The following is a 69,965-nucleotide window of genomic DNA, read 5'->3' on the forward strand; positions in this document are numbered from 1 at the left end:
TCTTTGTTGTTTATTATCAATTATGTAATTAAGGCTATAAATTTTCCTCCAATTACTAGGATGTTTATATCTCTTATTTTAATATTCATTGTTATTCATTTCTAAATAATTTGTAATTCTAATTTTTACTTCCTTACCATAATAATTACTTAGAAGGGTGATTTCTGATGTTTTAAAATTTATTAATTGTGTATGTGCGAAATATTTCTAAACATACAGGAGAAAAGAATAAGAAAATCAAACCCAAAGTACCCATCACCCAGTTTTATCAGACCTTAATATAATGTCATATTTGCTGTAGACTTTTTTTTTTTGAAACGGATTCTTGCTCTGTCCCCCAGGCTGGAATGCAGTAGGGCGATCTCAGCTCACTGCAACCTCCACCTCCCGGGTCCAAGCAATTCTCCAGCTTCAGCGTCCCTAGTAGCTGGGACTACATGTGCGCGCCACCACTCCTGGCTAATTTTTGGTATTTTCAGTAGAGATGGGGCCTCACCGTGTTAACCAGGATAGTCTCCAGCTCCTGAACTCATGATTTGCCTGCCTTGGCCTCCCAAAGTGCTGGGATTACAGGCATGAGCCACCATGCCTGGCCTGCTGTAGACATTTTTTAAAGAAATAAAAGGCCGGGCGCGGTGGCTCAAGCCTGTAATCCCAGCACTTTGGGAGGCCGAGGCGGGTGGATCACAAGGTCAAGAGATCGAGATCATCCTGGTCAACGTGGTGAAACCCCGTCTCTACTAAAAATACAAAAAATTAGCTGGGCATGGTGGCGCATGCCTGTAATCCCAGCTACTCAGGAGGCTGAGGCAGGAGAATTGCCTGAACCCAGGAGACGGAGGTTGCGGTGAGCTGAGATTGCGCCATTGCACTCCAGCCTGGGTAACAAGAGCGAAACTTTGTCTCAAAAAAAAAAAAAAAAAAAAGAAATAAAATATTCAGTGCAGTTGAGAATCCCCTGTGTATCCCTCCTATGGTGGTCAGAATTCTAAGGTGGTGCCCCAGATTCCTGCCTCCTGCTGTACACACCTGTATAACCCCCTCCTGTGAATTCGAGTGGACCTGACTTCATCAGTGAGCCCTTTAAAAGGAGGCTCTGGAGCTCAGAGACAGAAGTCAGACAGCTTCAAAGCTGCAGCAGACACTGTCTTGCTGGCCTGTCAGAGAAAGCGAACCTCTATGCTGTGAACTGCCTACAGAGACGGTCACAAGGCTAGAACCTGAGGTCAGCCTCTAGGAGCTGAGAATGATACCCAAGTCGATGGCCAGCAAAAAAAAAAAAAAAGTCTTATAGCTGCAAAAAATTGAACAACCTGAATGAACTTGGAGGAAGACCCTAAACTTATATGAAAGCACAGCCCTGGCTGACACTCTGACTTCAAGCAGAGGACCCAGCTAACCCTTATCTGGACTTCTGACTCTAGAAAATGTGAGCTAATAATGAGTGCTGTTTCAAGCAGCCGTGTTTGTGGTAGGAGTTTGAGGCCTGCCTGGCCAACATCACGACGAAACCCCATCTCTACTAAAAATACAAAAATTATACAGGTGTGGTGGCACGCGCCTGTAATCCCAGCTATGCAGGAGGCTGAGGCAGGAGAATCACTCGAACCCGGGAGGTGGAGGTAGCAGTGTGACCTGAGATTGCCCTACTGTGCTCCAGCCTGGGCCAAGACTCTGTCTCAAAAAAAAAAAAAAAAAAAAAAAAAGAATATACCTTCCTTATTCCATTCCCCGCCCCCTGCAGAGGTAACTAATAACACGCCTTTTATGTTTATCATTCCAGGACATGATTTACACTTTTACTGCATGCCTAGTATCCATAAAACTGACGTAGTGTTGTTTGCAGATAGTGTTGTTAACTCTGTAAAAGTAGCAATGTACCATACACGTCATTCTGCAGCTTGCTGTAGCGGCTGGACATCATATTTTTAGTTACAGACACACCTACAGGGAGATGTGCCTGTCCTTATTCCGAGAGCTGACAAGGGCTCCAGACAGAAGGCTGTTAACGTCTTTCCACTTTGACTAGATGTGACGGCCCCTCCCTTTTTTACATCACTTGAGGCTGTAGCGTCAGATGCACAGCCGCTTGGCATTCCAGATCTAACACGAACGCTCCTCCTTCCGCCTTTTGCAGATTCTCACTCATTCCCACTGACTACATGATTAATGTTTGTAATTATTTCTGATACATTATTTGATGCCTCTATTTATCATATATTTTTATTTTTTATTCTCTCAATATGAACAATCTTTATTTTTAATCTCCCCCAAACAAACAATCTTTATTTTTAATCCTCTCAAACAAACAATCTTTTATTGGATATGCGGAGTTTTCTTAGTTTCATTTCTCCTTCTCCGGGTTATTTCGTAGTTACATAGAGACTTCCTTTTTTCCCCAGTGGATACCCTGACATTTTTAACACACTAATCTCTGGTGGCATCAAGCATGTTACTTAAACTCCATGTCTGTTCTGTCTGGCCGACATTATCCGCCTTTTCCAGAATCTCTGCCCAAGGTCAGCTACGCGGAGGAACGCAGGACTGGGGGGGAGGGGAGCGTGAGAACTTCGAGGTCCCCTGTGGAGGTCGTCTGAGTTCTCCCTGGGCTGAGAAGTGGCCCCACCCACCAGGAATTCACTGTCTCAGAAACCAGCTCTGAGAGATGAGCGGTGCCATCTGCGGTCCTGGGCATGCCCTGAACTCAGCCCCTCTCTTCCCTACTTGCCATCTGCGGTCCTGGGCGTGCCCTGAACTCAGCCCCTCTCTTCCCTACCTTGCCATCTGCGGTCATGGGCGTGCCCTGAACTCAGCCCCTCTCTTCCCTACCTTGCCATCTGCAGTCCTGGACGTGCCCTGAACTCAGCCCCTCTCTTCCCTACCTTGCCATCTGCAGTCCTGGACGTGCCCTGAACTCAGCCCCTCTCTTCCCTACTTGCCATCTGCGGTCCTGGGCGTGCCCTGAACTCAGCCCCTCTCTTCCCTACCTACCTTGAACTTTCCCCAGCCTTGCTTCCTCCCTACACACACTGGCCAAGCCCTGCTCTCAGACCTCTGGCTGGGATTAGATGTGTCTGTGTGAACTCACGCTCTCACACAAGGGCACACGCTCACACGCTTACACACGCCGACACGGGCTCTCCCACAAGGGCACACGCTCACACGCTTACACACGCCGACACGGGCTCTCTCACAAGGGCACACGCTCACACGCTTACACACGCCGACTCACATGCTCTCTCACAAGGGCACACTTTCACACGCTTGCACACACCGACTCACACGCTCTCTCACACCAAGACACATGCACACACACACACACGTAGACACTGCAGCAAGCATTTGACCAGAAAGTTTGGCTGCTTTTGAAAACAGGGTGGAGCAGCCTCCTCTCTCGAGCCTCCCACACTCCCAACACCGTGACCCTGAGATGGTTTGGCAGTGCCCTACCCAAATGTCATCTTGAATTGTAGCTCCCATAATTCACATGTGTTGTGGGAGGAACCTGGTGGGAGACAGCTGAATTGCGGGTCAGTTCCCCGGACTGTTCTTGTGGTAGTAAGTCAGTCTCATGAGATCTGATTGTTTTATACATGGGACTTCCTCTGCACAAGCCCTTTCTGCCTGCCTTCTGCCATAACTATGAGGCCTCTCCAGCCGCTTGGAACTGTGAGTCCATTAAACCTCTTTTTCTTTATAAATTACCCAGTATCCGGTATGTTTTTATCATCGGTGTGAAATAGACTAATACAGCCCCCTTGTTAAGCTGTCTGGCAACAGACTGCTGACCCCATAGACCAAACTGAGCCCTGGGCTTTGCGGGAAGGAGTTGTCAGGCATTGCCTCACTGTGCCCAGACCAGGAGCTCCAAGGCTAGGACTCAGGTCTCCTCTTCCTCTATCCCAGGAGCAGGAGTGCCCTCACACCCTCATTCTCCGTGCCTCAGTTTTCCCTCTGTGGCAGCTGTAAAGGGGCATCACTTGGATCCCCCTCTAGAAAGAGCTTGCCACTTGGCTGGGCTCAGGGGCTCAGGCCTGTAATCCCAGGACTTTGAGAGGCCGAGGCGGGCAGATCACTTGAGGTCGGGAGTTTGAGACCAGCCTGACCAACATGGAGAAACCCATGTCTACTAAAAATACAAAATGAGCCGGGTGTAGTGGCTCATGCCTGTAATCCCAGCTACTCGGGAGGCTGAGGCAATAGAATCGCTTGGACCTGGGAGGCAGAAGTTGCGGTGAGCTGAGATCATGCTATTGCATTCCAGCCTGGGCCTCATGAGCGAAGCTCCACCTAAAAAAAGGAAGGAAGAAAGGAAGGAAGGAAGGAAAGAAGGAAGGAAGGAGGGAGGGAGGGAAGGAAAGGAAAGGAAAGAGAAAGAGAAAGAAAAAGAGAAAGAAAGGAAGGAAGGAAGGAGGGATGGAGGGAGGGAGGGAGGGAAAAAAGAAAGAAAGAGAAAGAAAAGGAAAAGGAAAGAAAGAGCTTGCCACTCCACCATGAGGAGGGCAGTGAGTGGAGCCTCTAGCCACATTGCCTCGGGCTCCGGTCTTTGGTCTCTGGCTGAGCCTGTCACTGCTCTTCCCCACAGCCCAGGCGTTGAGCAGGCACAGTGGGTTTACTGCGGCTTCTACGTGCAGCCTTTGCCCTGAAACTCACCGTGACGTTGGCGGAGACTTTTCAGATCTGCGTCCACGTCTGAGCTTCTCTCTGCCCAGTCCCACACTCTCCTCTTTCGCCTCTCCCAGGCTCTGCCATCCAGTAAGCGCTCACAGCCCTAACTCCACCTCAGCCTTTGCTCACTGGAGGACTGAGCTGACACTTCGAAAGTTCACACCTCCCTCCCCCACACACACAGCTCTAAGCCCCAGCCTCCAGGACAAGGCACAACCACCCCCCCAGCCCCGACACACACAGAGCTCTAAGCCCCAGCCTCCAGGACAAGGCAGGACCCCCCCCCCAACTGACACACACAGAGCTCTAAGCCCCAGCCTCCGGGACAAGGTTAGGCCCGGACACACACACACAGAGCTCTAAGCCCCAGCCTCCGGGACAAGGTATGACCATTTCAGAGCTTGTCCCTGGGCTTCATTTCCAAATCCGTGAAGTCAGGACAGTTCTTCCTCCAGCACCTGCTCTCCTGTGAGCTTGGTTTTCTTCCTAGATGCAGCTGTGGCCCCACCAGAACATCCCCACAATCCCACACCCAGGCAGTGCCAGGCTTCCTGCAGGCAGCAACCCATGTCTAAGTCCCAGGCACAACCCTAGCCCCCAGACGAGTGCAGGTGGTGAGACGTGGGGGTGAATGAATGGTATTCACTGCACACTGTTACAGGAGGGATGAAGGGGATACTTCTCCTTCAAACACCTGCCCAGGCCTCTCCTGCCCTCCACAGCTTGAGTTAAGCTGCATCTCCTCACAGGAAGAACTGGCCCCAAAAGAAGGCACGGCCTGGGGAGGTGGTAAGCGCTTCATATTCTCGGAGCTGCCAGACCCATTTTGGTCTTTTTTTGGATAAAGACCAAAAGTATAGGTCCCTTCAACTCAGAAGCCCCGAAAGCGAACGCTGTCTGCATCCAGACAGCAATGTGGGGGGGCTCTGGCAGGGGAATCCCGGAGCAGTGACTCCCCCGGCCGGTGTTTTCCCCACCGTGTCCTGGCCTGGCCTCCCCCATACAGGCCAAGGCCCCTCTGTGGCCCCAGCCCCCTTTCCACTCCACCAGAGACCCTCACCACCGTGGAGCCCTGAGCTGGCAACCTTGAAGGCAGCGAGCGCAGGATTCTGAGAGGGGCTCGGGGGCTGGAGGAGGCGGGGGCGGCAGGAAGCCGGGCAGGCTCATAATGAGTCACTGCAGATTCTCTTCGTGCCGTGCTGGTTGTCACAGGGGATGGCAAGTGACTCCACTTCTCTCTTTCCCGCCACCTCCCGCATCCTTGGCACCCATGATTCTGAGATCCAGAAAGGATATGAGAGCTTGGGGCTAGACACTAGGGACAGGTTTTAGGGATCCTGGAGGGGAGAGTTCAGAACAGACCACCCCAGAGAGGAATCCGTGCAAGAAGAGCATGGGGGAACAGAGAGTAGGAGGTGACTGAGGCCCTCCCCTTTAAACCTGGACTGGGAAGGCAAGGCAGAATCCAGAGGGTCTCAGGCTTTGGAGAGGGTGGGGAGATGGGGTGCACAGGCTTCCCACTCTCTCAGGTAGTTCGTCAGCCCCACCTCTGCTTCTGACATCCGTCTTCCTCCAAGAAGCTCTCCCAGACCGCCTGGGTGCACAAAAGGATGGCTCCCTCAGCAGATTCCATGGGACTCCCCAAGAGTGGGCCACGGTTGACCCCCCTTCCCCCCAGTGCCTCAGAACACAGAATAGGACATTCGGGAGCAATTAGTTGAAACATGGTCACATTTAATGTTGGTGAATTTTTTAGGCTTTTGTTTGGTTTTGCTATTTTCTTTCCACACTTTTCACTTCTGAATACGCTTTGTGCCCTTTGATAGGTAAGGAAGGGTGGATCCCCCCAGGGGAACAATTCTGAAAGAACAAATAAGTGATTTGTATTGCAAAGAATCTGCAAGGAAACAATTATTTCTGATTCACCTACTCCCTTCTGGGGAGCCAGGCCTGCAAAGGCAGCAGGAGGCCTTCCCAGCCACTCGCTGCCTCCAGCCTGGCCAGCACCCCCTCCAACAGAGGAGAGGGAGTGTGGGCCCCTCCAGAGCTGGGAGAAGGCAGCCAGTCCTCTCCCTCCCTCCTCACCCTGCCAACCAGCCACCCATTGAGGGTCACGTGGCAAAGTGAGGTCTGCCTCTCCAGTCCTCACCCCCATCATACACCCTCAAGTGTCCAAGAACCTTGTCCTTCAGGAGAGCAGAACTCCAACAGCCCGAGAGGGATCGCACATTAATGGTGGGGTTTCAGCACCCTGCAGTTAGCTAGCCACTGTGTGTGTATGTGTGTGTGTGTTGAGGAGTGGGTGCTGAGGATTCATGGGAGTCCAAACCCACAGATTTGCTCTTCACATCTAGGGCTTCTAGGACACAATAGGGCACCATGCCAGCAGAAGTAACTCCCCAGAAAAAAGACATAATTTCACTGTCCTGCCAGGGAACTGAGGCCTGAGACGGGGTACGCAGGGTCATAAGGAGACATAAAGACCCCTGGTTTCTGAGCTAGCAGCAGCCCTCAGGGGTGTGGACAGCTGAGGATCTGGCTGAGGACCATCCAAACGCTGCCACCACTGGGAGATTGAGTACAAACCCAAGAAAGGCGAGGACAGAGCCACCTCCACAGTTCCCAAACCTAAGGAAGGTCCTGTGTCCAGGCTCACTGATTATACCGGGAAGGAGGTAGAAATTGCAGGGAGCACAGCAGCTCCCAATTTCCCCTCTGGCAAGGGAATGCCCCCTCCACGTCTGTGCACGCAGTGCACAGCACAGGGCCTGGCACACAGAAAGTGATTAATAAATGTGCATGGAGGAAAGGAGGGAGGCATGGAGGGAGACAAGAGAGGAGGGAAGGGAAAAGAGCACGTGTGGGGGTGGAATGATGGAAGGAAGAAAGGGGAAGATAAGAGAGTAGACGAAAGTGTAGTCACGCCCTAAGAGGGCCCGGGCGCCCATTCCCTCCCGGCTTTCCCCACGCCCCTCAAGTCCACCCCAGCGCAGCAGCTGTAGGGAGGGAAGCCCTGGTGGGTCCTCAGGGAGCGCCCGCGCGCCTGCTGTTCAGTCAGAGCCTGGCGCTTGACCCCCTGCAGGTAGCCGCACCTCCCCCTGGGCGCTGGGACCCGCTGCCGTCCCCGCCTCTCCGCGGAACGCTGCCCCTCCTCCCGACGCCCTATCCTGCCACCGCGACCGCCACGTCCAGCCTCGACCGTGCAGGCTCGAGCCCGCAGAAAGATGGCCAGCAGCCACCTGCGCTCGGTCCACAGGAAGACGCGCCCCCAGGGCGCAAAGCTGGGGACTCCGCTCCCCCATTCCAGGGACGAATAGAAGAGGAGAGGGACTGTCCCCGTGGAAGCCCAGCGCCAGACGCAGCGGCCCGGGGCCCGGCCCCTCTCGGGCCCCGGCGTCCCCAGCTGTGAAACGGGGAATGCGGGAGGAGGTCGGAGTCTGTGGTTCCTTCCGGGTCCGCTGCGGGGTTGGCCGCGGGCCGGAGCAGGCCTGGCCCCCACGCGAGGGCGCTGGAACCTCAGCCCGGCCTCCCCGGGGAGGCGCCCGCCCAGCCCGCGGGTGCAGACACGCCTCCTCCCGGGAGCAGGTGCCCGGGGGCTCGAAGGGCGCCCCGCAGGTCGGCGGGGGAGGGGGGCGGGGGCCCAGGGTCCGGCCTCCGTCGCGCCCTGAAGTCCCTCACCGGCCGCCTCCGCGCCCCGGAGGAGTCGGGGCTGCTGGAAACGGACCGCACCGCCGACCGCGGTCAGCCCCGGCCACGTGCTCGCCCCGGGCGCGCCGGGAAGGCAGCGGCGCTTCCGTCGGCGATCGGGCCGCGCGCACGGGCCCCGCGAGGCGCATGGGTGGGAAAGGGGAGGCTGGCGGCGGCTCGCGGGGCGCGGCTCCGGGCGGGCGGGCCGAGGGGAAGCGCGGGCGCCGTGGGGCCGAGGCTCCCGGGTGCTGGGCCCGCGCTGCGGGGTCCGCTCGGGGCGCGCGGAGCTCCGGCGCTCGCGGGTCCCCGGCCCCGCCCACACCTGCGCGGTGGCCCCGCCCCCGCCTGCCCATTGGCTGCACCCGCCGCCCGTCAGACGAGCCCCCCGGGGCCCGCCCCCAGCCGAGCGGCGCCTCTTAGTGCCCTGCCCGCGCTGAGCCGCTCAGTCCCCGGCGCCGCCACCGCCCGCCGCGGGCTCGGGGCCCACCATGCGCCCGCCACGTCCGCTGCCGGCCCGCTGGCTGTGCGTGCTGGCAGGTGCCCTCGCCTGCGCCCTCGGCCCGGCGGTGAGTGTGCGCCCGCCGCCCAGAGCCCAGGGGCTGAGGGTGGGGGATGAAGGGTGGGGGCTGAGGGTGGGGGCTGAGGGTGGGGGGCTGAGGGTGGGGGGCTGGGGAGGGAGTAAGGCGGTGGCGGGAGCCGGGCTGTCTGCGCGTGTCTGTGTAAGAGGAATAGGGGACACCAAGCACCTCGTGTCGCCTCCTCCCACAGCCCCAGACCGAATCTAGACTTGAAGGTTGGGATATTGGTCGTTCCCAGCCCCTCCCAGCGCAGCTCGGGACAGGCTCGGCTTCAGTGGAGGGACAGCGGGGAAGAGCGGACCCCAGACTTGGCTTCCCTGTAGTGGCTGCAGATGTGCAGTGGGGTGGGCGGCGCGTGGCTGCAGGGTCAGGTACTGTGGCCGATTGAGATAGAAGGTCTGGTACACCCCGGGTGCAAGGGAGGGTGTGAGGGTCATCCTTGCGTGCAGTGCCCGTCTGGAGGTGTCTGTGGGGTGTTGGCAGCAGAACCAGTGCTGGGGGCCCCAGGACCTGAGAAGGGGTTCTTGGGATCAGATGAGTGACAGGCACACCTCTCCCTGTGCCCTCCCACCGAGCAGAGCAAAAAGGTACCAGAGCCCAAGGTGGAAGCGGGTGGGCCGTGAGGGGCTGGGGTGGTGTGCGAGAGGAGGAGCCAGGCCTGTGTGTGGAGAGAGCTGAGCAGGAGCCACTGCCCCCTTCCTCCCACCTCTGCCTCCTCTCAACATGGGTACGTGTATGCCTCTGATACGTGTGTACCCATGTGCCCCATGTGTGGGTGTGCTGTGTGTGTCTTTGGATGGCTTACCTAGGCCATGAGGCAGATGCTGATTGAGGCAATAGATGCATGGGTCATCTCACTCTAGAACAGGGAGGACCTCAGCACTCATTGAGTCCACAGAAGCCCATTTTACAGATGGGCAAAGCGAGGTCCAGAGACACAAGAGCCACATCTGTCTCCCACCAGTCAGACCTAGACAGAGGCTAGTTTTCTCCCCACCCTAGACCATGAGTATTCTAGACTTGCTGCCTAGGCAGGGCCTTGAATGCCCACTCCAAGTTGGCTGGGAGAGGGTGAAGAATCGATTCTAGTTCATTCTAGCCCATGGTCACTTCCCTTACTAACACCCCCACCAGAGCAGGGATATGTGTTTCCATCTAGCGGATGTCTTGAGCACCCTGGGGAGGGAGGCTCATTGCCTGTCCTAGGAGCAGACCCTCACCCCGCCATGACAGCCATGAGACCCACCTCCTGAGCACTCACAGCCTTACCAAGCTCTGTCCCCGGGGCCTCAGCTCTGGCACAGCTCGCATGACGCCTCCAGGCCCCACCAGCAGCTGTGCCCTCTCAACCCTGCTGACACCCCATTCCTCCATCCCGGGAGGCTCTGAGCCCCGGGGCAGAGTGGATTCAGAGATGCCTCCTTTCACACCAGGCCACTTCTGCTTCGTACTTCCTGAGACAGCCCAATTCTGGCTCCTCCCCCTGTCTTTCCACAGCTTACTCCTTTAGTGCCCAACTCTATCTCCTCCAGAAAGCCTTCCCTGATTGCTCCAGCCAACTCAACCCTTCCCCTCTAACCCCACCCTTCAGCCCTACCCTACCTCCCAGGCTGGGCTATTCTGACCGTCCTAGGAGGTCAGGGGCTGGGGTCTCTTACACCCACATGTTCATTACAGCCCAGTGCAGGGGCTGGGCCCACAGAGAGAGGCGAAGGAACTCAGCCAGGACTGGGTGAGGGCAGGCTGGAGTGAGGGGTCCCCATTTCCCTCCCTGCTTCTCCCTCCTCCCCACCAGCTGCCAGTCGCTCCCTCATGGAATGGACACCAGGCAATCTTGCTCTAGCTGGACTCGGTGTGCCGGAGGAGGGAGGGTACCAGGAGTTATCAGAGCCATAAAATGGCAGCTGCAAAGTTCAGGTTGAAGCCCAAAGCCTTATCACTCCTGTTTATGGTGCCCTGACTTCAGCCTGGGAAGGGGAAGTCTCTGAACAGAGAGGCAAGAAAAAAAAAAAAAAAGGAAAGAAAACCTCCAGTGTCTCAGAGGAGGAAGTCTGCCCCAAGGCCACCTGTCAAGCTCCCACTGCCCCTGCCCCTGTCCCCCGGACAGCAGGCACAGGGACTCCTCATCCAGAAGCAGAGCTGCTCAGGGCAATGCCCAGCACGAGGCTAGTCCCAGCTACTCTGGAGGCTGAGGCAGGAGAATCGCTTGAACCCAGGAGGCGGAGGTTGCAGTAAACCAAGATCACACCACTGCACTCCCAGCTTGGCAACAGAGCGAGATTCCGTCTCAAGAAAAAAAAAAAACTATTTCTGAAGAAGAAAAAAACAGTTTACTCTCTCCACCATGTGTATAGTGTTTTAAATTTTTACTTTTATTGTGAATAAGCAGAGAGAATATTACAATGAACGTCTGAACACCCAGTTCCTAGGTTTGACAGCTGTTAGCATCTAACAATTAATATATGCTTCATTTGCTTTTTGGCTGAAGTATTTTAAGTTATAGACCTCCTGACCTTTTACCCCAAATAATTTCAGAATGCGTATCTAAAACCAAAGGACATTCTTTTATATAACTATGAGATTGTCATTACCCCTAACAAAATTGACAGGAATTGCTTAATATTCAAATATCCCCAGCCGGAAGGTGAGGCAGCACCACAGGACGGGCGGTGACCCTACCCAGGGCCCGGTCTTCTCGCGGAGTTTCGCGTCTGTGTCTGGCGGGACCGTCCTGCGAGCTGGTGGGGAGAAGGCAGGGTGCCTCGGGCTGGGCTCCCCTGGGCAGGACCCAGCCTTTCCGTGCAGCCCCTCTCCTGTGGCCCATATCTCTCAGGAAGTACCTCCTACTACCTAACTTCAGAACAAGTTCTTCCTGCACAGCAGGTCACCAGAAGAGGGGGAAGAGGCCACCAAGCAACCTCCATGTACTAAGGACTCAGCGTGTGGCTGCCTTTGCGGGAGCCCAGCCCTCTGCAGGTGGCTCCAACATCACCCAAGGGACTGTTTATAAGCTGAGTCCTGCAAACTCCAATCCCCTAGGTGTGGCCAGGGTCACAATCAAGCAGCAGAGGGTTTAAGCTAAATGCTTAGCCTGTGTCTGCTACACCTGCTTCTTTAGCTGTCATCGCAGAGATCCTCTGCAAATAAAGGAAGCCGCCCCAAAGGAAACCTCCCAAGAAGTGTCCTTAGATGGGACAGGCTAAACGTCTCTGCTTGGGTTCTGCTAGTTACGGGAGCCCTTGTCCTGATACCGCTCTGAGAGGCCGGAAGTTCTTCTCACCCCAAGCCCGGTCCTGTATCCCTGTGTCTCCCCGAACCCCCCATCTCCCTCAGCACTCACGCAGCAGTTCTCTGTCTACTCTTCTACCAGAGCTCAGCCTTCCCCAAGAGGAGGTATGACTGGCAAAAAAAAAAAAAATGGATTTGCAGTGGGGAGGCTTTGGGCTGTTGGCGAAGCAGTGTAAAAATGCCAGGAAGAGAAATCAGCAGGGGTGAAGGGAATTGACAGACTCGAGCCTTGTGGTGGGCGCGGCTGGCACCTGTGAGCAGGTAGGACCTTCAGCCTGCCGGGGTTACGCAAGGCACCACGGCTGTGGCTAGGCTTGGGTGTGGACAGCAGGGGCAGCCTGGCACGAAGGTGGACGACAGCTTTGGCAATCACTGCTAAGCCGCTGGCCAGCCCTGGTGCCTGGCTGGTGTCTTACATGTGACCCTCAACCTCAATTCTAGAAGTAGGTGTTACTGTTCCTGTCCCCATTTTATAGATGAGGTTGAGCAAACTGCCTGAGGCATCCAGCCAGGAAGTGGCAGGCAATCTCATTCTGGAGCCTGGGTCTGAACTAGGATCTGTCGCCTCATGAAGAGGGGCCATGGCTTCCATGGAGGGGTATGGCATGTCACATGCCGCCCTGGGACTTTAGATACTTTTAAAATTAGTAAAATGTACAAACCTGAATCGACAGCACAGTGAATTGTCACATACGTGTACACCTGTGTCGCCACCGCCCTAGTCAAGCTACCACACACTCCCACCACCCTAGCAGGCCCCTCGTGCCCTCCACAGCGAGCTGGAGTCCTGACTTCCTTTCATGCTCTCTGCAAAGCTGGGAGCGTGTTCCTCCTCTCTTTTGTGACTCCTGGATGCGTGAGCCCCCTTATCTTCCTATGTCCTTTACCCGCTCCCTCCCTGCCCTTCCCTCCTCCCGCCTTTTCTCTCCTCTCTCCCCACTGCCTCCCAATTACGAGATCTGCGCATCCTCACCTACCCACCTGCAAAAGCCAGCAAGGACGAGTCGCTGGGCTGCTGTCCTGTGTGCCCGTAATCACTGTTTTCTCTCTGGCTCCTCCATTCCCCCTGTCTCTTTGTCACCCCGTGACTTCAGCGGGGGGCTTCCGGGAGAGCACATAAGTCGTGAGGTGTGAGATGGTCTCTGTAGAGGGCTGGAGTAATGGGGGAGAAGGCGGACGGAACCACTCCTGAGTCCCCTGTCCTCTGCTCCCCATTCCTCTGCCTCCTCTGACAGTCACAGGCAGGGAAGGAATTAAAAAGCCCTCTTTACAAACCGCAGAAGCACAAACCATCCAAGGAGGCTCCCCAGGCTTGGCAGTTTGCAGACAGTTCTTTCTCCTGCCTCACCTTACCCAGCCTGCTTGTTCTGTGCTCCTCGCAGAGAGCAGCTGCTCCCCAGAGGGACGCTCGTTTCCTGCTGTGCTGCTTGGCTCCCCTGCCCCAGCTGATGAGGCTGGGGCTTCTGATTCGCGGTCTCGGCTTCCCTTGAGGGGACTGAACACGGCCTATAAGCCTGAGCTGGGCCCACGCTGTCTTCCACAGCCCCTCGCATCTAACAGCCACAGCGCTCAGCGTCCTCACCCCTCCCCCACCACCACACCCAGCCTTTGCTCCGGGCCTCAGGTAACCCCACACGGGGAGGAAAGCAGGGCTTTCTCTCCAGCCCCTCACTGGATCCTGTGCTGGACTGAACTCCAAAAAGTAAGCTTAAAGGGAGCCTGCCGCTGCAGCTGAGCTGAGGCTGGAGAGTTTTGGGCCAGGCTGGGTTCTCAGCACCTTCTTTAGGACAGGAGTTCCTAAGCCCAGAAGGAACCCAGGCAAGACCCAAGAAGTCCAGAGCATCTCCTCCATCCTGTCCCACGCCATGGTGTTCGCTGGATATGGGAGGTGAATGACAGGGAGTTGGCAGGAGAATCCTGGGCCTAGTTGGAGACGGGAACTAATCAAGTGTTCATTCTACCTGCCCGCCCCCCCTCCTCTCTAACCCCCCCCATGCCCTCTCCTGGGTTCATCAGTTCCTGCCTGGACTGGTGCAGTAGCTTTCAGCCCACCTGCAACCTGAGGGATCTTTGTGAAATGTGTATCCCCCATCCTCAGCCTCCTGCTTCAAATCTCTGTTGGCCCCCGTGGCCTCAGAGTGAAAGCTCACACTTGAAAACTGGCATTCCGAGTCCTTCCCAGTCCTGCCCCAGGCTGCATCTCCCAACGTGTCTCCTGATGCCCCCGGAGCTCCTCGCTGCAGCGACACCAGGCTTCTCGCAACCTGGCACGTATTAGGCATCTTCATGCCTCCATGCTTGTGTGCACACTGCTCTGTTGCTGGGGTGCTCTTACCCCACTTGTAATTCACATATCCTCCGTGACGTGCGTCTACAGAATGAGTTCAGCATACCCATTCTGCAGGAATCCCAGACTCTAGCTGTTTCCCACCCTGGAACACTTCCCCGGCATCAGGAGACCTGGCTATATTCTGCCAGGGAGTTTTCTGACTCTCTCTGTGTGCCTGGAGCCCAGAGGGATAATGAGGATGTTTAGGGAAGTAAGTAAGTGGGAGAGGAAGTCCAAAGTCTGCCTGAATTCCTCGGTGATAAGGACTAGAGGGAGCTGCCCTGGCCCGGTCCCTCAAAGGGCAATGGTTGGCCAGAGGGCCCAAGGCCAGGCTGCGGAGAAGGGTTGATGCAGTCCAGACCAGTGGTCAGAGACCGAGGTCCCATCTGGGAACGTGTGTTTGCCGGGTGACATCCGGTCCCTCCATCTCCTCTACCCTTCTGCAGATAGGACTCAGCACTAAACTAAACTGTGGCAAAGACAGAGCTCATCTTCCAGACCACACCCACTTTTTCATAAGCCCCACAGGCTCCTGCACCCACCCCTCCTTTCTCTCCAAACTGCCGCTGAGGAAGGGCGCTGTGGCCGTGCTGTCGGGGAGCAGAGTTGGCTGGAGAAGTTGGCCCAGCACCCTTCTATCCTCAGAGAGTCGCAAGCAGACGCTGGCAGAAACCCTTGGCGCCCATGGTGATCAGGAAACAAATATTTATTGGCAAACTACGTGGCCATAGTCCTGGCTTAAGAGGGCCCAGAAAGTGAGGGTGCCCATTGTCCTGTCCTCAGAAAGCAAAGCTGAACGCTTTTGTTTACAGCAACCGGCAGAAAACGCAGCTGATCCAAGCCGTAAAGAAAAGGTACCAGCTCACGTTGCCAGCTGTAGGTTTCAGGCATGGCTGCATTCGCAGCCGCAGACAATGTTAACAGGACCTGATTTTTCTCCATCTCTTCTGCCTCAGCTATGTGGCTTTCATCCCTGTGTTCCACTTGTCAACAAGAGGTCAGCAGAAGCCCAAGCCCTTGCTTCCTTTAAGGCTTCCAGTCCACTGGGAAAAAGCAAATTCACTTGCTTAATCACTTAATCCAAAGTCCCAGGAGGGAGCCTCCTGGCTCTGAGTAGCCTGACTCGGGCGGTGGGTCAGGCATTGTGGCCGAGAGTGCCCTGGGCGACTTAAGTCTCGGTCACATGTCAGTCCCCTGGAAGAGGGTCCATCAGAACTCCGTGAACTAGAGGTGGTTTCCCAGACACAGACGAGCACATGGCACAAAGGGAGAGTGAAGGGGGTGGAAGGCAGAAGCAACAGGTGTCCGCTGCGTCTGTCCTGCTTTCACATTACAGGGCGATGAGAGGTGAGACTGGGCAAGAGAATCAGGAGAGGCTGGGAAGGGCCAGAAAGTAGAAAGAACCCTGTTGCTGGCGGGAAATGGGGTTGGGATGGTACCCTGGGGAGACAGGTGCTCCAAGACAGACCAATGGTGGGACACAAGGCAGAGTGGCCAGGACCCAGGTTCCTCTTCCAGAAGCCACCTCTGAGATCGACCTGGCCACTCCTCCCCCTATACTTGAGGATGAACCAGCCACAAGTCCCTGGAGACATAATGTCTTGAGCATGTCAGCCTGAGTAACCCTTATGGGAAAGAGGAAGCACATGACCCCAAAGAGGAACCACAGACACAGTTTCCTTGAAGTCTCCTATCTTTTCACAGTTATATGAATAACTGTATCAAGCTCCATCACACCACTGTGTTACTTTCAGTAAGTTGTGAATGACTTACCAGCTACTGTCCTTACCCCCGTTGGCTGGTAAAGGTGCAAAATGGATCTCGTGTTCACGTGCGGCTTCCAGGGCAATGGCAAGCAGGCAGGCAGGGTCGGGACGCTGGGGAATCTAAAGGAGTCCTGGAGACGGAGGCCCTCCCTGGACCTGGGCAAGCTCGACCCTGGTGCTAGCTGCTTCTGGGAGGGCTGGACTCCAGGTGGCCTGTGAGACAGAGGCCCCACCACAGAGCCCTCGGCAGGAATGAGAGCTGCCGGGGTGGAGGGGCGTGGTGCGCACCCTCAGGCACTGAGTCTGCCGCTCCAGCCTGGGCCCCTCTCCCTCCACAGCGATGGATTGCTGGCTGCCAGCGGGGATGCACATCCCCGTAAATGGAGCTGATTTACTTAGAACAGTGGTCAAAGTACTAAGCACTTTGGTGCCTGCAGGCCAGGAGGGACCCCCTTAAAGGAAGGCCCTCCCACCTATGTTCTTCCCACAGATCCATTCAAGAAACCTCTAAGTCAGCAGGGGAGGTGGTTGAGGCCCATATAGCTTACAGAGAAACTGAGGCCCAGGGAGGCAAGGACTCTGTCGCAGGGTGGGAGGGACGAGTTGGAAGAGATGCTGAGAATGTCCGATTCTGGAGTCTCGCTGGACTCTCCTATGGCCCTGGTGGAAACTGGCATTCTCCTCCCCAGGCAGAGATGGGGAAACTGGTGTGGGGTTGCCGGGGCCAGCAGCCACTGTTCTAAAGCCACAGACACAGAAGCTGCTGCCAGCCCAACACTTCCTCCCCGGAGGCCTTCACCCACCCTAACCCATTAGGAGCTCCCACAACCTGTTTTGCCTGGCTGCTCCTAGACATCCATCACCCCACCTGCATGTCTTCCCCTAGGTCAGCGTCCCTTCACACTGGCCTGACCCTGATCCCAGGCCAGGGTTAGGGAGGGCAGAGGGGAAGCTTGGGCTTTCCCATCCCTTCTCTCCGTCTTCCAGAGCCCGAGGGAGCCTGCTGGGGTCCTCGAGGGGCTCTCTTACTTCCTTAAACCTCCCCACCCTCATCTCCATCTTCCAGAGCCCGAGGGAGCCTGCTGGGGTCCTTGAGGGGCTCTCTTACTTCCTTAAACCTCCCCACCCTCAGCAGATCTGGTATAGCTTGAATTATTTAGAGACCGAAAAGGGGGCAGGCGAGGTCTGGGCAAGGAAGGCCACAGCCCCCTTCCCAGCCTGGTGACCCGGGGACTGAGCACAGGACGCTGGAATGACAGGGCTGGAAAATCAGCTAGACGTCTGGATTCTTCCCAGGCCTGGCCCTGAGAACCAGAGGCCAGGATCCAGCTCCACATAACAGAGTAGTGGCATGAGCTGGCCCCTCACCGGGGAAGCCGAGAGAGGGACAGAGGACGCTCAAGCCAAGCTGGAGAGTGGCCAAGTCCAGAGGCAGCTCCGGCCTCCAAGGGGACGCCCTCTTACCGCTGTCTGGGGCTGTGCCACCCACAAAGAGACGAAGCTGTCACAGCTGCAGCACTGTTGGGGGAGCCAGCAAGAAGCCGTGGCAGGGTCCTCAGGGCCCACCCAGGCTGGGACAATGACAGCAGGTTGGGGGAGATTCAGGTCAGGCTCCGGTTTCAGTCTGGGGTTGGATTGGCCTGCACTGGGACTGGGACCTCCTCCAGGAGAGGTGCAGCGCAGGGATGGGCCTGCTGCTCCTGAGTCTGTGGACGAGGCTATCGGCCCTTCCTGTCTCTGTCCCCAGGGCGGCCAGGCGGCCAGGCTGCAGCAGGAGTGTGACTATCTGCAGATGATCGAGGTGCAACAGAAGCAGTGCATGGAGGAGGCCGAGCTGGAGAACGAGACAGCAGGTGAGGCCCCACGAGCAGAGACGGGCTGCGCGCCCCCAAAAGCCCGAGTTTCCTCATGTCACGTCTGGGATCCAAGTCACGTCCATTCCATATTTGTTGGATGATGGTGATGAGAGGTTGGGGAGCCAGATGGAAGAAGAAAGGGGCTAACAGGACTTCACTTTCCCATCACCCCACCCTAGGCCTGGGGAACCCCCAGCCAGGCTGAGGAGGGCATACTAAGCTGGGGCTCTGAAAAGTACATGGAGCCAACTCTGCCTTTGGGGGTCCCTTAGCCCTCTACTCCAGGAAAAGGAAGATGTCCATGGCTGCTACCCACCCAGGACGTGAGGCCAGGGTGCTGCGTGGTGGGGGCCTGTGAGCAGGTGCAGGGAGCCCCTAGAGCTGGCATGGGGAGAACTAGCCCCAAAATACCACACTCCAGGATCAGAACATTGTACTGCATCTCCGGGGAAGAAGAGGGGATGTTCAGTCACAATATGTGATCTCCACAGGGACCGCATGTAAGCTCAAAGCCATCTTGGTGATCCAGAGCAAGAAGGGGCAGGAGTTGTGTCTGCACAGATGTAAGACCCTCACCACAGGGACTCCTCAGGCTGGAAACTAAGGCATGCTCCTCCCTCTCAACCCCAGGCTCAGGCTCTGCCACACCCAGAGAACTGACAGTGACCACACACACACACACACACACACACAAACACACACACACACACACAAACACACACACACAAACACAGACACACACAAACTCACACACAAACACACACACACAAACTCACACAAACACACACAAACACAGACACACACAAACTCACACACAAACACACACACACACACAAACACAGACACACACACAAACTCACACACACAGACACACACAAACACACACACACACACACACACAGGCAGGCCCAGCCCCTAAGCATACATATACAGGCACACACACTGGGCTCCCCATCCCAACCCACCCTGAGTGGTCAGTGAACCATCGGCTCACTGTTCGGCTGATGAGTCGAGGTCAGCCCCAGCGGCTGAGCACATGAGGGCCCAGCCACTCCTCAGGGGCGGGAGGGCTCCACCTGGCAGTGTGAAGAGCGTGCCCAGCTCACTAGACTGGACAGTGGGGCTGTCAGTGCAGATGACAGCACCCTCCTTTCGGCTCAGCAGCCCAGGTTCGAATGGGCGGAATTCCTTGGTAGCACTTGACCTAGACTTGGAAGGGGGAACAGGTTTGGGGAAACAGGCCGGAAAGGTGGGAGGCACCGAGGCAGGCTTCTCATAAGGAGCGGGGCATGACTGTCAGGTTCCAGTCTCACTGCCAGGGAGGCGGCCTGGCACGTCTGGGCTGGAGGCAGTGAGGTGGCCGTGCCTGCTCCGGGCCTCCATCGCAGGCCATCCCCTCTCCCCGAGGCAGAGCCTCCAGTTATGTAACAGCCTTGCTCAGGAGCAGGGAGCATCTTTACGTCTTCCTGGCTCACTAGTCCCCCTTCCAGCTCCCTCTTCTTGGCCTTGGTGCCCCAGCTGCCTGCCTCCTGCTCTGCCAGTGAGTATGTATAGCCTCACGGACGGGCCTCGCCAACCCTAGTCTCAAAGCAGGACAGCGCTTTGACTCTAGGGCCCAGAGACCGAGGCATGGGTCACAGGGTGGCTGGCCCTGCCCACTACCTGCAGGCCCCGCCCACGCCACCAGTGCAGGGAGCCAGGCCCAGGTGCAGACAGGCACACCTGCCAGGCCTGGGGCAGGCCACCCTCATGATTCCGATGAGGTCACTGCTGGCACAGTGTGCCCATGGAGTGCCAACACCCTGTCACCAGCAGCCAGGCTGGGATGCAGACAAGGGCCGGTGTGGGTTGTGGCCGTGGGTCCATCCGTGGCCTTGTGTGGGGCGCTGCGCCTGTGCCTCTGGGGTCTATAGCTCTGCGTCTGACTCTGAGTATCTTTGTGAGTCAGAAGCGTGTGTCTGTTGAAGCCTGGACACTTGCCATCTCTGGACGTGCCTGGATGTGTCTGCCCGGTGGCCGTGTCTATCAGCGTGATGTCGGCACACCCAGACCTGTCTGTCTCTGCAGATCTGTCTCTGTGAGCTGGGTGTCTCTCTGTCCATTTGCACAGAGAGCGGCTTTCTATGGTCTTTCTGTTGTTTCCTTTCTCTGTTCCGTGTGCAAGTGTACTTGTGTGCATGTTTGTGCACCTGGCGTTCCATGTACCGGCGTGGACATGTCGGTGTGTGTATCTCTGTGTGCACACAAATCCACAACATAGCGCAGCAGAGGCCCCACCTCACTTGCCTCGCCATCCCTGACCCCAGGCTCTGGGTTGGGTTTTCCTGTGGGGTCACAGTCCACCCGTGGGCACACATAGCCAGCCTGGGCCCTGAATTTCTGTAGGCCTGGTGACTTGTGGGATGGGACCTGCGGGTCCTCGTTAGGCCATGCACAGAGGAAATACTCCCAGTTCCCAGCCCAGGACAACAGGCCGTTCCAGGCACCAGGTATATCCATGGCTGTCCCCTGTCCCTACTTCCCCAGCCACGCCCCTCATACTGGCCTCCCGTCCCTGCTCCCCTGCCCCGCCAGCTGCCCCACACCCCAGCACCAGTTCCCAGCCCAGCCTTGGTTGTGCTGAGATTCCTTGAGGCCAAGTGTGGCCTCCCCAAGGGCAGGGCCTGGTTTCCTCTCTTCTGTCCCACCGCAGTGAAGCAGAGCCCGGGGCCAGAGGCCCAGCCCCGGGTTCACTCCCTGGCCTGTACTGGCAGCAGAGGTTTGCAGAGCCCAAAGTCTGGCAGGGACCCAGACACAGTAGCCAGCCTACATAACAGGATATGCCCAGCGCTGTCAGAGAGGGGTAAACAAAGTCCAGCAGCAACCCAGTTCCCCGAGAAATGACAGCAGCCCTTCCAACCAGGACGAGAGGGAATGTGTGAACAACCAAACCTCTCACCAGCACCGTGGCTGGAGTGGGCTCTGCCTCCACTTCCCCATCTGCGAAATGGAAGCTTTGCATAAGTTATTCATCTAAAGCGGTCAGAACAGAGCCTGGCACTTGCAAAGGTTATGTAAGTGTTTGCTGATATTCATAACAGGGTCTTGAACCCCCAGCAGGGTTTGACTGACCTGAAGTGCCCCTACTCGGCCTTCAGAGAGGCTGGCCCAGAACGGAAGAGGGACTGGCAGCTAACTTGAGGCCACAAGAGCCCTCAAGCCAGGCTGGGGGGAAGCACTCCATGAGCAACGGAGGCTGCAGTGTCCCACCAGGCCCTGGGGGCCCAGGTATCCTCCTCAGCCTTCGGCCACAGGTGCGGCCAGACTGCTGCCGCCCCAGAAGGTGCCCCTCGCTGTGGCCAGCCTGCTCCAATGCACAGAGTCCGCAGGATCTTCCCCAAGTAAGGACATCCCTCCACCTCCTCTGCCCAGACCCCCTTCTTGGGAACTCGGGAACTTTCGGACCTGAGCTGGGCTGGGCTGGACTTGGCCCAGCTGGCGTTGACTTTGGCCCAGGGGTTGGGTTTTCTGAGCAAATCTATGGGACTGGCAGGATTGCAAAGAGACAGTTAAGCCTCCTGCATAACTGCAGGAGGGTCCATAGCAGTCCTAGTCCCTCAGGGGCGTGCAGCTCCTGAGCAGAATAAACGATGGAATTTGCCTGGGCCTATTAAAGCAGACCCCTGGAGACCCCACTGTGGACCTTGCCCTGGCCAGGCTCTGAGAGCTGTGGCAGACAACGCAGCTACTGTTCAGGTTCCCCTGAACCTGCTCCCTGCCTGTTCTCCATCACAATTCACCATCCGACCGAGCTAAGGGAGTCTGTGTTGTTCAAAAACTAGGTGGGGCCGGGCGTGTGGCTCACACCTATAATCCCAGCAATCTGGGAGGCTGAGGCAGGCAGATCACTGGAGGTCAGGAGTTCGAGACCAGCCTGGCCAACTTGGTGAAAACCCGTCTCTACTAAAAATGCAAAAATTAGCTGGGTGTGGTGGCGTGGGTCTGTAGTCCCAGTCACTGAGGAGGCTGAGGCAGGAGAATTACTTGACCCAGGAAGGCAAAAGTTGCAGTGAGCTGAAATTGCACCACTGCACTCCAGCCTGGGCAACAGAGCAAGACTCCGTCTCAATAAATCAACACTAACCTAAATGGCTTGTGTTTATATGTAAAATGGTGTAAGAGTCCAGGCTGTGTTCGTTACAAAAGGTTTTCACCTATACAAATGCCCGGTGGCTCACCTGGAAGCCATGCAGAATGTGAGAAAATTCATCCCTGTGCAGAGTGCAGGAGCTGCCGGTGTGGCATGTCTGGTGGCTGCCAGTCAGATGCCAGTGAGGCCCCCCAGTTGCTGCAACAATCAAAACCCCACCGGCATCCCCAGGCGCACCCCATCCTCGCTAAGGACTCTGCCTCCACTTCCTCATCTGCGAAATGGAAGCTTTGCATAAGTTATTCATCTAAAGTGGTCAGAACAGAGCCTGGCGCATGCAAAGGTTATGTAAGTGTTTGCTGATATTCATAACAGAGTCTTGAACGAAGGAACTAAGGACAAAGGAACTGTGGTCAGGCCTCCTTCCTGCCTCCGTCGGGACAGGCCCCGTGCGGTCTGGGCAGGGCTGTGCCTCCCCTCTCAGAATGGAGGCCCCTTGAGGTGGGAGCCTGGCAGAAGGAGGACGAGAGTGGGTGCCTTTGGGCTCAGGCCCTGGCGCTGGGGGCAGCTGCACCTACTGACCCATGTGTCCTCTGCCTTCCCCCACAGGCTGCGGCAAGATGTGGGACAACCTCACCTGCTGGCCGGCCACCCCCCGGGGCCAGGTTGTTGTCTTGGCCTGTCCCCTCATCTTCAAGCTCTTCTCCCCCATTCAAGGTAAGAGCGCCGGGCGGAAGAGGTGACGTGAGTGGGCCAGCTGCAGTGGGGACTCACCTCTCAGGAAGTGGAAAGGCCAAGGAAAGGGGTCAGACGGGCTGGAGCAATCCGAGGGACCCCTGGCAGAGAGGCAACGGCGCTGGGTCTCTAAAGAGCCCGTGGGATTGGATTAGCTCTTCACGTGAAGATAAGCATGTAGGCAAGGCTCACTAAATATTTGCTCAGCCATTGATAACTGATTGACTGACAGGTAGTTGACTGCATTATGGCTCCCACAGTTCTGTTATCTTGGGCTGGTCGTGATTCATGATGCCTGGAGCCGATGACCTCTCGGGCTCCGTGAAGTCACCACACGACTTTGCTTACACGCCTTGTCATGTATGAGGCAGAAGAGAAAAGGGGAGCCTCTCGAGCATGTGGCCTTTCTCGCTAGTGAGTCATTACAGAGATTTACAGTATAGATTCAGTCATTCTTCTGTGCAGTGAATGGAACGCCCCGCGGTGTGCCAGGCACTGGGCTGGACAGACAGTCGGGAGAGGATCAGACAGCCCGGCGCTGCTGGCGCTGTAACTGGAGAGGCATGTGGGAGACAGACACGTGCATCGTCAAGAATGAAAGTGCCGGACGAGGGAATGAGGGGTGTGGGACCCGCTTAAGGCAGCGCTTCACCAGCAGCCCCTCTCTGAGGAGCCGGTTCCTCAGCTGCAATCTGAAGGCCTGCCGGTGAGCACGCGCCACCAGGTAGAGATCCCAGATTGCGGGTAATTAAGACAGAGAATCAACAGCCTGTGGAATGAGCACCCAAGGGAGCTCGGTGACGGCCAGAGTGGCCGGAGCAGAGAGAACGCCGGAGGGAGGGAAGGAGGCCGGGAAGGGAGGCACAGGCGGGCCGAGGCCAGACCACGCAGGGCCTCGGGGACGGAGGCGAAGATTTGAGTTTCCTCCTGAGCCCGGCAAGAAGTGGGGGGCTTTAAGCAGGCGGCTGACGAAGTCCAAGTTAGGCTTTTAACTTCTAACCGGTTTCTAGGTGTGAAAGGCAGGCAGGAAATGCTGATGGTTAGAATTCAGGTAGTGAGCTCTGTGGGAGTGGATGGGAGTCAGGGAGGCCAGGGAGGAATCCAGCAGGCCCTGCCTAGGCTCGGGTGTAATGAGCCGTGGGGAAGACCGCAGGACTAGGGGGAATACGGAGGGAGAAGCAGGCCTGGGGGAGGAGGCCTCACGAGGAGCAGAACCCAGATAATCATTCAGAGAGCCAGCAGAAAACCCAGGTGTCCCCCACTCCGGGTGGCCTTCTCCTCCCTGGACCCGGTTCCCTGTTTGTGAAGTGGGGATGGCAGTAGTGCCCAGGGTCTCTTTGGGGTGGCCAGTGTGCCCCCAGTGCCTGGTGTTGTGACCTCAGTGGGGAAAGACAGATCTTGAAGCCCACCTGAGGAGTCCGGAGGGTCACAGCCATGCCGTATTCCAGGCGGCACCCACCTGGCTCCAGCTGCCTCCTCCAGGGACACCCGGTGCCTGGGCAGATAAGAGGGGAGCTCCTCGGGCCAGCCTCACGGTGCACCCCGTCACTGAGCCTGGAAACCCGCCTTCTCTCTAGCCCCTGGGAGCACCAGCTCATTGCCTTTCTCCCTGACGCTAACTGCATTCCTGCCCATGGCGCTTCCTTCTGTCCCTGCTGGAACGTGTCAGGGCAGCTCCTTCCCTTGAGGACCTGGACTCCCGCCCACCATCTGACTAACCCTGGGGCTGCCGGCATCAATGGGGCCTGTGGTGCCTTTGGACTGACAATAAAAAGGCAGCCCTTCCTCAGGCAGAGATGACCTCTCACTAGAGCCCACCTAGTGCAAGCAGAATATTCCTGCCGGCCAGATGCCCTTGTGCAGTGAACAACTCACACAGCTGTACTCCGTGGGCCTGGTCCCTAGAAATGGTGGAGAGAAATAGGAGACTGAGATTCAGGACTGAAAACAGAAAAAAGAGAGTGTTCTCCTGAGCAAGTAGATGAAGAAGGTGTAGGCAGCTGATCTCAAATTCCAGAGAGGAAGGTTTGTGAGGGTGGGGCAGGGGTGATGTGAGCACCAGCTCACACCCTTTTAGATAGCAGGACTGGGAAGAGGCATGCCCCGGAAGGGACCTGGTTCCACAGGGAAAGCCAGAGAAAGCTTACAGAAGGAAGATGATACAAATTCTGTGGAGAGTTAGACAAAAGTCATCTACCTAGGCTGGATGAAATACTGAAGGAGGGCGTTTCTCCAGGTGCACTAAAGCACCAAAACGTGCATGGTGGCTCACTTCCTTACTTTTGTTTTTATTGTTTGAGATGGAGTCTCGCTCTTCGCCCAGGCTGGAGTACAGTGACACCATCTTGGTTCACGGCAACCTCCGTCTCCTGGGTTCGAGCGATTCTCCTGCCTCAGCCTCCCAAGTAGCCGAGAGGATAGGTGCCCGCCACCACACCCAGCTAATTTTTGTATCTTTAGAAGATACAAACAGCCAAGCTGTTCTCGAACTCCTGACAGCATGATCCTCCCACCTCAGCCTCCCAAAGTGCTGGGATTACAGGCATGTACTTCCTTGATTTGTAGTCTGCATATCTTTCATCTGTGTTTCTCGCTTCAAATATTTGAAGAGACTTTTTTTTAGAATAAAAATGGGAGAACCATTCTGGCTGAGAAAATTCAATGTATGGTCTATGTTTACCGTGTTTGTGGGGTCTGTGGGCTACTTCCCCTCCCCCGCCACCTGCTCATGATGCTGTAAATAAGAAAACCTTGCCGCCAGCCTAGGAAGCTCCTCCTTGCTGGCTGGGATGGGGCATCATGGCAGGGAATCAGCAGGAGAGTGCCATGGTCAGGTCTGGGTGTTAGCATGACCCTTCCACCTGCCTCAGGGTGGGGAGCTGGCAAGAAAGCAGGGGTCCTACCTAATCCAGGGGAGATGAGGAGGTGGCAGTGCTGGGGAAGGAGCAGCAGGGACAGGACTGGTGACTGATGGAGAGAGGAGAGACGGGAGCAGGGAGAGGGCTACTCCCCAGTTCCTGGCTACGGGTACTGAGTGGAGGGCCCTGGGCCATGACTGCTTTGTGAGACATGGTAGGTGGGAGGAGACTGGGAGGCCGTGGGGTATTCCTCCCAGCACGGGGTTAAAGCCTCTTGCTCCCTCCCTCCGGCCCTTCATGACCCCCTCTGCGGATACAGGGCCTGCTGGCTTCCAGGCCCAGACTGGAGGGAGACTCTTGGCTGCTTCTTGGGGTCCCGTGGGGGCTGCCTTTTTGATTTCCTTGAGAGCAGCTTGCTCTGAAGTCTTGACCACAGTGCCAGGGCTCTTCAAAGAGGCCACCTGGCCCCAAAGATGACCATTCGCCCGTCCCTCCTCTCCCTCACCATCCATAGCAGCCAGGGCTCCAGAAACAGGGTGCCCCTTTGGCCACTGCTGGGAGCCCAGAAAGATCTGGAGTCTGTATCCCAGTCTTGCTGCTCCCTTGCTGTGTGACCATGGGCAAGTCACTTAACCTCTCTTAGCCTTGGGATCCCCATTTTTTGGTGGGATAATAAAAACTTCTGAGTCTATTCTAGCCTCAACATATTAATGTTTACCCTAACACTACACACACACACACACACACACACACACACGTGAAGCCGCTGTGTAAGTGCCAGAGTCACCCAGGCTTGCTGGCATAATTCACGATACCAGAAGCTTGCTGTGTCACTGGTCCCTCTGGTGAGTACAAAGCCCAAAGCTTCAGTGTCCTAGTTTCAAGGCTGGGTGACTTTGGCCTTAACTCTCTTTTTTTTTTTTTTTTTTTTTTTCTGAGACGGAGTCTTGGTCTGTCACCCAGGCTGGAGAGCAATGGTATGATCTCAGCTCACTGCAACCTCCACCTCCTGGGTCCAAACAATTCTCCTGCCTCAGCCTCCCGAGTAGCTGGGATGTTGGAAATAGGTGGTTGGTGCCTCAAAGAAAAATTATCACTGAGACGAAGGATCTTTCGGCAACGCAATTTTTACTTCCTGGACTGCAGGAAGGGCATCCCCGCTAGCCATCATGCCATGAGAGTACAATGAACAAAGGAAAGCACCAAAATTTACCCCTTGAACATTTGGGGTTGTCCTTACTGCTGTGTCTGATCTCCGTTGGCTGGAGCCAGACCTCACAATCTAACCTAAAACCCAATTGGCTGACAACTTAAAACTTTTCTAAACAGGTAAAAGCCATGGAGAGCTGGGACATGCCTGTGAGCACGTCCAGCACAGATATCCTGGTTAAAGTACAAGGACACAGAATGTACTACATGCCTGTAAGCATGGCATGTCCAACAGCTACATAGGATAGGGCTTAACAAAGTTATTAGCACACTTATTCTTTAACAAGAAAGGAAACTTTAAAAAGGAACTTTTCTACTTCCCACATGGGATTACAGGCGTGTGGCATCACACCCGGCTAATTGTTACATTTTTAGTAGAGACAGGGTATCACCATGTTGGCCAGGCTGGTCTTGAACTCCTAACTTCATGATCTGCCCGCCTCAGCCCCCCAAAGCACTGGGATTACAGGCGTGAGCCACCGCACCCAGCCCATAACCCTCTTTTCTACCTGCCCAAGCCTGGTAGGGGCAAGTCTTCAAAAGAAACAGATTGTGGGTGGGAGCCAGGACCTCGGGGCCTGCAGTTAGCTCCCTGCAACTGGGGCTGAGGAAGGGCCTGCCCTTTGATGAGGGCTGGGCTGACGGCTCTGGGCCAGGCCTACCTCTGGCTGCAATGATGGGAAGCTGAGCAGGGCACACTGCGGCAGCTGAAGGCTTCTCTACTGTCCTGGCAACCTCTCGCAGCAGTGAGGTTGGGAGCCCTGGGCAGAAAAGGGGATGCTGAGGCAAGAAACGCCCAGTGCAATGCCCCTCCTCAGCCATATCCTTCCTGCCCTCCCTGGGCCATGTGATGCAAAGGGACCCAGCCCACGGCTGCTCTTTCCTGGCTGTCTCATCCCCACCCCAAGCCGTCCCTCCATTCTTCATCCATGAAACTGGGTGACAAGACCTCTTTCTAAGGGTTGCCGGGAGGATTTACAGAAATGGTGAATATCGAATCACCTGGTATATGCTGGGCACATGGCAAAGTTTGGAAATAAACACACGTGTCCGGTGACCCTTCCTGAACTCACAGGACAGACTGACCCTCCTGCTGCTCGGCATCTGGCCACCGAAATAAGGCCTCAGGTCACCTCCATGCAGGTGAGAACCAAGCTTACCTGGCAGGACTCTGGAGACCCGACCAGCAGCATCCTGCCCTCTCTGTATGGCCCTGGGCGAGTGACCAACCTCTTGGTGCCTCCACTTCTGAACTGTGAAATGGGGTTACCCTCCTCACTGGATGGTTGAGGAAATTAAACACGATGTGTCAAAAGTGCTCTAACCAGCCCTGCATTTGCAAAGTGCTCAAAACCTGTCCTGGTGATGAGCCTGACATGGTGGCGATGGTGGTGACGGTGGCAGTGATGAACGGGTACTGAGATGGGGAAGCAAGATTCTTCTCCCGCTCATCAACTTTCTGTTCAGCCCACACTCCCCTCTCAGGGGAGAGGACACCTCCCCAGGGCTGTAGAGTGGGGAGCCTCCGTGGTACCTCTCACCTTACATCCCCTTAGCGGGCCTGTGCCTTGCTGCAGCTCGGAGCCTCCAAGGACAGTGGACAGGCAGCTGCCCTAGAGCCTCCGCCTCTGCTCGTTCCAGCCCCAAGCTCCTGCCTTGCTGTGCTGCCTGATTCCCCCTCACATGGCTTTGTCCGCACAGATTCCCCTGCCAGGAACCCCCTGCTTCTCTATTCGTGAGGATTTAGGATCTGCACACTTATCAGGTGTTCCCCAACCCTCATCCCTCCTCACTCCCTTCTCCCTCCTCCCTCTTCCCTGCCACCCACCCCTCAATCCAAGGATGGCTCAACCCCACACAACCCCACCTGGCAGCACCTCAAATCACACTCCCCTCTGCAACAGATGTTGCTCAGCCTTGCTCCCCCTTCAGCAGCACATCAGGTATGAGAAGAAACCCAGCCCCACAGGCCCAGGCAGGCTAAGGAGGACTGGGCAGACCTGGCCCCCTCCCCCAGCCATGACCTTGTGACAAGGGTCAGGAAGCATTCTGTAACGAGGATCCAGGCGGGTCTGTGACAAGGATCAGAGTGTGCATTGTACATGGGGTCAGGTTCATGTCTGCTGGGATTCTGTCATCCGTGCCGGAGCCCTGAAGAGGCGTTTCCCTGCCCCAGGTGCCCCCACGGTACCCTGGGTATCTGGGTCAGGGCAGCTGGAGCCAGACAGCACCAGGGTTGGTGGGAGTAGGACTGAATTCTCTGCCCTGTTCCAAGCACAGAGACAGCCAGGTCCCCACGGTCGACTCCAGGGCCCTGCCCTGCTCCCGGCCTCAGCCTCTGTCCTTGCCCCTGCCCTCCCCCAGGCCGCAACGTGAGCCGCCGCTGCACTGAGGAAGGCTGGACACAGCTGGACCCCGGCCCCTACCCCGTCGCCTGTGGTTTGGATGACAAGGCGGCGAGTTTGGATGAGGTGGGCCTCAGTGCACCCCACCCCACCTGCGGAGCGCCAGGGCTCACCTAGGCGACTTTGACCTCTCCCACCAAGGGGTGCTGCTGCTGTCTGTGAGAGCAGGACTCTGGGGTCTGCCCTCCTGTAGCCTCCTCCGCCTGCCTTTCTGGGGGCCCACCCCTCGGCTCCCCTCGACAAGGTATGGGAGGAGGCCCTCCCACAGGAGGGGTCCCCAGATCAGCGCAAGCTGAGGCAGCACCCCCAGGCTGGGCCACCCCACTGCCTCATGGGAGCCTGACTCATGGGAGCCAACCCGGGAGTTGGCAGGGCAGGCAGACACCAGCACCCCATCCCATCCAGAGGTGAAAGCGAGGTGCTGCAGGTCCCAGAAGGAACCAGCCCCAGCTACCAAACAGCCAGTCATGGTCTCTGTAAGGACTGGGGAGCCTGGTGAGGACACTGATGGGGAGGCTGGAGTCCTCAGCTAGGAGACCCTCACTGCTTTAGGGTGCAAATGCATGGTGTGTGTCTGCCTGTGATGACATCTACCCACCCTCAGGCGCCCTCAGATGGGGCTTTCACTCCACCCACCCCCCAAGAGGGCAGCAGTTTCCTCAGAGGCCTTTGGAGCCCACCGGAGCTGTGGACCCTGGTCCCCCATAACCACTTGCCTCTCCTCGGGCAGGGCGTGGGGGGTGGAGAGCAAGGAGCGGCTCATCTCGTGACTGTCACTCTGCGCTTTGCCTGTGTCCACAGGGAGGGGTCGGGAGAGGGGACCAAGCAAGAAACCCTCGGGCCCAGCTTTGCCCTCCTCCCCAAGAAAGGCCAGGCTGCCCTCGTCCCACCAACCCCAGCTCCTGAGAGCTCAGCAGGTCTCCTCTGACGTCCGCATGCCTCTCCTGTACAGACAGGGTCTTGAGGGGGGTCGAAGGGCAAGGAGACCCGGCCCCCAGGGTGCCCAGTCCAGAGTTGGGTCTTCATTCTCTCCCTCACCAACTCGTCCCTTGTGAAGACACAAGGAGAGACAGTACATTCAACCCCCACCCCCCCTCAGACACAGTCTGTGGAAACCAGGGCATTAGGGTCAGGGCATTGAGGAGCTCTGCTCAGCTGCTCTCAGGAGCCCCAGGCCTCAGCCCCATTTGCTGGGGCAGGGACGGGCAGGCGGAGTGTGTGGGGCACCCCAGTCCTGCCAGTCCCCCGAGGTGAGCCCCCCGTCCTCCAGCAGCAGCAGACCATGTTCTTCGCTTCCGTGAAGACCGGGTACACCGTGGGCTATAGCCTGTCCCTCGCCACCCTGCTGGTTGCCACGGCGATCCTGAACCTGTTCAGGTGAGGCCCAGCCCAAGTGACAGGCCTCACAGCAGACCCCGCAAGTATCCCTCCCACCCTGGAGCCCAGCCTGGCCCAGGCACGCCCCGACCGCTCCACTGTCTCCCCCGGCAGCTCACAGGCCCCAGCTCCTGCCAGGCCAGCCTCCCCTGGAGAAGGCAGGCGGCCAGGCCGCTCCATGTGCTCCAGCCCAGTCTCCCCAGGATGGCCCTGCGGCTGGGGAGAGGGCAGCAGAGGGTGTGTCCTGCATGCAGGAATGAGGCTTCTGGGGCCGCGCGGGGGCTGACACTTGGGGGCCCAGCTGCACAGGAGGATGGAGCACTGGGGGGGCGGGACTCGTAGTTCAGGATGGGACCCCCTTCGAGGCAGGGCCTGCCCCCTGGGGACACACGCTCTGCTACCCAAGCCTTGCTCAGAGCAGAGGACAGCGTGGGCTGGGGTGGGGCCCAAGGCCGCTTTGGCCTCCCGGATCTGCCCACCCCACGCAGGAAGCTCCACTGCACGAGGAACTACATCCACACGCACCTGTTCGTCTCCTTCATCCTGAGGGCCGCCGCCGTCTTCATCAAGGACTTGGCCCTCTTCGAGAGCGGCGAGTCGGACCAGTGCTCCGAGGGCTCGGTGAGGACCCGGCCCCTCCCTCAGTCTCGCCCTTATCCTTAGCCACCGTCATCTCTTCTTCTCCCCCTGCTTCTCCCTGTCCCCCGTCCCTCTTCCCCCCCACCCCAAGGATGGCCCAACCCCACCTGGCAGCTGCTCAAATCACACTCCCCTCCGGCAACAGGAGATGTTGCTGAGCCATCTGGGAGCTCACAGACCTGCCCCCGCCAGTGAGAAAAGCAGATGGGAAATGAGACACTTCATGGCCACAGCCCAGAGCCCCTGTCCCACCTGTGTTGCTAACTTCCTGTGTGGCCGCGGGGAACTTACTGCCTCAGCTTCCCCATCTGTGCCAGGACGTCCAAGATTCCTTCCCACCCTGCCCTCTGCCAGCTGCATAGCCAGGGCTCTGCGCACCACGCCGCTTTTCCTGCCCCTCCCTGCACCGTCTGGAGTGCGCCCAAACATACGGGGTCCTCCTCTTGTGTTCAGATCCTGCCGTCAGGCTGGTCCTGGGCTTTCCTAGGGAAGGGAAGTAAAGGGAGAATCTAAGGAATGCATTGCCAGTCACCAAGGGGGCCATCCCCAAGGGATTCTGAGGGACCCTCCCTGAGTGCCCCAAGCTTTGACAGACAGCCCCACTCATTCCTTGTCCTCGGTGACTCACTGGTTCATGCGCGACCCCAGAGGCAATGCGTTATATCAGGGGTCAGCAGTACCTTCTCCCCAAAGACTGAAATAATCATGCTGGAATCTCAGGCATTTCAACAAAGGGGAGAGAAAACCCAGGGGACCAGCCTTGGCCATTCCCAGAGGCTCTGCCCAGGAGCTGGGAGGCTGAGTGAGACACGAGCAGTGGGAGCCACAGGCCTGTGGAGGAACATGTTGCCTCCTGTGCACGTGCTAGGGATAATTGTGCAGACTCATTACTGTGAAGCTTTTCTAAGACAAGGAGGAAGCAGATAACTGGTCCTGATAAAGAACTGATCCTCCAAAAGGGGAGGCAAGAACTCCTGTCACTGGAGAGACTGGGCAAGACCTGAGGAAGGACTTCCCAACCAAGGGAGGAGGTGGGGGCAGGGAGGGGAGCTTCTTGCTGAGGATGTCTCGAGCCAACGGTACAGGAAGGAAGCGTGGGAGCCGGTACTGTGGGTGCAGGGGAGGTGGAAGCCAGAGTTTCCGGGAGGAGGGTGGCATTGAACCTGGCTCACAGACACTTAGGCTTGATCTGAAAAGAGGGACTTTCTGAGAGGGGACAAAAGGCCCAGAACACCTTCCAGTCATGTCGCGGGACACCCGGAGCCTGTGACTGCCCTACTCCCGGTCTCCCTGAGGAATCCCTTCTTCCACTAGGTCCTCTGAACCCAGGAGGAATGGCCACCTGCCCCCCTTCCCCTTCTTCATTGCTACTTCCCCTCTCCGACCCTCTTCTGGGTCCCAGTCTCCCTCCACACTTCCCTCTGGGCCCCACCCCATAGTCCACAGCCCGCCCCACACACTCAGCGGGCTCTGGCAAACTCAAGCAAGAATTCTCCCTCATACCTTCCAGCTACCTTCAGTGCAAATTGGCACTGGATGAATGAGTGGCTGGAGTGGGGTGTGGATGGGCAGGTTGGTGGCTGGCTGAGTAGGCAGAAGGATAAACGGGCAAGGGAGGAAGATTGGACGGATGGTGGGCAGAGGGGCGGGTAGGCGGCTGGGCGGTTGGTGGGTGGGTGTAGAGATGGATGGATGGGCATCTGGCTAAGTGAGCAGTCTGGTAGGTGAATGGAGAGATGGGTGGGGGGTGGACAGACTGACAGAGGTAAAGATGAGTAGATGCTGGAAGGATATGTGGATGAAATGGAAACACTGAGTTGACAGTGAACGTCTAGCGGGTGAGTGGAGGAAGAAATGGTACATGAGTAGGTGGGTGGGTGGATGAGCTGATGGATAGATACATAGATGGGAGATGAATCGATGAATTGATGGATGCAGAATTAAAGTCATCAGGTTATCCCAAAGTATCAGACGACCTCAAATTAGGGAAAATGGGAAAACCACCGGGCACATTTTTAAGGGGTTCACGCAGGAGCGGCCGAGATGAAGCTGGCTGCACTGGACCGTGCTTCTGCCCCAGACACGGGCACGGCGGTCAAGGACGCTTGTCTCCCCCCTGCAGGTGGGCTGTAAGGCAGCAATGGTCTTCTTCCAATACTGTGTCATGGCCAACTTCTTCTGGCTGCTGGTGGAGGGGCTCTACCTGTACACCCTGCTCGCCGTCTCCTTCTTCTCCGAGCGGAAGTACTTCTGGGGGTACATACTCATCGGCTGGGGTATGGTACCAGGGAGGGCTTCCAGGCTGGGGACAGAGGGCCAGGCCTGGAGAACTGCCTAAGGGGAGGGTGCCAACCCAGCTTGCAGTCCTAGGTCTCTCTAGCTGCAGGTCCTGCCTGCAAGGATGTCAGCTAAGGGTCGAGAAAGTCCTCAAAATGTGGAGCCCAGGACAGGCCCCCTCAGCCCGCAGCTGCTCAGGGCTGACCTGTGGGACAGATTCTGTGAGCATCCTTCCTGCTCCCTTCAGCCCCTGAAATACGCAGGGCCACTGCTCATCTGCAAAGGGCCTCTGTCACGATTAGAAACAGACTGTCTGTCTAAGTAGACACAGCCCTTGAGGGACACAGCTTCACGCCCCGCGGTGAACAGCCTGTGCGACCGAAGACGGCAGCCTGAAAACCACCCTTTTCTCTCACCCCGCCCTCTCTGGTTCTCTCCGAAATCTCCCTCATGCCCTCTACCCCTGCCTCCTATGCCCTCTGCCCGGGCCTGACAGGGGTGCCCAGCACGTTCACCACGGTGTGGGCCATCGTCAGGATCCATTTTGAGGATTACGGGTGAGCTGCCGCCCCCCCCACTCCCCCGCTGCTGTCACCTGGGCAGGTCCCCTGGGTGGGATGATAATGCCACCTGGCCTTGCTGAGTGAACAAAAACCACGGCACTCAGTCCAGAGGGGAGGCTGGAAGGAGGACCTGGGGAGCAGCGGACTCTGGGCCGGGGGGTGCTGAAGGGCTGAGGGGCAGAGCTGGGGACAACTGCGGAGGGTGCTGCTGACTCTGGCTGAGGACGGCCCTCTCACTCCTCCCCACCCTGCTTAGGTGCTGGGACATCATCGACTCCTCCCTGTGGTGGATCATAAAGGGCCCTATCCTCACCTCCATCCTGGTAAGGCACCCTCTCGCCACCCAGGGATGGGGAAACAGCTCCAGAGGGCGGGCAGCTTAGCCCCAGGTCACACGGGAAGTTAGTATCTAGGTCAGAACTGAAACGCAGCTTCCCAATGCCCAGTGCAGGGTCACCCCACCCCGGTCCCCCTAGCTGTTCCTTGAGAGTAGGCACTTATGGAGCACTGTCCTAAGGGAAGTGAAGGAGGTGGGGCTCCCGGGTGACCTGCCCAAAGCCAGAGGGCAGCAGGACCCTGGGAAGGGGCAGGCCGCACCCCAGCCTTCCCGTTCTGGCTGCTGACCTCGGTCCCCACCCACTAGGTGAACTTCATCCTGTTTATTTGCATCATCCGAATCCTGCTTCAGAAACTGCGGCCCCCAGATATCAGGAAGAGTGGCAGCAGTCCTTACTCGTGAGTGTGGCCCCAGTGCCTCTGTCCCCAGGCCCTAAACCATCCCACAGCTCCTCGAAGTCTTTCCACCCCAAACATCCGGAGTCACCACAGAGCCACGTTGCTCGTGCCCACCTCCACCATGGCCTGGCTCAGCCTACCAGCCCCCTGCCCAGCCCCGCCCTCACCAGGCTGTGCTCAGAGCCCCACGGATGCTTCTGCTGCCCACACTCATCTGGCACCCTTCCCAGGGATGCATCTGCTTCCCAGCCAGGGAGCTGGAGAGGACACCGATGACCTGTGTCTTGTTCATACCATGTCCCTGGCATGGAAAGGGGGCACTAAGCACACAGCAGATGCATACCCTCAGGGGGGCCCAGTCCGCCAATGAGACACGCATGTTCAGCGCTCGGTATTTCTTAGTAATAATGATGACACCTGCGGTTTACATGCCAGGCACACGCTAAGGGATTTCCATGCATCATATCATTTCGTCCACACAGTCCCCTGTAAAATTATCCTCATTTTACAGAGAAGAAACTGACATACACGCCCTCCTCCTCGAGGGTTTTGGAGCATGTCACCATGGGCAGGGAGAAGGGGGCACGGTGTGGACCAGGGCTTGGAAAGGTGTCAGGACTGTCCCCTGTGCTTGGGAGGAAGAGGCAGAATTTTGTGGGAGCAACATGGCTCGAAGACAGACTAAAGAAACAGGAGCAACGTGGAAAGGGAGGCTGTGGGAAGGCACGCAGGGTCTGCACGCTCACGGAGGGAGCAGGAGATGGAGCATCGGTGCTGTGCCCACAGACAGACCTGGGGCGCCCCGCAAGGCCTTCTGGTCCTGGGATTCTAGAATGGTCTTCTTGGCCTAGCTTCTTTGGAGAGTCTGTGCTATGGTTCTAAGATTCCTGGCGAGAATGTCACATGCTACTGGATTTAGGATTCTATTCTGGAATGCTGTGATTCTCCCTGATGAGACTAAGACTCACATTCCTGGTGTGACCGCATTCTCTTGCCAGGTTTGTAGGCGGAGCTCCCTTCTTGTCTGAGAAGGAAAGGCTCCTGTGGGGGTCTGCAGGCTGCCAAGGGGCAGCACGTCGGGCCTGTACCCCCCATCCTCTCCTTTGCCGATGGGACCTTATCTCTCCCAACTTACAACGATTCCAAAGGGCTTGAATCTGAGGCAAACAGAGCTGGCCATGGGCAGAGCCAGGTCTGTGTGGGTGAGACAGAAAGGAAACAGTTGTCAGCAGGCAGAAGGGGTGGGGGCAGTCAGAGATGGAGCTCCTCAAGGAGAGGCTCTCAGCTCCCACTCTCCACCTCCCCAGGAGGCTTCGCTTTAAAGAAAGCCTCCATCTGTTAGCCTCTGGTGCATCGCATAGTTTTGCAGCTGAAGAGGGGTGGGCAGTGCTCAGGATCTTGGCATAGCTGGGGACCAGGTCCGGGAAGGAGTGGGAGGGCCAAGGCCAACTCCTCTGCCCCCAGCTTGCTGTGGGACCTTAAGCCTTGGGCTAGGCTTTCTTGGACCGACTGCTAAGGCAGGAGAGACAGAGTCAGAGACCTTCTCTATCCACACCCCACCTCTCCTAGCCAGGGAGTAATGGGCTCACACTGCCTGGACCAGCTGAGTTCAGGTGGCTGGGAAGCCTGAACCAGGAAGAAAGCACCCTGGGCTCTGTGAGAGGGATAAACATTTAGAATGAATGCTGACCCTGCTCAGCACACACAGCTGTAAAGGAGGAGCCGGTCCTTCAGAGCATGCTGGGGGTGTATGCAGTGGTGTGGGGAGGGAGGAGGAAGGGATGCAATCCCAGAGAAGGCAGCAACTCCTGGAAAAGCAGACACAGCAGAAAAAACAAAGACAGAGGGTGATACTGATTCATTCTGGGTTGTCCCTGGTGATCAGGCATGAACTTGGGTCCCCATCACCCTCCCAAGTGGCCCTGGGCATGTGTGGTCAGCACCCCAGTCAGAAAGACTTGCTTCCTAGTACATCTTCCCGGTAGGGAATTGGTCTCTCGTGGATACACTTCACCTTATCCCACCCAAAACACTTCCACGTTCATAGCGGGCCCGCTCTGTGATCTGACTATGTCAAGCTTGCGCTTACTACGTTATATGAATTGGAAAAGCTGAGGCCAGGAGAAAGGGAACCAGGGGCTCCTGTTGCCTGAGAGATTTTCCACTGCCCTTATGGCTGAGAGTATCCTCTACGGCCATAGTGAGGTAAGCCCCTCCCAGGCCAGGCGTCCCAGGCAACAGAACACCCCATAGTGGATTTCAGCTCACATGTCCCTGCTGCATCATTCCCACTGGCCTCTCATAGTGGATTTCAGCTCACATGTCCCTGATGCGTCATTCCCACTGGCCTCTCCCTTACCTCTTACCCTCTCTCCTCCAGAAGGGTGAGAAGAGAGGGGCTTCCTTCCAGGCCAGGAAGGCTGGGGGCATGAGGGCAGAGGCACCGCGGCTGTGGAACAGGAACAGACATGGACATAGTATTTAGGGGGACCCACACTCCATCTTCACACATCCTGGTCACTGTCCCCATCTTCCGTGCCTCCAGCTCCCCCATGCCAGGCCCCACCATAGCCACATGTGTGGACACACATGCCCACGGCCTGCCCCCCCCATCTCCAGCCACCATATCCACATGTGGACACATGCCCACGGCCTGCCCCCCCTGTCTCCAGGAGGCTGGCCAGGTCCACACTCCTGCTGATCCCCCTGTTCGGAGTGCACTACATCATGTTCGCCTTCTTTCCTGACAATTTTAAGGCTGAGGTGAAAATGGTCTTTGAGCTCATCGTGGGGTCTTTCCAGGTACGGACTGTTGACTTAAGGCTGCATTCTTCTTTGGCTTTTAATGGAATTCACCCTGGAGTCTTGGCCCTTGCCACTGGATTCCAATGTTTTTACTGTAACAAGTATTAGATAAGCACCTACTTTGTGCTTAGCTCTTTCCTTAACCAGGGGAGCATAGGGGCTGGAGCCAAGGGTGGGGCAGGGTGGGGCAGGGTGGGGGCTTCTGGTGTCTGTCTACCTCACCTCTTCTGTCCCCTTCCTTCCCAGGGTTTCGTGGTGGCTATCCTCTACTGCTTCCTCAATGGCGAGGTAAGCACCTCCCAGTCCTTGGAGCTCAGATGATGGAACTCCCAGGACCAGGGTCCAGAAACACTGATGAGATATGTGCAGAGCAAGGACAGGTTAAACCTTGCTACTCCAATATGGTCCTCAGACTAGTAGCACTGGTGTCACCTAGGCCCTTGCTAAATCACGAGTCTCGGTGACCACCTCAGGCCTGCTGGCTTGGAATCTGCATTTTAATATTATTAAAAACAAAAACAGGTTTTTACTAACTCCCAGGGGGATTCCTGTGCACAGCCGAGTTTGGGAACACCTAGCTAAGTGGCTGTGTGCAGTGAGTGGGGGGCTCTCAGCGAGGGTTGAATTGCTGTGAAGCTTTGGTTACAATGCACAAAAACCCATTCAAGTGAGCTGGAGGGCCAGGATGGGAGGAACTGGGGTACAGTCGCCCCTAGGCAGCATCCTGCTCCCTCCCTGGACTGCATTCTCGGATCCTCTCTGCCTCTCACCTCCTACCATTCCAAGGCCTCCTTTTGAACCTGGCCTCAACCCAGTCCCAAGTTTGCACCACCCAAGGCGGCATCGGGTCTCCCCATTTTGATATCCTAAAGAAGATAAGGCTGGCTAGTTCAGAACCCAAGTCGAGAGAAGCCCAACCCGCAGTGGAAGAGGCTCCACAGCAGTGGGCCCGACCACCTCACCCTCTCCTAGGTGCAGGCGGAGCTGAGGCGGAAGTGGCGGCGCTGGCATCTGCAGGGCGTCCTGGGCTGGAACCCCAAATACCGGCCCCCATCAGGAGGCAGCAACAGCGGCACGTGCAGCACGCAGGTCTCCATGCTGACCCGCGTCAGCCCCGGGGCCCGCCGCTCCTCCAGCTTCCAAGCCGAAGTCTCCCTGGTCTGACCGCCAGGATCCCGGGGCCCCTCCCACTCACCCCGGCAGACGCCGGGGACAGAGGCCTACTTGGGCGCGGCCAGCCCCAGCCCTGGGCTCGGAGGCTGCCCCCAGCCCTCTGGTCTCTGTTCCAGAGCTCCTACAGAGCGCAGCCCCTACAGAGCACAGCCCTGGTGCCTGCCTGGAGGTTTCTAGCAAGTAGGAGAGGCAGGGAGCTCCTCTCCCTGAGGGCTGCAGGTGGGATTCAGCCACGACTCCTCCTCCAAAGCCCTCCACCAATCACGGGCAAAGGCCTGCACACTTTCACCCTGACTCCGCCCCCTGCAGGTGGGACTCAGCCACCAGACTCCTCCTCCAAAGCCCCTCCACCAATCACGGGCAAAGGCCTGCACACTTTCACCCTGACTCCGCCCCCTGCAGGTGGGACTCAGCCACGACTCCTCCTCCAAAGCCCTCCACCAATCACGGGCAAAGGCCTGCATACTTTCATACTGACTCCGCCCCCTGCCAGCTCCTCTGCCCAATCGGAGGAAAGCAACCTGAGATCCTCGGACCATGCTGCTGAGATTCGAGGGCGGAAGGCTCTGCCCGGGAAGATCACCGGCGCCAGCGCCAGGCAGTGCCTGAAATTTCACCACTGCTGTGACTCAGGCATTTCTCTGCAGATGCAGCTCTCTGCCCTGTTGCCTCACGCTTAGCTACCAGCTCCTCAAGGCGCGTTATTCTGGAGTTTTCGGGAAGCACAGCTGTCTTAGTGGTCGCCACCGAAGTGGAGTGGCCCGGGGTCAGTCTGGTGGGGGAACGATGCCACCCAAGGCCGAGGGACTCTGAAGCCTCTGGGAAGGGAGGAGGCAGCCACCGGTGAACGCCAGGTCTCAGGCAGCCTACCTGCTCTCCAGTCCGAGCGGGATCTTCGCACCAGCCTTACCCATCCCTCTGCGCTGTGGAAGCAACAGAAATCAAGAGCTGCCCTCCTTGGCCGCCCACCTATGTGCCAGCTGTTGTAACCAGGCTCGGAGATGTGTGCCCGTGGGCTCTGACAGCAGTTGCCTCCCCCTGCCACACACGCAGGATTTGAACTCAGATCTGGCTGACAGGAAACTGAAAGCACACTCACTAACTTTTGTATTTAGTAACCAGCGGATCCTCTCGGTTATGTGTTCACTGCCGTTATCCCTGAATCCCCCTTCCTGCCCCACCCTCCCTGCAGTGTGGCCGAGGAGGCCTCCAGCCCATGTATCATCTGGGCAGGAGCCTGCTGGCCACGGCCTCCTCTGCCTGCCCTTCACCCAGTGGCCACTCAATTTCCTACCCACACCTCCGCCAGAGGATCCCTCAGGGCTGCAACAGGCTGTGCAGCAATAAATGTTGGCTTGGTTTGGCTTGGTTCCCCTGGTGGTTGATGTTCTCATGTGGCCTAAAATGGGACCAGCTTCCGCTCAAAGGATGGGTGGTCTTAAACAGTGCGGAGGCCGGATGCCACCACTTTTTTGGCTTTTGACAGAAGTCCATATTTTCATATGAGATGTTCACAGTTCTGACGCCTTCAACTCCCGTCTTTCTGAATGGCACCCTTTCCTCTGAGTGACGGAGTCAGACCAGGTGCCCTCTCCCCACTCCTTAAATGCAGCCAAGAAAAGGCCACCCTGATCTTGGATTGACACCAAACAGCTGGCAGAGCCACCAGGGTCTCAGGGATGGCTGAGCGTGAGTGCTTCACAGGCCGCAGTCACTCCTGCAGACAAGGTTCTGCAGATGCCCTGGGCTCAGCCAGAGGAGGCAGGTAGTGGACAAAACAGATGTCACCAACACAAGCTGAGCGAGCAGAGACAGTGCACCACTCATGAGAAGGTTTAAACACAGGCAGTACGGCAAATAACATCGGTCAGCACGAGATGTCTCCAAAGCCGATGCCCATCCTGACCTTCTTGGGTCCCACCTCCTGCAAATTTGCTAGAGGAGCAGAGAGGGATGCCAGGCTGGTGACGATGTAGTCAGCACGGGCTGGCGAAGGCTCAGATCTGTCTGCAAGTCTTCTTCAAAGCCTTGTCTGACCCAGTACATCCCAGGACCCATCATCAATGACGGTTCCAACCCAGCATCCTCAGAGGCCAGAGTCAGGGGTGTTCAGGCCAGGATAGAAATGACTGTGAGGCACCCCCAGGGAAATGAATGCCCTTTGCTCAGTGGAGTGGCACGTTTTCCCCGTCTGGAGTCACACTGCACACCCTGATCTGTGCATGGTCAGCCATAGGACCGAGAAGGAGGCATTGTCCCTAACCTTGACCTCAGGTACCCCCAGGCCTGCCGGAGAGATCATTCTCAGTAACACCCCCCTCCCCCCACCCAGACCATCAGTGGTGACCACCAATGAGGTTACTGAGCATCTTTTTGTTTTGTTTTGTTTTTTGAGATGCAGTCTGGCTCTGTCCCCAAGGCTGGTGTGCAGTGGTGTGATCTCAGCTCACTACAACCTCCACTTCTCAGGTTCAAGCAATTCTCCTGCCTCAGCCTCCTGAGTAGCTGGTACTACAGGCATGGGCCACCACACCTGGCTCAGTGGTTTCACCGTGTTGGCCAGGGTGGTCTTGAACTCCTGACCTTAGGTGATATGCCTGCCTCAGCCTCCCAATGTGCTGTGATTAGAGGTGTGAGCCACTGCACCCAGCCTACTAACCCTGAGCATCTTGCATGTCCAAGGCATAGGAGCTGAGAGAGGGGACAGTCTCTCCATGCTCCCCTCACCCAGCTGGGGCATGTCTTGCTCTCGCTGGCGCTCTCTCTCTCTCTCTCTCTTTCTTTCTCCCTCTCTCTCCCTCCTCCCACTCCCTACTCGGTGCCTCTCTGAACGGCTTCCAGAGACCTTGTCCACCCCATGCTTCTCAGTAAGGTCCAGAATACCCAGCCCTTGTCAACTAATCCCAATTCTGCTTCAGACTTTCTCAGGATCATGGCAGGTCTCTCCTTACTGAGTGTGAATCTCTCCATCCGCCTGCACAATAGGGAGGGCTCTAGATGACTCTGCTTAGCCCCTGGCTAAGGCCCAGGTGACTAATGAGGAGGGGCTGCCCAGAGCCTTCCGCCACCCACCCTGCCCCCTGAGCTCAAGGGGAGGACCGCAGATGGTGCGGGGAGCCCCAAGCAGTCGGGCGCTGAGGCGTACACAGAGGATGGAGGCTGTGCCGAGAACAAGGTCTGAGACCTGGCAGGACTCCTTGAGAGATGAGCTCAGGCCAGTAGAAGAGAGGAGGAGGGAGCGGGGAAATGCAGAGGAAAGGACCGCACCGGCCTTCCAGGTTAGCGCCCTGCAGGCTGCTGGGCTGTGTGAAGGCCGGGAGGGGCCCCCATCACACTGCACCCACCCCACACACCACAGTGCCTCATAGCCCCTCATCTGTGTGTCATGGCTTCAGAGTCAGGCAGGCAGCCTGGGGAGGGGACCCGTCATCAGCCAAGGGTGTGGAGAGTGGACGAAGCGGAGAGCCGAGATGTGGGCAACGAAAGGGAAGACAGAGGTGGGACCTGCTCAGAAAGGTGCCCAGGAAGGGCCAAGCTTAGTGATGGGCACGTGAGGATGGCGAGAAGCCGAAACTGTCTCCCGGGCTGGGGCAGCCTTGGAATGGGGTTGGCCACAAGCAGAACTGCTCCTGGCCCCGCCTCCTCCCCCAGTCCCAGGTCCCTGGCCAGGCACCTGTCGGGCCGGCTCGTCTCTATCGCCCCCTGGTGGATGTTTGAAGGACTTCCCTAAGGTTGGCCTTGGGCCCAAACACCTGGGTGGAGAGCCACCATCCCTCCACACAGAGGCCACCATGTGGGCGATTCCTGCCACTCCAGGGCACAGGCCGCCCAGGGAGGGTGGCCAGTTTGCCAGCAGAATGGATAGGGGACAGTCTCGGGGAGGCAACATTGAGGTGATCTCTGAGGGCTAGGTAGGGGTCTCTGGGTCCCAAGGGAACATGATGGGTGCCAGGGATACCTGAATCCAAGTGGGCAGTGCCAGGGATACCTGAATCCAAGTGGGCAGGCATCAGAGGTCGCTTCCCGCAGAAGCACAGTGCAGGCTTCCTAAGTGAGGCCGAGGGGTGAGGGTGGGTTTGGGGCAGTCCACTCTGGCTACTAGAAGCGCCCAAGGGGCAGCCCGGGAGAAGCTGCCAGTGCCCCTCCAGGTGGGGAGGAGGAGGGCTGGGGGGATGATGGCCTGGTGTGGGACATGCTGAATGTCACTCTTCGAGACTCTGGGGAGAATCTCCAGGGCTACCGGAATCAGGACCTAAAGTGACAGGGCTCAGGCAGGTGGGGACACCAGGGCAGCCCCCGTGGGGAGGGTGAGTGGAAACTGTATATCCCCAGGCACTCCCATCTGCTGTGCTGGCAGGGTGGGGGGAAGAGTCAGAGTCAGCCCATTCCCAGCACTCACCCGGGGCCTGTTTTAATGAACCCACCCTCCCACAATGTGGGAACAGGAACTGTTCTTATCTCTCCAGGGGGAGGGGGCCGGATCCACAGCTGGCAGTCATTAAATACCCTGGCCAGGCCAGGGATGGCCAAGATATTAATAGCTAGGAGCCAATGACCCTGGAGACGCAGCCTCCTAGAAGAGGGACAGTAACCCCAGCAGGCTACGGGGACAAGGAAGACAGCTCAGAAGGCCCCCCGGCAATGCCCCAGCCTCTACACAGGACAGACAGGGTAACCAAAGGCCAGAGAAGGGAAAGGACTTGCTTGAAATCACCAGGAAGCTCACTGAGAGAGCCTGGCCTTGAACACAGTTCTGCAAACCCCACAGCCCTGCCTCTTCCATTACACAGATCGTCGCAGGTGAGACCATCAGGGGTGCCCTATGTGGAAACATGTGAAGAGCAGGTCTAATTAGTAACACTGATTCTTTGTTTAAAATCTTGAAATTTTGCTCATTATGTATGTTTTACATTAATTTTGATATTTTTAAAATATCAGATTAGGCCAGAGGCAATGGCCAGTAATCCCAGCACTTTGAGAGACCAAGGCGGGCAGATCACAAGGTCAAGAGATCAAGACCAGCCTGGACAACATGGCAAAGCCCCGCCTCTACTAAAAATACAAAAATTAGCTGGGCGTGGTGGCGCATGCCTGTAGTCTTGAGAGGCTGAGGCAGGAGAATCACTTGAACCCGGAGGCAGAGGTTGCAGTGAGCCCAGATTGCAGCACTTCACTCCAGGCTGGTGACAGAGCAGGACTCCGTCTCAAAAACAAAATTATCTTGATCACCGAAGGCTTTTCTGTTTGCTTGTTGCCACCCCTTTCAGTTTTGCCCCAGAAGCAAGCACCCTGCTTGCCTCACTCTGATCACAGCATCCCTGGGTCCCAGGATGTCAGCATGGAAGGAACTCTGGGGAGCTCCGGACTGGCCTCTGTGTGCCTCAGAGGGAAAGGGTCTGCCAGGGAGATGCCCACTCGAGGGAGGCAGCTCCAGGCAAATTCAGTGGCTCAGCAGACGTGGGATTTTCGATCTGTCCACGCTGCCACCTCAGGATGTGGACTGTCACCCTCAGACTTACCCCTCATGACGGCACGATGGCTGTCACTGTCCAAGCGTCACATTCCCACAGAACTCCACTGGCAGGGAGGAGAATGTCACCTATGTGTTTCCTTTTATCAGGGACGATCGTCTGTCTCAGGAGGTGGTCCTCCGTCCTCAGGCCAGGATTAGGTTACATACCCGGACCACAGCTGCAAAGAGAGGCGAGGGTTCTAGGCCAGGCACGGAGGCTCACGCCTGTAATCCCAGCACTTTGGGAGGCCAAGGCAGGCAGATCACCTGAGGTCAGGAGTTCGAGACCAGCCTGACCAACATAGTGAAACCTTGCCTCTATTAAAAATACAAAACTTAGCCAGGCATGGAGGTGCACACCTGTAATCCCAGCTACTCAGGAGGCTGAGGCAGGAGAATCACTTGAACCCAGGAGGCAGAGGTTGCAGTGAGCTGAGATCGCACCACTGCACTGCAGCCTGGGTGACAGAGCCAGACTCTGTCTCTAAATAAATAAATAAAGGTGAGTTAGCAGCCTGGACATCATGGTGAGAACCCACCTCTGCAAAAAAATTTAAAAATTAAAAATTAGCCTGGTGTGGTGGTGCACGCCTGTAGTCCTAGCCACTCGGGAGGCTGAAGTGAAAGGAACACTTGAGCACAGGAAGTGGAGGCTGTAGTGAGCCATGATTATGCCAGCGCACTCCAGTGTGGTGACAGACCAAGACCCTGTCTCACAAGAAAAGGGAGTTATTTCACTGGCCACTACGGGGCAACAGGACTGAATTCACTGGGACCCTCTGCAGGGCTGGCAGAACACACCCAAAACTGTCCTCCTGAGGGGCGGAGAAGGAGAGCATGAGCCACCGCCTCCAGCCTCTGTTGCTCAAGGTTTGCGCACGTCAGCCCTCCCTCTTCCAGGCCTGGCAGACATGAACGACAAGCAGGTTCCTGCAGGCATTCCATCACGCAGGCAGAGGAACTCCAGAGCAGAAAGGGTCAGCTGTGTGGCAGAGATGAAGTGAGGAGCTGCCAGGTCCTCCCGCAGGAAGCTGGCCACGGCTGGCCCATTGGGAATGAGGCAGAGGGCCCAGCACAGGTGGCCTCCTGGGGCGGAGCAGGGGAGCCCCACACACAGGTCGTGTGCACGCGGGTCTGCGGGGCACCCACTGGCCCTGCTGCTGAGGTCCATGGCTGGGGTACTCATAGCTGCTCTCCTTGTGCGGCCCCAGGGTCTATCCCAGCTACTTAGCCCCACGGAGGCTCACTCTGGTCCCTCAGACCTGTCCAGGCTCAGCCGTGCCGCCACCCAGCCTTGGGTGTGAGCTTCCCTCCCCATGGCCTCTGTGGCAGGGTCACTTCACCATCCACCATGGCTGCACCATGACGGACCACCAGCTCCAACTCTGCACTGTCCCCATGCCCCAGGGAGCACGCAGGAGCTTCTGGGTCCCCTCCAGGCCTCTGGGAGCTGAGGGTAGCTGGGCGGTGTTCACGCAGATCTACTTGGCATTAAACCTGTAGCTCCACCATTTCATCTAGAAGGAACACACGTTGCTTGGAGGGCTGACTTCCTAACACAGAGTGGGACACACACCTTCTGTTTTCAGCTTTCAATTTGTCCCCTCGAGATTTAAGTAATGGGACCAGGACAGGCCAGTTCCCTCCCCTTCTCTCCACCCTCACCAGCTGTGGGGGGGTTTCCTCCCTTCCACCCTCACTTCCCGCTTGCAGAGATGGCACGCCCCTCCTCCACCTTTCCCCAGGTCATAACGGTGGAGGGCTTCAGAGGGGTATAATCTCAGGGGAGAGGTAATGAAAACGAGATCTGTTTAATGTTTTCAAAGTATTGCTATCGTGATTTTCAGGAAGCAAATAATTGCTGTGTGCACAGTTCTAGACACTGAAAATACAGTGGTGAACATGGCAAAGCCCCTGCATGGAACTGACCCTCTAACGGCGGAAACAGGTAACCAATGAGAAAAGTCACAGAAAAAGAAGGTGGATGAGGGTCAGAGTGACGGTGCTCTGTTAGTTAGGGTGGTTGGAGGGGCTGACAGTGGGGCAAAAGCAGGTCACTCCGCCTCCCTGATGATCAGGGGATTTTAAACCATATGTATCAGAGCTGGGGCTCAGAGACCTTGCAGTCCAGGTCAAAACATCCAGTCCCCTGCCGCTGACTCTGCAGAAGCAGGCTGGACCGCAGATGAGAAGAGCCAGGGGGCCTGGGGCCTCAGCAGGGTCTGAACTCCCCGAGGCAGGGCTCAGGAGCTGGCCAAGCAGTAAGGCGAGGGTGCCTGGCTGGACACGGGTCCCTTGTCGCAGCAGTGACCCGGGCCCACAGACCCATCTGGATGTGAGTAACAAGAAGGCCCCCTTATCAGCTCATTGTCCTCGGTGTCAAGTGACAGAGAACAAGCAGCTCTTGAAAAGACTAATATTTACTCTTCAAACGGGAGCTGGCACAGGCTGCTTCCTGCAACTGGCGTCTGACTCGCCCTGTGGGTGGACACCACAGGAGGCCCTCCAGGAGATACGCAAAATGCCCCCGGAGCCAGCGTTCAGTACCAGATGATGTCTGCGAGATGGGGACAGCGTGTTCCGAGACTCCATCAGACAGAGCGCATTTCTGCCTGCACACCTCGCAGTGGAGCTCACGGCCTCTCCAGCCCTGCTGGCCAGCTCTGTGAGAAAGTTCATCCTAAGGCTGGCCCTGTGTTCCTTGCCCCAGCCCTTGCTGTGATCCCTGGGGCCTCAGGAAAGGCGCCTGGAGTAACCCCAGGGCAGTGGTGGTCCTGATCACCTTGATCCTCCCACCCCCACTCGCCTCTGGCTTCACTTCCCCAGGCTCACACTCTGGGCTCTGTGGGCAGAACCGGCTATTTCTGGGGTGGGAGGAAGAAATTGCCCAGAGGGCACCTCTGTCCCCCTGTAGCTGTGTTCCTTGTCCTCGTGAGAGCCCTTCGCTGAGTGCCTCATATGGGAAAGTCCTGGCCAGGAAACGGCTGGAATATGGGGATGAGTCACAGCCAGCTCTCCTGCCCACTTTCCCCTCTGGAGTCTCTCCTCTCTGCTCTTCCCTACCCCAGCCCCCCATGGCTTCCAGAGCCCTCAATCACCAATGTAGCCCCAGGCTTCAGTTTCCCTGCACCCTCCCCCCACCACCGCTGCAGCCCTGGAGCCCCCAACACTCTGGCAGCACATGGGGCTTTAGAGCCCCCAACCGCCAGCCTTCTCAACCGCATCACGTTAACCACAGGGCTGGGCACGGCCAGAACAAGATCCCGCAGGGAAAAGCAGACCCACCTTATTCTCCCAGAGCTCTCGGAACTGACTGCTGACTTCAGCAACCCTCCTTTTTTTTTTTTTTTTGGGATGGAGTCTCACTATGTTGCCCAGGCTGGAGTGCAGTGGCACGATCTCAGCTCACTGCAACCTCCACCTGCCGGGTTCAAGCAATTCTTGCGTCAGCCTCCCAAGTAGCTGGGAATACAGGTGCCCACCACCACACCTGGCTAATTTTTGTATTTTTAGTAGAGACGGGGTTTCACAATCTTGGCCAGGCTGGTCTTGAACTCCTGACCTCATGATCCACCCACCTTGGCCTCCCAAAGTGCTGGGATTACAGGCATTAGCCACTGCACCCAGCCCACAACCGTCTTTTTAAAACAATTCCTTATCCTTAGACCTAATTCCCAAGTTCCTGGTCCCTTGTAAGCAGCCATTCAAGTGTATTTAACACGTCTCTTTTTGCATATACCCTCAGAAAATATTTTCTCATTTTGTATGTATCTCTTATCATGTAACAGTCATTCTTCACTCAGCTCTAAGTTTTGAAGATTCATCCATGTGACGTTACATCTAAATCTGGTACATCTGCCTGCATCGTGACGCTCCATGGTGGACACACAAATTGCTTTCCACCAACACCAATAAGTCTTAAATGAACATGTCCCCTTAAGGATCTGTGTAAGAATTTTCCCAGGACATATAATCAGGAGTAAAATTTCCACTTCACAAGATGTGCACTGTTAACTCGGGCAAATAGGCTTTATTCTTTAGTTAAGGCTGCCCTAACGAAGTACCAGTCTGGGTGGTTTAAGCAGACATTCATCTTCTCGTGGGTTAGGACTTCAACAAGTGAATTCTGTGGGGACAGAACTCAGCCCCTCACCGTGGCATGGCTCTGCAGATGGGCTGTGCCTCCCTTCTCCCTGCCGGCTCACACGAGGTCTTGCCTCCCCACACTCCCCGCTGCCCCGCACTTGGTGTCACCCAGCTTTGCAAGATTTGCCAAACTCATAGGTGTAAGGGGATGTCTTATTATTGTCTTAATGTGTATTGCCAATGACTTTAAATCTCTTCATATGCTTATTAGCTTTTAGGTGTTCTCTTCTGTAAATTGCACATTTTTCTATTGGGATTGCTCTTTCTTGCTGGTTTACAGGGATTTCTTCTGTGTTATTAATCCCTTATTGGTTTCTGGCATCATAAATATCTCCTCCCATCCTTTTAACTTTGCCCATAAAAAAAATCCTTTATTTGTGTATCATCAAATTCATCAGTCATTTTGCCTTAAGGGCTGTGCCTGTGACATTTTTGTCAAGAAGTCCTTTTCCACCATGGGCCACAAAGGTCATCTTCAAGTTCTTCAGTGTGCTGCACAGGCCACAAAGGTCATCTTCAGGTTCTTCAGTGTGCTGCACAGGCCACAAAGGTCATCTTCAAGTTCTTCAGTGTGCTCCACAGGTTTTGCCGTCCACATCTGATCCCAGCAGCATCTTGGTGCTGACTCAGCAGAGCCAGGTGGGCTCCTTCCTCACAGAGCATCTCCTCCACTGGCACTGCCCAAAGACACTTGGCAGCTGTGTGACAGCGCTTCTGGTGCCTGGCCCCCCTCAAGGGGTAGGGCCCAAGAAAAAAGAAGGCAACTCACCAGCCAGAGCTTCTCATCCAGCCCCCCGGCATAGGAGGAACACTTTCCGGGGCCAGAGTCTGCTTTTATTCTTCGTGGGTACTGCCGAGTGGGGGCGGCCCCTTGTTTCCTGCTCAGGGGAAACAGAGCTCTGAACTTTGCTGTTACTGGCTCCCAGGACAAGCCTCAGCTTCCCCACCTGAGCAAAGAAGTTTCAGATGGTGTCTGAAAACTGTCAGCTCCCAAATCCCAGCCCCCAGTAACTCAGATGTTTATTTTGGAAGTCACTGCCTTCCTCCAAAAGATTCTTACTCAGGACAGATGCTGCAGACTCTTGGAAAGTGAATTCCCCGATGTGTTTAGAGGATGGTGAGGAGGGGTTCGTGCATTTGCTTCCTTTCTGGGAACTTTATCAGCTGCTGCAGGAACGGCCTTTGCAAAAGGCCACCGTCCCTTGGCTGGAAGCCTGATGATGTGGCCAGCAGCTGCGCCCCCTGGTGGCCATGTGGTCAGGCTGGTCCTGGGAGATGGAACTTCACCTTCACAGCGGACAAGGGCCCAAAACGGAAGGCAGGGAATGCACCTGCAAAAAGGGCAGGCCGCCCAGCCCCAGGGCATCGTCGCGACCGCTATTTTGGTTGGGGATTAGTGCTAAAGACTTTCTGAGCCTTGCACTTGTCCAGGCCTCACTGGGCAGGATGACCTGACTTTCACGTCTCTCAGCAACCCCCTCCCGTGATGTCAGGCCCACACCATACTGTCTAGGAAAGCCTCCATATTTCCGAATGTTTCACCCAAGTGCAAAGACACATGTTAATAAACGCTTTAGATTTATTCTGCCATTTCTGAAGCCACCTCATTTATGTATACATAGGATATAAATGGCTATACATTTTCACATACTTTTATACAAGTTTAGGTTATACTACTATATGAGTGTTAAAATGTACCCATTAGTTACTCAAAATAGACATTTATTGTTACAAGAAAACTGTAAGAAGCTTGTGTAACATGAACAGCAGGTATTTAAAATATGTAAAGTAAATGGTTTTGCCCTGACTAAATCAGCCTCAGTATTTTATGCTCTTAATAGAAAAGCCCATCAAACAAAATAGAATCCTGGAGGATCAAATCATACGAATGATTCATTAAATAACCCTTCTGAAGCAACCCCAGAATTATATAAACGTAAGGGTTAAAGAAGGTCATATGTACCGAGCATGGGTTGGAGGAACAGAATGGGTTTGTTCATTTTACCCTAAATAAAAGGCTCTTGTGGGGAACAGCTCTGCCATCAGTACACATGGGCAGATGTTTCCGTAGCCAGCCATTCCCAGATTTACTAACAAGCCCTTTGCCGCAGGTTCCCTGCTGATGAGATTTCCCTAGCAACAGAAGTCTGACCTCTCTGCTCCCAGATGGGAGAATCAGAGCTCTCATTTGGGTCAGGGATGGCTCATGAGGTTTGGTTCAGCCAGCAGAACCAGCTCCCTGGATCCTGGAATAAACCAGACACCAATGGTACCATGGGCTCTGTGCCCAGGGAGAAGTCAGGTCCAGCGTGGAAAGAAGAGGGGCTGCTACCTTTTGGAGTGAAAAAATGAGGCCGTTTACACTGTATTATAACAAAATGCCTTTTTCTAAAGGCTGGAAGAAACAGCTGTGCTGTGCTGCCTGAAGCATGCAGAAAAACCCTTCAAGTAGCAGGTGAAGGCAAAGCCTTTCTCCTCCCACACACAATGGATTCACCCAGTATTCCCCTCCACTACCAGTTTTGACCCTCATAACAGCAGCGGGGGTGCAGATTGATGTTATCACCATTGAGCAGATGAGGAAACTGAGGTCTGATGGGCAATGATTTGTGCACTGTGACACAGGACTGGGTGAAGAGCCTCGCCAGCCGACAGCCAGCTGGTGCACTCTCCCTCACCTTATCTCTCAAGGGCACAGCTACGCTCTTCCTCCACCATCATTAACACTCACAGTGCACAGACAGAGCTTCCCCAGACCTATGCAGTATTCTGTGCAAAAACATTTGGAATGTGAGCAATGGCTGAACAGCAGCTTGCCAGGCACATCTGATCACTCCCACTCCTGCCTGACCTCACTTACGCTGCGCTGTGCAAGCCGCAGGTTCTCAGAAAGCCACTATCCTGCATGTTACAATGAGTGGCCAACTTTCACAGAAGAGCAAATGGTGGCCCTGGCTACAAGGTGCAGCATGCAGCCCCCATATGCCAGGGGGCGGCTGCTATCTTCCAGCAGAGGGAGAAGCCCCAGCTCAGCTCCCTAACCCCACACCTGCTTCCCGTGACTCACAGCCCGCCTTGCTGCTGGCCTGCTGGCTGTTGTCTTTGACTCTGAGCTGTGCTGACCAAGAGTGTTCATCCTCTCCAAGACTTGACTCCCAGGCATGGGTGGGAGAGTTGAACCTCAATGCAATCTTCCCCCACTCTGAAGCTCGTCTACCCACCCCATTCGTTACAATTAAAGGCGGCTTTCTCATCCCTCCACAGACTCCAGTTTCAGCCTCTGTCTCCAGAGCCGGAGTGTATAGGGCAGAGGTAGAAAACGGCACGAGTCGGAGAATGAGAGCACCTAGAAAAGAACAGAGGAGCTCAAGCTCATTTAATCAAAATGTTTTAATTTCAACATTCTCCAGAGTTCACAGAAAAGAGGGATGCAAGCCCAAAAAGCAAAACCAGGAGCTCACAGTCACATGCCTCCTGCTGCAGGCAGTGGGGCCTCTGGTACTGAGAGGGAATGCCACCCAAGTATGCCCCCGCTGTCTCCACTCAGGAAAAGGAAACCCAGGCACAGTCCTCATCACAGTAAGTCTAGCCTAATGGGGGAAAACAGGCTTACATGTTTCCTTCACTAGCATACTACGGAAGGGGAAACCTTTTGGGCTTTGGCCCCTTGGTTGGGAAACCCTTCCTAAGAGAACTGAGCCATACTCTGGCCCTGGTACAGTAGCTGGGACTTAACACACTCTGATGCTCAAGGCCTTGCAGCATCTGATACCAGAAGGCACCTTTAAAGTTTTGTTTTCAACATTATTTCATCTATTCCCAGATCTAGCCCAGTGAGGTCAGCTGCACAGGTAGCATTTAACCACCGGGAAAACAAAAGTGCTACAACAGTGAGTCCGTGGTTGGGGGAGAAAGCTCCTGGGATTTGGAACCAGTTTGCTGGTAGGGAGGATCACACAGGAGGTTAAACACCTCTGACCCGGAACCAAGACAAACCTAAGCCTGGGGATTCCCCTGGATGAAATCACCAGAACTTGTTTCTTATTATCAGTCTCTCCTTCAGTGAGTTGAGGATTCTTTTAGCTAGCGGGATTTCAGTCAAACAATGTTGTTGTGGTCATTATTTGTACTGTTTTCCTAGTGCATCTTTTCCGTTTTGTTTGCAAAAGTCAATCTCACCCCATACAGATGTTAACAGATATCCACACATTTGACCTGGTGTGGATAACATCTCAGGTAGTGCCTCAGAGGTCAGGAAGCATTACCATGAAGGACTCATCTTCAAGGACCGTTTCTTTACCGCCTGCTGAATATGGATCATAGGCTCAGATGCCCAAAGTACCCGGGATACAGGTCTACACGGCAACCCAGTGCCACACTGGCTTAAAAAGAAAACAGTCCATTTTCAAGCTGTTCTTATCGACTTTAAAGCTTTTTTGTGCTTCTCATTTAAAATGATTTTCTTCCCCTCCTTAACTTCCCATTTTATTTCACCATCTCTCAAAACTGTCTCCCAGAAAGACTGAAAATTCACCTGCTGGGCATGCAGAAAATTATGCAGATGTGAAATCAATGGAGAGACAACGTTGGAGTTTATGTCTGAGTATGCTGCCAATATAATCCTCATATCCAGGCTTTTTTAGACAGGGTTTCACTCTGACACACAGGCCAGGGGGGCAGTGGTGTGATTACAGCTCACTGGAGCCTCAAACTCCTGGACTCCAGGGATCTTCCTGCCTCAGCCTCCCACAGTGCTGTGATTACAGGCATGTGCCATCACATCTGGCTAATTCTTTTGTTGCTGTTTGTTTGTTTGTTTTTGTAGAGATGGGTCTTACTATGTTTTCCAGGTTGGTCCAAACTGGCCTCAACTGATTGTCCTGCTCTGGCTTTCCAAGGTACTGGGAATACAGGCATGAGCCATCGTTCCCGGCCCATATCCAGATATTCTATGTTTGGCCAAAAATATAAAATTCTGTTATAAAAAATAAAGTTACTATGGCAACATTTTCCCAACATAGTTCCCAGTATATAAATTCGTTTTTCTTAAAATGATACCAAGGTAGCTCAATAACAATACCAGTGATAACCAAATACAATTGAACTTTCTAAAACTACGTTCTTACCTTCCCTATCTACTCAGCTCTTGTAATGGTTTTCCACTTTTAAAAACTATCAAAATAGGATTTTTAAAAAACGTATCAAGACTACATAATTCAACTAAAAGTGTTCCATGCAACTGTGGTTGAACTATTCAGATTCCAGACTTCTACCAAAAGCAATCCAAACAGCAAACTCCCAAAATGGCCTCCTGAGTGGCACTAAACAAGCCAGGTGAAATTCTAGGAGACCTAAGGGATCTTATCCAGAACCATATTTTGGAAAACTATAATCAATCAATTTTTTGATAAAGAAAGTAACTTTCCAGAGTATGTGTTAATTATACCTCTATAAAGCTTTAAAAAGTTAACAGCTATTTAATTCTTGTTCATCAAAAATGGGGCCCTCAAGCTAATTAAGATGACTGGGAAAGATGCAGAGGAGTGATTACTTTTGGAGGCGCTCTGGGAACCCATACACAGGGTACAGGAGTCGTCATCATTAGAACAGGCACTCAGCTCTACTGAAAAGGCTGATGAGAGCAGCAACTCCAGCGGGTCTGTAAAGTGCCACTGAGCCCATGTTCATCTACTCTAGGCTGTGGCCGATCGTGAAGAATCCTGAAATTCTCATTTCTGCTCATGCTGATAAACTTATCATCTAGTAGTACTGGTTTTTCATTTAATTTGAAAAGTATTAAGATATATCCTGCAAATAAATACATAACATTTCTGTACCCACACGGTCCCACCACCATAAAAGGATACACATATAAATTAAATTAACCTAGATTTCTTAACCATTTTCTCAGCTTAAGTTTGCCCTCACCCTAAATGAAGTCCAAATTATATCCAAAATATATTTAAATATTCCAAAGGTATAGCAAACCTAAGATATCAAAAAAATGTAAACAAAATTTATCAAGCTTATATTTACAAACCATATTTTTAGGTTTTTAATTCACCCTGTCCTGACCCTCTGGAAAAAAAGAAAAAAAAAAAAACCTAACCAATTTATATTTAGACTGAAGCTGATTTGGATTTTAAAGTGGTTCCTTGGAGACAACTGCCAATTACTAAAACCAGTGTTACTGAATCTAGCGGTTTGCTGTATCATTCAATTTAAAAGACCAAAATATTTCCTTTCGGCTCTTCCAGTAAAGCTCTTTCTGGATGAGGCCCCAGATCCAGCTGTCCTAAGTCAACGTGCTGAACTGGAGACCCTGCAGTCACGCTCGGCACAGAACCAAGGCTGGGTGTCAAGCGGCCTCATGACTTCCACTGCAACTGTTTAACATCCCCAATTCCTCATTCTTCAGTCCAGTTGGCTGAAAAGCGTGGAAACTGGAGTGTAAAGTAGAGAAGCAGAAAGAGAAACATAGATTGATTCTCAAAAGAAAATCAAGGACTCCATTCACCACAGTGTCATCCTCATACTCCACAGTCAGACTGCTTCTCCTGAAGCTGCCTTGTTAGTATCTGATATGAAGACAGAACAGCCACTCCTATGTGGAAGAGGATTTGCCAAAGGTTCCTCAGCCCGTGCAGGTACATGTTGCCCAGGCAAATAAAGAGCAGCAGCACCACCACCTTCATAGTCCTGGCTGGACTGTAGAACAGGTACAAATAACACTGAAACGAGACCAGAAGAGGAACTCCAATCAGTGATAAAATGGCCACTAGATAACACGCAAATTCACCTCCCACGGCTTCCACGAAGAGTGTCATTTCTCTCACACTAGCTGATTAAATTGAATTCATTACAATGAAGTGTGGACCCACTGGTTAGGCTGTTGCTAATCACTGGATGAAAGTGAGGATTTGGAAGATTAAACGGAAGCGAAATAGATGTCACAGGAAGAAGTAGTGCATGGCACATCTGAAAGAAGTTCAAGAAATAGAAATGCCCAGGCTGCTGTAGAGAAGGAAGAACTGCAGATAAGCTGCAGACAGCCAAGCCAGGGAACCCTAACGTGCCTGACTGGCCTCCCGGGGAAGTTTTCCTTCGAGGAGCCATGACAGGCAGGCAGGCTGGTGAGAGGAAGCCATGCCTTTACTGTTTTGGTTTCTCCTGAGCCACGACTTTACTGAGTCCCACTCTTCCCTTGGGCAGCCTCCTTATCATGTCTTCCACAGCATCTCCGAGTCGGGGAAAGGTCTCTCAGCAGGGAGAAGGACTGGTATTTTGTATATGACTATCACACATAAAAGGGGCCATTCTTGTTCTGCAGAAGGTGGAAACAGCATTTTGGTTCAATGTTGTTTGTTTTTTGTTTTTTTTTTTTAAAAAAAAAGGGCATTCACTGAACATGGATCAATCCAACAAAGGTTGAATCTACAGAGGGAGGGAGTGAGCCCTCCACTGAAGGAGCTATCCAACTAGGAACACAGCTGAAGGAGTGAGGTGGAACTGTGCAATCCCTGCAGCCCTAAAACACTGCACTAGGGAACTACCACTGGCTGTGCCCACGGTCTCGGAGACTTGCTTTCTGAAAAATGAGTGCATTTTCATGGGTTGAAAATTTCTTTTTGTACAATCAGGTAATGCTTTTCCTCTTTCTTTGAGACAATGTCTTGCTCTGTCGCCCAGGCTGGAATGCAGTGGCGTTGATCTCAGCTCACTGCAACCTCTGCCTCCCTGGTTCAAGCAATTCTCAGGAGGCCTCAGCCTCCTGAGTAGCTGGAACAATAGGTATGTACCACCACACTCAGCTAATTTTTGTATTTTTATTATAATAGAGATAGGGTTTCACCATGTTGCCCAGGCTGGTCTTGAACTCCCAGCCTCAAGTGATCTGCAGGCCTTGGCCTCCCAAAGTGCTAGGATTACAGGCATGAGCCACCCTTGGCCTTGAACAAGGGGCTTTCCCTTTCTGAGCACTAAGTTCTTCCTCTGTAAAATGAGAGAACTAGGCAGGATGGGCCTAAGGTCCTCCACTAAGGGCTCAGTATTGTCCTTGATTTGAACCATGACCTTGGTGGAACAAAAATCACAAGTAGAAACTTGCTGATAGATGAACAAAATAAGGTCAGGGATTTAATCCACTCATCAAAATATCGTTTCACCCACCTGGAAAATGCAGGCTACAAAAGGAACAAGAAAAGCCAGAATGTTTCCCATTTCCTCATGGGCAACCTAAAAGAAATACAAGGAACACAAGGAAAGGAATATTTAGATGAAAGAAAACACTATGACATAAAGCACTTGACTCCGCCTTCCATCTGGTATGGTTGACAGTACAAAACCCCTGGCTGGGTGAGACACAAGTTGCTGTTTATGCACCAGGTCAGCATTAGCATACAACCGTTTTCAACAGCCTGGTCACAGCACGTGCCTCCTGTCTTCAACCTGGAATGAGCCGCCCATCCCTCCACCTCTCAGAACCCTAAGCATCTGTCAAGACCAAGGTTTTTCTAATTCCTCCCATTCCCAGGCACTGCCACCTCCTTAATGTTGCTGCCACACACTGTTTTGGGCCACAAGAGTCCCCAAGGCAGGGAGGGACTATGTCTTAACTATCTTGCTGGCCAGGTACCTATTCTAATGCATACAAACAAACAGATGGTCAGTAAGCAGCTGGTTAAGAGCAATCATAATCAATAAGAGTAGAACGCACATCACACATTGATCAAAAACAGGATGTGATAAGAGGCAACCACCGCTCATAACACAGGCCTGCTGCCATTCTCCAAACAGGTTGGTCTCCATCAGTCTCCTGAGGTTCAGTATCAGTCACGCTTCAGACTTTACCCACCACATGCATGAGTGTGAACATGGTGGCTCTATCTTTAAAAGTAATATCTATCTGTTGATACTAATAATGGTCCTATACCTTTTTTTTTTTTTATGGAGACAAAGTTTCACTCTTGTTGCCCAGGCTGGAGTGCAATGGCACAATCTCGGCTCACTGCAACCTCTGCCTCCTGGTTTCAAGCAGCTCTCCCGCCTCAGCCTCCTGAGTAGCTGGGATTACAGGCATGCGCCACCATGCCAGGCTAATTTTGTATTTTTAGTAGAGATAGGGTTTCAGCATGTTGGCCAGGCTGGTCTCGAACTACTGACCTCAGGTGATGTACCCGCCTCAACCTCCCAAAGTGCTGGGATTTACAGATATGAACCACCGCACTCAGCCTATACCTTCTTAAAGTATTTTAAATACTTCAAAATTTTACAACTATTTTTAAAAAGCATTGAAACAGTAAGTTCCTTTGAGATGAGCAGACCAGCGAAGGAACTTCCTAGTGATATATAATTCATTGATAAGACACAAGGAAGGTGGCATCTGCATTATATAAATCAGATTACAGGACAATATTTTTTCAGGTGAAAAAGAGCCTGAACCCTTCAAATGAGAGAATGAAACTTCCATCCTGGGTAAATAATCCAGTCCCTGGAGTGACTCCTGGGGTCCCAAGAGCCACAGGGTGGTCTAATGTCCTTGCTGCAAATTCTTCATTTGTTACCAATATCTTGGCATGCCCCTCTGGCCTCTTAGGACAACAGACATAAAAAAGCAATTTTCATAGTCATTCAACTTACTACAAAGAATAAAATTCATATTAGATTTGAAAAATTGTAACTCAGTGTATAATAACGTTGTAGATAAAATGTATCCCTATCACTTTCTTCTGTCATATATCCTTCAATTTAAACTGTAAAAAAAAAAAAAAAAGTTACCTGTAAAGAATGTTCTGCAAGATGAACTCCACGAATGAGATTCAGGGCGGCACACATGATGTTGAGAATGAGGGAGAGGATGCCCAGGGCTGTCACTGGTTCCATTCGGAAATTAGGAGCTTCACAAGGAAAAAAAACAAGTGTCTAGTGAAAATAATTTCTATATGAAAGAAAAATAAAGACATGAACTAGGCTTACACTAATGATAGGTTCACTATGTTAAACACAGAATCATAAACATGAATTGTAAAAGCAGCAGAAGTTAGAGGGAAAAGGCAAGAAATGATGGACAGAATGGATGTGGGCACCCGAGGGAAGTTTATTCCAGAAAAAGGCTCTTTTCCAGGCAAGCACAGGTTGTTCAAGTGCTGAATTTCCTTTCTGTCTACAGTAGTGGTTTTCAACCAGGGACACTCTGCCCCCCAGTGGATATCTGGCAATGTCTGAAGTCATTTCTGGTTGTCACAACTAGAGACAGGCTGCTACTGGCATCTAGTGGGTAGAGGCCAGGAATGCTTCTAAACATCCTACAATGAATGCACAGGACGGCCTCCATAATAAAGAATTATCTGATGCAAAAACGTCAATAGGGATGAGGCTGAAAACTCCTAAAACAATTCCTGGGTCAGGCATGGTGGTGCGAGCCTGTAATGCCAGTGCTCTGGGAGGCTGTGGCAGGCAATAGGTCGCTTGAGCCCAGGAGTTCAAAACCAGCCTGGGCAACATCGTGAGATCCTGTCGCTACAAAAAAAATACAAAAAATTATCCAGGCATGGTGACACATACCTGTAGTTCCAGCTACCTGGGAGGCTGAGGTGGGAGGATCATCTGAGCCTGGGAGGCTGAGGCTGCAGTGAGCCATGATTGCACCACTGCACTCATGCCTGGGCAACACAGCAAGACCTTGTCTCAAAAAAAAACACCACCCAAAATTAGCCAGGTGTAGTCCCAGCTACTCAGGAAACTAAGGTGGGAGGATAGCTTGAGCCCCGGAGGTGGAGGTTGCAGTAAGCAGACATTCTACCACTCTACTTTAGCCTGGATGACAGAGCAAGACCCTGCCTCAAAAAAAATTTAAATAAATAAAACAATGTCTTTTTTAAAAAAATTATTTCCCGTTGGAATTGTAATTACTGCTTATTAAGGAAAATTGGGGAATTTTACAAAGAATCAGTTTGCCACCCAAATGCTACCACTGTTAATCTTCTGGTGTTAAATGCTCCCCTAGACATGTCTGTGCATAGGTTTTTGGTGTGTTCACACAGCCGTCCTTCTACTGTATATACAATTTTATGTCCCTTTTGTACTTAACATATCAACATTTTTTCCATGTTACAGTCTCTTTTTTTTTTTTTTTTTTGGGAGACGGAGTTTCACTCATGCTACCCAGGCTGGAGTGCAATGGCGCGATCTCGGCTCACCGCAACCTCCGCCTCCCGGGTTCAGGCAATTCTCCTGCCCCAGCCTCCTGAGTCGCTGGGATTACAGGCACGCGCCACGATGCCCAGCTAATTGTTTGTAGTTTTAGTAGAGGCGGGGTTTCACCATGTTGACCAGGATGGTCTCGATCTCTTGGCCTCGTGATCCACCCACCTCGGCCTCCCAAAGTGCTGGGATTACAGGCTTGAGCCACCGCGCCCGGCCCCATGTTACAGTCTTAAAAACAAACAAACAAACAACGTCTTATACTACCAGAGAGGACCAAGGCTTTATTTGTAATTGGTTGTTAAATGTTTAAAGTATTTCTATCATATGCCTCAACATTCAGCTTGTCCTCTGACAATGACAATATGCGATGTCATATGCGCTTCCAGAGTAATTCACAGCAAATGCGATTTTTAAAATTCTAAACTAATTGGAAAGAGGGAAACATTGATTATTTAGGTTACAAGCTGTTTCTAGAACTATAGTTAGAACAAATTTTCGTTTTCTCTGTAAAGACAACCACTGGAATTGATTTTGGTTCACACAATTAACTGGTGTCCCTCCCATTCTCTTGCTATCCTCCTTTCTTGCCCTTATATTTCACACACACACAAATACTAGCCACAATCCAACTATGCCTATTGTTAGTGTGTTAGAGTTTCCACTGAGCAAAGTTACTATTAGAACAGAATATGCTACCTGTAAAGAGTCTAACCTCAGGACAATAGGGTAAATCAATCACAGTAAAATGTCCTAGAAAGACGGGCAAGGTGACACTTTCTGGGTTTGCTCCTCTTGTCTAAGTGTTTAAAAACAAAATACAGATTACAAAGATATGCCTGCACTCGTATATGATAAGGGAGACGCTTGGAGCTCAATTACCCAGTCTTCCTTTTGCAAAAATTAAGTTTATTCTCAACATAAACTGGAACCACTTATTGACTGGCATGAGAGCCAATCCAAGTATTGGCTGAAACACATTAAACTAAAACACAAAGTTAAGTCAAAACCATGAAGATTTTTAATACATCACTTTTAAAATTCAAGCAATGAGTTTAGCATAAAACAGTTAAAAACAAAAATAATTAGACTACTATAGTGAGACAATTCTTTTAGCAACAGATTCAGCTCTTATGCCATTACAGAATTCTTAGAATGTAAATATCCACTTTAATTAAATATTAATTTAATTGTATGTAACTGTAAACAGGAATGCAAAAAATCATGCTTTGTTATGTGCTAAGCATTGAGTGGCTAATGACGTTAATGACAAAGTCATGGAATGTCAGGGCACTGTGATCACATTCGTTAAGACATCTTTCTTCAGATGAGGTCTCTGAAATCCACAGGGACAGAGGGAGATCCCAGTTCTCAGGGAGAGCCAGACAGTGAGAACATTAGAAGCCCAGGCTCCGGCCCCCTGCCCAGCGCTCTATCCCCATTGCCCTCCCTCCAACAAGAAGAGCAGGGGTTTCAGATCTACAACATTTCACTAAATAATATGACGAGATAAGGATTCTCTCTCTGGCTCTGTCTCTCTTTCTCTCTCTACAAATATATATATATATATATATATATATATATATATATAAAATACAAATCTATACAGTTCAATAAGTAACTTACAGAAAAGAGGATGAATCTTTATAACATTTAAACTTGTAGTTCTGTCAGAACAACTTGGACTTACTAAATAAATAGATAAAATTTAAAAATAATAAACTTGCCAGGTGCAGTGGCTCACACCTGTAATCTCAGCACTTTGGGAGGCCGAAGCAGGCGGATCATGAGGTCAGGAGTTCAAGACCAGCCTGTCCAATATGGTGAAACCCCATTTCTACTAAAAAATACAAAATTTAGCCGGACATGGTGGCACACGCCTATAGTCCCAGCTACTCGGAAGGCTGAGACAGGAGAATCACTTGAACCCGGGAGGCAGAGGTTACAGTGAGCCGAGATTGTTCCACTGCACTCCAGCCTGGGTAACAGAGTGAGACTCTGCCTCAAAAATTAATAATAATAATAATAATAATAAACTTGTAGATTTCATCCTAATTAAGAAAATAACCTGCCAGCTGGGCATGGTAGTTCATACCTGTAATCCCAGCATTCTGAAAGGCCGAGGTGGGAGGATGATGGCTTGAGCCCAGGAGCCCGAAGCCAGCCTGGGCGGTAACATGGGAAACCTTGCCTCTATTTAAAAAAAAAAAAAAAAGAAGAAGAAGAAAAGAAAATAACCTGCCAAATCACTCTTCAGCTCCTGAATTTCATCACAATAGCCTCCCTCAAACCAATCCACTGTCTTAATGGTCCATTTTTTTCTTTTTTGAGACAGGTTCTCATTCTGTCACCCAGGCTAGAGTGCAGTGGCTCACGATCATGGCTCACTGCAGCCTTGACTTTCTGGGCTCAGGTAATTCTACCACCTCAGTCTCTGGCGTAGCTGGGACTACAGGCGTAAGCCACCACCTCTGGCTACTTTTTTGTATTTTTGATAGAGATGGGGTTTCTCCATGTTGCCCAGGCTGGTCTTGAACTCCGGGACTCAAGTCATCTGCCTGCCTCGGCCTCCCAAAGTGCTAGGATTACAGGCGTGAGCCTCCGCACCTGGCCTGTAGTCAAATTTTTTATAACAGCCACCAAGAAACAGGATTGGTCCATATTTTTCTCAGCATATTTTATGCCACTCCTTCTCCCCAAAAAACAGCTTTCTAGCGGAAAAAAAAAATCAATGTCCATTTGAAATATGTAGTATCACTTGATCAACATCAGGGAACGGCAAGCCGCTTACCAGGCTCCAAGTGCATTGGTGTGTGACCGTTCATCACCCCATTTGCCACATCTGTGTCCTCCAGAGTGAGAACCACTGGAGGCTGCAACTTGAGCTCCTCATGAATTTTTTCCAGGCTGCTCTCCATCTGAGAGGAACTTACATAGTTAAAATGCCACTTCATTTTCTGAATGATGCTGTCTGCAAACAGAGAGCAACACAAGTTCAGCATTTTCATTAGAATGGATATTATAAGACAATATGTACTAAATGAAGTTCACATTTCTTTTTTTGAAGATAGAGTCTCACTGCTGACCGCTCTGGGGTCCAATGCAGTGGCGTGATCACAACTCACTGCAGCCTTGGCCTCCTGGGCTCAAGTGATTCTACCACCTCAGCCTCCCAAGTAGCTGAGACCACAGATGTGTGCCACCATACCTGGCTAATTTTTTTCATTTTTAAATTATTTTTCTGTAGAGACAAGGTCTCATTATATTGCCCAGGCTGGTCTCGAACTCCTGAGCTTTGAGTAGCAATGCTCTAAGGCACGGGTCAACAAAATTTTCTTACAGTGCCAGTTAGTAAATATTTTAGGCTGCTGGCTACATGGTCTCTGTGACAACTCAACTCTGCCGTCATAGGGCAAAAGCAGCCACAGACAACATGTAAATGAATGAGCATAGCCATGTTCCACTTTATTTACAAAACAGGTGGCTGGCGGCTGGCCTAAGGACCAGCATTTGCTGACCCCAGCCTCAGAGAGCTGTGGATTATAAACAACCCATTTCGCCCTTCCCCCACCCTGGCCTCCCCCACCCTGGCCCAGGCTCTGTGGAGGTGAGAAGCCGGAGTGTGGAGCCGTGACGCTTTCCAGGCCACTCCAATCGCTATGAAATCCCACAGTACGAGTCTGTTCTTCAGCGACATGTTTTGCATCTCCAATGGTTTTCCTGATGGTCAAAGCCAAATCTAAACTGTAAACTCTACACATACAACAACATGGGCGACAACAATAAATATGAAAGAAGATTACAAACCAAACTCAAGAAAAGCGTATGGCCTGGAGGCTAGGCCAATGCAGGTGGTGTCATAGGAAGCTGTGAATTCCCACCACAGCGTCTCCAGGAAGCAGAAGGCCATGGCTGCTGGGCACTGGCAGGAGCAGATAGCCATGCAGGCCACGTCTCCGAAAGAAGAAAAACTGAAACAAAAGGGCAACATCTGCGTTACCAGGACACAGGGCCACGAATCCCCACCCCACACCCAGACGCAACCTGACGCCAACCCTGCACTTGCTTGGCTTTAAACAGGCTTGCAGCTGTTTGTTGCAAGTATATTGTCTCTTCAGTTTGACATATTCCTGAGGCTGTCCTTCTTCCACTTTCTTTAAAATGTCTAGCAGTCTTAGTCAGTGACAGCCGGTGATCACTCTTATTTATTCATGCATGAGGAATGCATATTCTATTAGGGGAATTAGCCTCAGACTTCTCCACACCTACTGAGAAAATGTTTTTCTTCTTTAATCTATATCAATAGATTTCCTAACATTAAATCATCCTGGCATCCTAAAATAAGCTCCTGATGGATGTAAGTTCCCACATATTCATAAACATACAACTGCTGGATTTCATTTGCTAACATTTTAATTGGGAGTTTTTTGTGTCTATGCAAATAAGACTAGCCTATGATTTTCCTTTCTTATGCTGTCTTTATCCAGTTGTGGTATTTAGGTTATTCTGGTCTCATGAAATAAACAGGGCTTTTCTTCTTTTTCTGCTCCCTTTTGGGCTGTCATGATATCATGGCAAGCTCAGGGGATGGGGCCTCTAGGTCACCTATCTGTGTGTCTACCGACTCCTGCTCACTGTGGAACGTCTCCTCTTGCATTTTGTCATGTTTTGCTGAAAGCTCGTCCCTGTAGGAGTTCTTTCTGTAAGGGTCCCCTGAGGCCCGAGTTGTGGCACACTTCCTCCAGAGTGGTTCTGCATTTGCTCTGGCTGCCTACCACAGCAGTGTCATCACTCTGGGACCAATACCAATGTTTCAACGTTGGCTTAGGAATTCGTAGACTTTGGGGAGTATAAACTCCAGCTTCAACATTTTACAAGGCACAAGAACAACATTTCAATTTCTTAGGTGAAATTGACTTTTCCTTCCCACGCAAAGCCAAGTGGAGGTGAGTCACCCTGTATCCATGGGCAAACTACTACTCTCACCTATCATCACTTCATTAGGTTGTGGCATGACAAGAACTTTCCTTTATGCAAGGGTCTTTTTCTTCTCACTCTGTCACCCAGGCTAGAGTGCAATGGCACAATCTCAGGTCACTGTAGCCTCCACCTCCCAGGCTCAAGCCATCCTCCTACCTCAACCTCCCAAGTAGCTGGGACTGTAGGTGTGCACCACCACACCCAGCTAACTTTTTGTGTTTTTGTAGAGATGGGGTCTTGCCATGCTGCCCAGGCTGGTCTCAAACCACTGGGCTCAATCTGCCTAACTCAACCTTCCAAAGTGCTGGGATTACAGGCGTGACCCACTGCACCCAGCCACAAGGGTCTTGTTCTGACACTCCACCCTATGTAAGCCCAAACCAAGCCCCAATTTTGCTGTGACTGAACCCAGGAGCCTCAGTGTCCACGTACACACTTACTACCTTAATGCTCTCCTTTTATTTCTAGCATCTTAAGTTTTCTTTCTTTCAAGCTTAAGTACACATTTAAAGTAATTGCCGATATACATTTACCCTCATTTCTGGGTGTTTTCAGCAGGAGGTTTTTAGGCTGTGTTGTTCTACCATCTTTTTGAAACTGTAACTCCCTATATAAAAACTTCTCCAATGTGAAAAAATAGTCGACTCTCCTCCTTATGGAAGACATCCTTCAGAAGGGTCTAGGCCACTCTATGATGGAGGTATTTCTATATGAAAGAGATCCCTGCTGTGGGTTGAATGTGTCCCCACAAAAAGATTTATTGATGTCCTAACTCAAAGAAATAGTCTTCGAAGATGTAACTGAGATAAAATGAAGTCATACTGAATAGGGTGAGCCCTCATGTAATGACTGGTATCCTTACAAGAAAGGAAATTTTGGACACAGAGACAGAGGGAAGAAGACCACGCAACCACGGAGACAGAGACGGCAGTAAGGCATCTACAACCCATGACTGGCAGAAAGCAGCAGAGGTTTGGGAAGGATTATTCCTTCAAGTTTGCAGAGGGAACATGGCCCTGCAGTACCTGTGACAGAGTAAGTTCTGTTGTTTGAAGCCAGTTTGTTATGGCAGCCTTAGGAAACAAACACAACTCCTTAAGTATTAAAAGCTATAGCACTGCTCACCTATAAGAAAAGAAAGTCTGCTTCCTCTGTGAAAATAATGGTAAATATTTAATTCAAAATTACAAATGAGTAAAAAAATTTTTATTCCTTTTTCCAAAAAAACTACTGAAGTACCCAAGATGTAATTCTTAAGTCTTAAACTTCTGTTTTCTGTGAAAAATAGCCTTTAACAGAGGAAAGGCTTCCTATTTGCAGTACAGCACAAATCAGTTAATCACAGCACAGTAAAGAAGAGACCTTGAAGAAAGCCATGTTCCGGTACTCAGAGAAAGGGGCTGCACCTGGGGCAGGTGCAGCTCAGTGTTTGCTCCTAAACAGCCAGAGCCCATATTACCAGGTGACAGATGCATGCGCCTATTATTTGTTAGCCCCTTCAGGACGTGGCCCTTCGAGATTAACATTATCACCTGCCTGGTGTCAGACCTGGACTTTTCCTTTTGTTTTTATAATTCTGAGACTGAATTCCCCTAAAAGGACCTCAGCTTAGCAGATCAACTAAAAATTTACTATTCAAGGAGAATAAAAGGGAGCCAGGCACAGTGGCTCATACCTATAATCGCAGGGCTTTGGAAGGCCAAGGTGGGATAGTCACTTGAGCCCAGGAGTTCAAGACCAGCCTGGGCAACATGGCAAGACCCTGTCTCTAAAAAATAAATTAGCTAGGTGTAGTGGTGTGTACCTATAGACTCAGCTACTTGGGAGGCTATCTATCCATCAATCTATCTGTCTAATCTACCTATCTATCTAGAGACAGAGTTCCAGCTACTTGGGAGGCTGAGATGTGAACATGGCTCACTGTAGCCTCGACCTCCTGGGCTTGAGCAATCCTCCCACCTCATCCTCCCAAGTAGCTGGAACTAGAGGTGCACCCTACCACACCTGGGTAATTTTTAAATTTTTTTATAGAGATGGGGTCTCATCATATTGCCCAGGCTGGTCTTGAACTCCTGGGCTGAAGCAATCCTCCCACCTCAGCCTCCCAAAGTGCTGGGATTACAGGCATGAACCACTGTGCCCAGCAGAGACCCTGTCTCTAAAAAATAAAATTAAAAATAAAAACATAAGGAGAGCAAAAGGGACTTGATAAGTGAAGGTCTAAATACAAGAGAAAATAGACATAAAATCTAACAAGTCAGTTTGATATTCTAAAATCTGCCTTACCCCTGATGCCTCCACAGAATGACTGGCTTCTTGCTCTGAGTCCTAGAACAGGAAGTTGTATAGCCCATAAGAAGCCGATTTTGGTGCCTAACTGCCTGCATTCAAATCCTGGACTGACCAGTTACTAACAGTGTAACCTTAGTTAAGTTTTTTTACCTAGTTTCCTCCTCTGCAAAACAGGTGTAATACTATTACCCACATCATAAGCCACATGAAAGCACTCAGTAATATTAGTTATGGATTATTGTAATCACTTGATGCCTACTTCCATTGGAACATTTTCCCACTGTATTATAGTTAGTTATATATTTCTCGTTACCTCGTTAGACTTTTAAGTTCCTTGAGAAGAGAGACCTACTACTCTCACTTACTTTTCACTCTCCTGATCCTGTCACGTAATAAAATTTTTAAATGGCTGGGTACGGTGGCTTATACCTGTAATCCCAGCACTTTGGGAGGCCAAGGCGGGCAGATCACCTGAGGTCAGGAGTTCGAGAGCAGCCTGGCCAACATGATGAAACCCTGTCTCCACTAAAAACTTCAAAACTTAGCCAGGCATGGTGGCGGCACCCATAATCCCAGCTACTCAGGAAGCTAAGGCAGGAGAATCAGTTGAACCCATGAGGCAGAGGTTGCAGTGAGCAGAGAGCACGCCACTGTACTCCAGCCTGGCTGACAAGAGTGAAACTCTGTCTCAAAAAAATAATAATAATTAAAAATTAAAAAGCGAAAAATTAAAATGTAAAGTGAAAACATTAAAAAGCAAAAAAACTGAAGAGCTATAAATGAAATATTTTTTCTTATTTCTTGGCCTTCTAACTCATTATTTTCCCTCTCCAACATTATAATCTAGGATCTCCTCCCGCCTTACCTCTTCCTTCCCTGCATCTGAGTGAAGAAAAAACTATAAAACTAAAGACATGAACCCAGATCTCCCAATGCTCACAGGCACTTCATTAGCAGAAGGTAAGAGCTGGAGCAACCATGGCTGGGCACGGTGGCTCACACCTGTAATCGATCCCGGCACTTTGAGAGGCCAAGGCAGATGACTCACCTGAGGTCAGGAATTCGAGACCAGCCTTGGCAACACGGTGAAACCCTGTCTCTACTAAAAATACAAAAATTAGCTGGGCATCATGGCATGTACCTGTAATCCCAACTACTAAGGAGGCTGAGGCATGAGAATCGCTTGAACCTAGGAGGCCGAGGTTGCAGTGAGCCACGATGGCACCACTGCACTCCAGCCTGGCTGACACAGCCTAATTCTGTCTCTTAAAAAAACAAACAAACATGGAGCAGCCATGCTTGAGGCTCTAAGAAAACCTATTTCTTTCATGATTCTGTTATAGACACACATGACCTCACACCACTGATGCTAGATCTACTTTTAATACACAATGTGATCAGCATAAGGTTACCACTACATGTAGTTAAAAGTAATCCAAATTTTGCTAAGATTCTGAAAAAGTGTATATGCTCACTTACTGTATACTAAAGTCACGGCCTTCTGCAGAGCCTCGACCTGGATACTGGGCCAGTCGCAAGCCTAAAGTCTTGAGCCGTCTCTTCCATTCCAGAAAATCCTGGGTGTGGTAAAAATCAGTAGAGGCCGAGAGGGGCAGTCCATCCCTTACCCGTACCACGCAGGCAAAAAAGATCATGGACATGGTCCACAAGAGAAGTCATGAGGACACCTGAGGAAAGCAAGGTCACCTTGTTACTGAGGCTCAAATGACAGTGCCAGAAATACCCCCACCTGTGAAACATTCACTCTAGGGTTTGTCACCGTCAATCCCACTATAATTGCAAAATTGCTTTTATTGTTATTTCCCTGCTCTCTACTGCTACATCACTCCCAATTTTCCTCCCTTCAATATCCTCCCTGTCTTTTCTGCACTTGTAATTATCTTTTCTTCTCTAATGAATCTCTCCCTTTCCAGAATTAAACCAACTGGGATGATGGGGACAGAAGCAGGACCAGAGGCAGGACCAGGGGGCTCAGGAGCAGCAGTAGCAACAGCAGGACACAGACAGAGCAAGACAGCCCTAAAGAGACGGGAAGCACCAGACACTGGAGCAGCAAAAAGGCTTGAGGCGCAGTGGCCTGTCTACTTCAGGTCACCCATGGAGGTGGGCACTAAGCAGTTCAGCAGCCACATCCTCACTTGCAAGGAGACAGAAGAAGGTGGAAAGATTCTGAGCATCTAACCTAATGCTGGTGACAAGGAGAGCAGACGGCAAAAATGAAACATCTAGAGCACGTCCTTCTGAATTTCTGCAAATGTCTGATATAGAGCCAGTCTTCAAAGTGATGACTGAGTCCCTACAGATGGCTAAAGGCAATCATTTAGCAAATTATATTACAGTAAGATTATAAATATTTGGCCATGATATGTGAGGACCATTAAGAAACAAAAAGAAACAGATCTGAATCCTCATGGTGCGTTGGGTAAATTAGAAAAGGATGCCTCTCCAGGTGGAAACAGGCCTGCACCAGTTCTGCTGGCAGAGCCTGGCTGTGTTTTAGCCCTATCTGTTAACTCTGCAGGGTGCTTATTCACGGTATAACCTGTACATCTGCGATTGGCAGCCCAGCAATTAGAGATTAGTGAGGTGGTCATTACAGTTCAGATGGGTCATTCCAATAAGATGTGTCCACACATCCTATTTCACAAATCCTCTACTTGACAGGATCCTCTACCATCAGGCCCCTTATTTGATAGGATGATGATGGGTAATACCATAGACCTCTCTTCCAAAGG

General features: G+C 53.1%; 2 protein-coding genes and 1 long non-coding RNA gene across 10 annotated transcripts in view; 1 reads left to right on the forward strand and 2 right to left on the reverse strand.

Moving 5' to 3' along the window:
* The window catches only part of LOC116540670, an 8,542-nt gene extending 4,679 nt beyond the window's left edge, over positions 1-3,863 (reverse strand). The window contains exon 1 of the long non-coding RNA XR_004264539.1: positions 3,642-3,863. This is a non-coding gene — a long non-coding RNA (uncharacterized LOC116540670). The remainder of the gene's footprint in view (positions 1-3,641) is intronic.
* Positions 3,864-8,767: 4,904 nt separating this feature from the next.
* On the forward strand, positions 8,768-40,440 carry VIPR1 (vasoactive intestinal peptide receptor 1). Of its 5 annotated transcripts, XM_032264284.1 has the most exons (13): positions 8,768-8,921; positions 18,064-18,169; positions 22,911-23,018; positions 29,468-29,574; positions 30,782-30,885; positions 31,374-31,506; positions 33,647-33,800; positions 34,298-34,358; positions 34,621-34,687; positions 35,008-35,099; positions 37,772-37,901; positions 38,151-38,192; positions 38,877-40,440. In XM_032264284.1, exons 1-13 carry the CDS (start codon positions 8,844-8,846, stop codon positions 39,066-39,068), a joined length of 1,374 nt encoding a protein of 457 aa, XP_032120175.1. In that variant the 5' UTR covers positions 8,768-8,843; the 3' UTR covers positions 39,069-40,440. The 5 variants fall into 5 exon arrangements, 4 of the variants coding, with proteins under 4 accessions (XP_032120175.1, XP_032120174.1, XP_032120172.1 ...); XM_032264281.1 differs by lacking the exon at positions 8,768-8,921 and having other exon boundaries at positions 14,224-18,169; XM_032264283.1 differs by lacking the exons at positions 8,768-8,921; positions 37,772-37,901 and having other exon boundaries at positions 14,217-18,169; positions 38,877-39,033.
* Positions 40,441-52,107: 11,667 nt separating this feature from the next.
* Positions 52,108-69,965, reverse strand: part of SEC22C (SEC22 homolog C, vesicle trafficking protein) — a 33,991-nt gene continuing 16,133 nt past the window's right edge. For 3 of the 4 annotated variants that reach the window (XM_032264187.1, XM_032264186.1, XM_032264188.1), the window contains exons 2-7: positions 68,689-68,897; positions 63,745-63,908; positions 62,729-62,908; positions 58,513-58,631; positions 56,905-56,970; positions 52,108-55,466 (exon numbers count right to left, since the gene is read on the reverse strand). In XM_032264187.1, coding sequence (XP_032120078.1) covers positions 55,266-55,466; positions 56,905-56,970; positions 58,513-58,631; positions 62,729-62,908; positions 63,745-63,908; positions 68,689-68,870 — 912 coding nt within the window. In that variant the 5' untranslated portion in view covers positions 68,871-68,897 and the 3' untranslated portion in view covers positions 52,108-55,265. The other variant, XM_032264189.1, reaches the window with a different exon arrangement.

The sequence above is a fragment of the Sapajus apella genome, unplaced genomic scaffold (genome assembly GCF_009761245.1).
Source record: "Sapajus apella isolate SASKATOON/1434 unplaced genomic scaffold, GSC_monkey_1.0 scaffold143, whole genome shotgun sequence".
NCBI lineage: Eukaryota > Metazoa > Chordata > Mammalia > Primates > Cebidae > Sapajus > Sapajus apella.

Bases quoted from the DNA above. Each gene is read 5' to 3' on its own strand.
- VIPR1 (XM_032264281.1), top strand. From the start codon at position 17,668: ATGAGCTGGCCCCTCACCGGGGAAGCCGAGAGAGGGACAGAGGACGCT. The intron at 34,688-35,007 runs GTAAGGCACCCT...CCCACCCACTAG, and splicing joins CTATCCTCACCTCCATCCTG to GTGAACTTCATCCTGTTTAT. The intron at 38,193-38,876 runs GTAAGCACCTCC...ACCCTCTCCTAG, and splicing joins ACTGCTTCCTCAATGGCGAG to GTGCAGGCGGAGCTGAGGCG.